The 61,576-nt window shown below is 39.6% G+C and overlaps 1 protein-coding gene across 1 annotated transcript; it reads right to left on the bottom strand.

Annotated features, from left to right (window-relative positions):
- Positions 17,828–19,264, bottom strand: LOC109841820. Its single transcript, XM_020410757.1, has 3 exons — positions 18,749–19,264; positions 18,436–18,664; positions 17,828–18,345 (listed from the first exon to the last, which is right to left on the bottom strand). The coding sequence occupies exons 1-3, from the start codon at positions 19,262–19,264 to the stop codon at positions 17,828–17,830; spliced, it is 1,263 nt and encodes a 420-aa protein (XP_020266346.1).

Here is a 61,576-nt window from a genome sequence, read left to right as displayed (position 1 = left end):
CAACTGGATCCCATAGCTTGTATCCCTTGACACCATGCTTGAATCCTATAAATATGGCCTTCCTAGCTCGAGGTTCCAACTTATCAGTCTTCACATGATAGTATGCAGGGCACCCAAATACCTTAAGCTGGTCATAGTCGTGTGCTGGCTCTCCCAACCACATCTCTATAGTGGTCTTCCTCTCAATCGTAGATGAATACAGCCTGTTAATAAGGTAGCTCGCATATAAAAGTGCCTCAGCCCAAAAGATCTTCTCCAAACCACTATACCCTAACAAACATCAAACCTTCTCCAGCAAAGACCGATTTAACCTCTCTGTCATCCCATTCTACTGCGGTGTGTGACTAACCGTGAAGTGTCTCTCTATGCCCTCGTCTCGACATAACTGCTGAAAGGGGTCTGATGTGTACTCACCATCGTTGTCGGATCGTAACGTTTTGATCTTTCTCCCAGTTTGCAGTTCTAACCTCTTCCTCTACTCCACAAATATATCTAGGACTCCACTCTTCTTTGCCATGGTATACACCCAACAATGCCTAGAATAGTCATCAACGAACGTGATGAACCAATATCGACCACCAAGTGATGTAGTCTTGGTAGGACCCCAAATATCTATGTGTACATAATCCAAGATGCCCCTCGTCCTGTAGTGCTAAAGTCTGCTAATATTCGCCTTTGAAATAACTAAAGCAACCTGGCCAATCTTGATGCTCCCCTTCAGATTATATAAGTTCCGACTGTGGATTCCATCCATCACCATCAAAGATCCCTTAGTAACCTTTGCTACAACATCCTCAAAGGTCACCTTGAATTCCTTTGCCTCCAAAGCTCCAACTGAGATAAGATTCTTCTTCAACTGAGGAACAAATCTTAACTCTTTTAATTCACGGACTACTCTATTGTGCATTAGAACCTCACGGTACCTATCCCACAAATGTCACAGGATTAATCATTTTCCATTATAACAACACCCCAATCGAGTCTCTCAAATGATAAAAACCAATCTCGTCTAGGAATCACATGATAAGTAGCGTCAGAATCAAGCATCCAATCTGATGCATCCAAGTGGTTCACCTCCGGAATAATCAATAGAGAAAACCTCGAATCATCGGAATCATCGCCTTTCGTAATATTCACCTGATTGGCCTTCGGGCCCTTCTTCTTGCTATTCTCCGTCTCCTTGATCTTTGGACAGTCTCTCTTCTAATATCCCTACTCCTTGCAGAATGCACATTGGTTCTTTCCTAGCTGGTGATGGCCTCTTGACTTTGACCTGTCTCTATTGTCACCTCTCGGATATGAGCTTCTACCTCTCGTCGATAAGGCCTCTCCTGAAATACTGTGCTGGAAATCTCCTTATCCTTCCTCCTTAAATCATAATTCGTCAAAATGTTAGTTACTTCACTGTAAGTGATAGAAGATCTCTCGTTCAATAAAGTAAGCACAAAGGTATCATACTCCTCATCTGGTAAGGAGCCCAAAAGAATAATAGCCTTGTACTCATCCGATATCTTCTCATCAACATTGGCTAAGTCCGACAATAACTTAGTGTAGTTGTTCATAAGAACTGCTAGTGAGGTGCCCCTAGACATCTGAAATCTGAATAACCTACGTAGCAAGTGTAATCTGTTCTTAACACTCTTCGTAAGATACTTATTATTGAGAATTTCCCACATCTTTATTGTAGACGTCACCCCAATCACATCATATTTCAGCTCTTGTTCCAAACATGACCTAATCACTCCACAAGTGTTTCTATTTAACTTTTCCCATATCGCCTCTTCATATTTTGGTGGCTTCTCATGGACCATGATGGTCTTCTCTAAATTATGAGCATTAAGCATATCTTGAACATCGCTCATCCACAAACCAAAATTGATCTTGTCGTCATACTTCACTACACTAATTTTAGTGTTCTGAAAACCAACTTGAACTGTACCCGCCATCTTGCTACTTTTACTAACTTCTTCACCAATAATCACAAACTCTAAATTACAAAAAAAGATTTAAACTTTATAGAATTTAGAAGTTACCCAACTGAATCCTAGAATGGATTCCAAATAGATCTCCTAACCACACAAAGAAAGCGAAATCTTCAACTACAACCCCAAACACTATCTTCACCGAAGCCTAGAATTTCAAGAACCAAGCTTCTACGACGAATCTTCCTCCACCTAATGCTAAAACCCTAGATCTCAAATCTAATCTCTCATACCAATTGTTGCGCGCCTATGCGGAAGCGTGCTTGCATACCGAACGAATCTATGATCACGGGAGAAGAGAACAAACCACACACGAGCACAATTCAATCCATATATGACAGATCAAACCAAACACAGAGATATACATGGTTTGACAATTTGCTTACGCCCACGGGGAGAGGATGAGGAGATTCCACTCAATCAATGAGAGTACAATGAGTTACAATCTCACAAAATCATTCACACAAACTCTAAATCAAATCTCTCAACTTGCTCACAAGTTCCTCCTCTCAAAGTGCTCAGAATACTCACAAATCTCTGTTAGAACTCTCCTCACACAACCCTAGAAACGAGTGTTTCAATATATATCAAAAGACAAACCCAATGCGAACAGGAAACTAAATTCAGGCCCAGCCCGACTCGTGGTCGACAACAGAGACACGTGCGGTCGACTAGAGAGAACGACAGAAACTAAAAAAACATTACAGGGTTTGGCTGATCGACCGTCGCGCCAATCGCGGTCGACCGCAAAAAGTCCAGGGACTTTTTTAGCTTGCGTGCTTGTTTGCGGTCGGCCGTCGCGCCAATCGTGGTCGATCGCTGGAAGTCCAAACCTGTTTTCTGTTGTTTTTCCAGTAAGCTCTTCACCTTCTAAATGAAATATATTTTTAAAATTATTGCCAACGCTCAATTTTAGGTTTTTGATCTGTTGTTATATATAAATAAAATTGTCTCTTTGCAATAAATTTTTATTGGTAAAAATGAATTTTTTTGAGTCTGAGATCATTGCTAAAAAAAATGGAAAGCAAAATGATGTGAAACAATGTATGTGTAGGTGCAAGATCGACGACAACAATGCTTCACCAAATTTGCGATCGGTCTAAGCAGGAAGTTCAAGAGTAAAATGAAGCGAACGATGGCTTTCGAGCAAAAGTTACAATGTACTGAGTTTGAGCATTTGTAAAATTATTCAGATAACTAGTGTAATGATTCGTTCTCTTAATACAGTTCAAATTGTAATATTTAGAGAAGCAGAAATACTTAGCAGCAGATTCACTCGCTCACTAATCAAACTGAATACAGCACAAGCACAATCGATAATAATATTGATAACAACATGCATGCAACAGCAGTTCGAAAAATATTTGGGCGAAAGAAAACTAAACCTTCGTCGGGTTGGACTGGTTCGACAGGAGGCTCCTCTGGAGGTGGCTCGTACACGCCAAAGATGAGGGGAGGAAGTTCTCCCCCGAGAGCCACGTAATTGGGATGAAGTGGTGCATCTGGATTGAATCGCCTATGAAATGAACTGATACCTAACTGGGCTTCCACACTACTAACAATCTGATGAGTCACGCGTTCGACGTATTCGGGCATAGTCTCGAACGTCTGATAGTCGAACCACAGGGAAAGCTATAAATCAACTATACCCGTCTCTGGATCAAGCACAAGATCAGCGTCTTCAGCATTAGGATCTGCCATACACCATCGATTGCAGAGTCAGGGATCAAGTGGGGGCGAATCTAACTCACTAACCCCAACAATTTCAGATTGGATCAAGTGGTCTGGTCCACACTTGACTCAAATGAATAGGATCGGCTCTGAATAAATAAGGATCTCTGATTTAAGTCACCCAGATCCAAAAACTCCTCTCAACGAGATCGTCAATCGGAAGAAGGGCGGCTGCTGCAAGGAAGTGGGTTTTGGGTGATTGGAGTTTAAGGAGGAAGATGAACAGTAACGAATCTCTTTTTATGTTCTTTTTCTTTTAATTGCTGTAGGGAAGAAAACGAGATTACTGCTAGGGTTTCACACCACAATCAAGCAAGATAATTTTCGTTTTTATTCTTCATTGCCTTCTTCTGATTACAGCAATTTCTTTTAAAGAGAAAGATTACAAATTTGGAAATCTCACAGAATCTCTCTCAAATAATCAGAAATTAAAACTAAATAATTGCCAAATCTAAACCATAATTTGAAATTCAAAAGTCAAATTCAAAATTCAAAATGCAACAAAATAGAGATCCTAATCAATCAATCTCAGCTACTAAATCTGTCATCAATCAGAACCAGATGATAGAAATCTGGTGCACAGCTGGCGCGCGACGTCTCCTACGTTGATAGACACGACGAAAGTCCCGTGTATGCTCCTGGATGCCCGCATCAGAAAACATAAGCTTTTTTTTGGAACATAAAGTTTTTGTCATTCAAAAATTATTTGCTTCGTTTGTTTTCTATTAGGAATTTTCATTACCCTGAACAATCAATCCTTAATAAAATACTTGGACTGACATTTAGAATAGAAACTAATAAATTTGCTATTTAACTATTAAGTAAAGAATTCAGATTTCTACTACCAAAAAGAATTGGAGTGATAACTTTTTTTTTAACACTAGTTGATTTGTTTACTAGATAGTTATGATTTATCTTTAAATGTAAATTAGGAATAAGTGTGTATATGTGATGAGTTCTAAGTTTAAAATGAATCACAATCCCTCGTTCACAAACCCACGACTGCGATGAAAATAGCAGTCTCTCATAAAAACCTTTTAGATACTTTTTTTTCCTTCTTAATTTAGCACCACTATCTCCATTTTTGGATGCCCATCGCGGGATATGCATAAGGGATATATCATGCACTCTAAAGCGGAGTATTATATATAGTTTATATATTTTGAATGGCGGTATTTTATCATTTAGTTAATACTATTAGTACCATTTTGTTTTCAACTTTTACTTTTGGTCTATAATACGGACGTGAAACCTCAACATTATATTGTTATTTAAGCATTTCAATCGGTCAATAGAATATCATCATCGACGTGGTCATGTAGTCCACTAATAGTATTATTCCTTAAACAGGGATTTTTTTTCCCCTTCTCTTTGTAAGAATTAAAGGACTGAAACATTAGCGAAACTCATGGTCCTCCACCATACAAAAGAAAGTACTTAATTAGACATGCTACATATATATAATCATATTAGTATTAACAATGTTTTCCCACCTAATGTATGTCTCCTTTTATATGATCATGGAAGGATATTCAAATCATAGACATGAGTCTTTCCTCTCATTAGTATATAGTTACATGGTGGCCAACAACACAGGGATCCACATAGACGACTTAGTTTGCCTTAGCTTTGCTTAAAGAGTCACCATGCATGTCACTATAATCTCTTTGGCGCTTTAGTGGGAATAACATGTTGGCCAAGCTTTAGCTAGCCCCCACTCGAAGGATCAAGTGGAGCCTCTTAATTAGGTTTCTCTTAGGGACCAAATTAAATGATTGCCGACAGGAACACGTCTCCCTTTTATCACTTGGAATACACGTATAGACTACTTCCATTCAGCTAAAAGAAAGTATGCCCGTAGATGTAAAGTGTTCAGCATAGAAGGATAATAAGAAGAGACAAACATGGACCAGACCTCATGCACCCTAAAGTGGTGGAATAGAAACTTTTATTAGGTTCTCTTTTTGATAAAGATGACCAAACAGAGAACCTACTTAAAGTGCAGCGTGTCTCTTTGGACGAATTATTAAAAAGGGTTAATTAGTTTTACAAAACCTCCTTGCATTTGTTTTTTTCACATAATCCCTTGCACTTTGGGGTGTCTCACAACCCAACCCCACACCCCACCCCCTTGGTTTTGGAGGTGTAAACTGAACCCTGGGAACAAACAATGCATATACAGGAAGAGTCTGATTAGTCGAGTGATAGAGAAGCACCAGTCGACCGATTCGACTGACAGAAACGAGCTTGGAAAATCGTTCTGGTAGATCGACTGATTGGGTGCCATCAGTTGAACAATATTGTGCACGAAGCAGGCTGAGAAGCTCTTATCAGTCGACCAATGCAAGTGCATCGGTCAACCGATAGCGGGTCAAACGCTTTTTCTGGTTCGTTTGGGAATCTGTTTGAGTTAGGGTTTGTATATATATATTTAAGGGGTGTTTGGCTATTGTTTTGTGCGTCCTTGTAAGAGTATTTTGAACACTTTGAGAGAGAGATATCAGAGAGAGAGATAGCCGTTTACAAGCATTGTAATCTTCATTAATAATCAAGGAAATTTCTGGTGTGGCTCCCAAGGACGTAGACACAATTGCCGAATCTCGTTAAATCTTGTGATCTCTGCTTTATTTGTTCTTTCCTGTAAGTTTTTATTTTGTTGTGAGTTCTTGCTTGCTATTTGTTCATCACAAGATCCATATGGCACGGGTTGTTGATAGATTAAACACCCCGCCCCACCCAAAAAACAAAAAAAAAACCAAAATATAAAACAAAATATAACTTTTTTTGTTTCATACGAAACTCAAATCAAAAAATATCTCGGTCTAGGGCACGCCGCAGCTCCGCCGATAACTCCGCTGTTTGAGATCAATTACCGGCGAGCTCCTTCTCGGAACCTCTCCCTTTCAACAAAGGGCAGCGGCGTCGTCCAGGCATTCTCCTCCCCTCAGGCAGCGGCATCCAGGCAGCGGCGTCCAACCCTCAGGCAGCGGCGTCTAGCGGCATCCAGGCATCCAGCAGCGAGATCGGCGAGATCCCGACATCCTGGCCCTCAGCAGCGGCGTCCGTCCGACAACAACCGCTGCAGGGCAGCAGCGTCGCAGGCGGGCATTCTCCGGCGCTCGGGCAGGCGGCGGCGGCGTCCCCAGCGAGTATTCTCCCCTGCAGGTCAGCGGCGTCTACCCTCAAGCAGGCGGGTCGCAGCGGCATCCAGCATCGTAGACAGCGAGATGGGTGCGTGAGGGATGCGGGGCGTGGGGCGTGTGGTGACGGTGAGTGTGTGCGTTGGGCGCTGTGGATGGGATTTTTTCTAGTGGATAGGTCTGGTGTTGTCGGATATGTGTACAGCGAAGTGTGAGGGATGTGTGTATAGGGGGTGGTAGTGGTATAATGTGCTCGCGTGGGTATGTGCTTTGTTGGGTTTTGTGCATGAGTGCTGATGGTTAGGTGAAGAGAGATGGTGTGAATTGACTGTGTGTGGGGATAGTACTGTTGTGTGTGAAGGGGCCCAGATGGCGGTTGGTAAAGGAGTTGGGGGTGTTTTTTTTCCTGGTGCCATCTAGCGGAGTGTGGCTCCGGTGCCGTCGCCGACCAATTTGCCATGCCTCCGCCGCAAAGATTCAGTGCGTTTCTCCCCTCACGTCCGCGTCCTGCCCGTGCGCCCCCTCCTTGGCGCCGCCAGAGGTGTTTGTCTTGATGGCCACTCTCAAGGGACTTGACGGATGTAGCGGCAAGGGGCTTCTGAGGGTAGAGGGCTCACCCTGCGTTATTTGGTTGTTCACTTATACGCAACAACATCTCAATTGGAGTCGCTAAAGGTCGAGAGATGCAGGGCTTGTTAACGTCGTGATCATTACATTTTCAACTCATTGAGGCCACACTACGAGCTATGGGCAAGTGGATGTGTAGTAGCATGCTTGACGTTATTCATGCTCTTAGTCAAACATTGTTAAGCATGACAGGAGAGTGTCTGTCGACCACCGTTCAGGAGGATGGCGAGGAAATGTAGGGGTGCAGCCATTGTGGATATCCTCGGCTCTAGTGCCCCTCTCTGCGCCTAGATTGTCCTCCGGAGGTCTGGGGACTGCTGTGTCGAATGCGGGATATTGGGATCCTGGTGGCGTGGTGCGCTATGGTGTGTGAAGTCGTCGCAGTTCGGTTAAAGTCGTTTGCAAGGCTCGAACAGCAAGGTGGGGTAGGGCGAGTGTGGGGTTTGTGAAAGAGTGTTTCTAGCTGGGGTTTTGCCGGAATAGGTGTTTAAGAGGGGAGTGTGTGCCGGAAGCTCGCGGCTCAGTTAGTCGTTATGGTGCAGAGGTGTTGGGCGGTAGATGGTGGGGCTGCTTGGTGTTCGCGGATGGGTGGCTGCCCTCAAAGCCTCGCTCTCCGGGGTGTCTTCTAACCCGCAATCTTGTGACGCTTGGGTACGGCTTTTGATCTTGCCATGTTGTACTTTAAGGGTTATTAAAACCCATGATCGCAAGAGTTCGAGGTCAGGAAACAGAAAGGCTATTCAGCAATGGCATATCTTGGATGCATTGTCCATCTGGGGTGAGGTTGGAGGCCCCCATAAACTCCTTGACACCATGTTTAGAGAGATCCCTTCTCCCCCCTCTATCCGGAAAGACGACCCTGGTGCTTGCCCAACGATTATCAATGTCAAACAGTGTTTGAGGAAGATATCGGACGGGCATTATTCAGCGGCCGTGAAGGTCCTCACGTCCTCGGGAGTTGCACCTGACACTGCGCAGACACGTCAGTCCCTTGAGGACAAGCACCCTTCGGCGCCTCCACCGGTGTTGCCTGCTTTGGGGTATGACCAAGAGCCGCTCTCTGTGGATTGCGGGGAGGTTCTCCATTGCTTGCGGTCCTTCCCTAAGGGGACCTCTTGCGGCCGTGATGGCCTTCGAGCCCAACATTTGTTAGATGCTCTATGTGGTCCGGAGTCCACTATTGCTAAAGACCTTCTCGCGTCTCTCACTCCAGTGGTTAATTTGTGGTTGCAAGGGCGTTGTCCGGCATCATTGGCGGAGTTTATTGCTAGTGCTCCTCTCACTCCGTTGTTGAAGGGTGATGGGGGCATAAGGCCGATTGCGGTAGGTGCCATTTGGAGGCGCCTCGTCTCTAAAGTGGCCATGAAGAAGGTGGGGAAGGACATGGCGAGTTATTTGGGCGATTTTCAGTTTGGGGTAGGAGTCTCAGGAGGGGCGGAAGCAGTTTTGCATGCGGTTAATAGGTACGTTGGTGTCCATCATGCGGATGACTCGCTCTCATGAAGAAGGTGGAGAAGGACATGGCGAGTTATTTGGCCGATTTTCAGTTTGGGGTAGGAGTCTCAGGAGGGGCGGAAGCAGTTTTGCATGCGGTTAATAGGTACGTTGGTGTCCATCATGCGGATGACTCGCTCTCCATGCTTTTGGTCAACTTCCGCAATGCATTTAATTTGGTGGACAGGAGTAGCATGTTACGGGAAGTGCGCCTTAAGTATTCAGCGATCTCTCCTTGGGTGGAATTTCTCTATGTGCCGCCCGCTAGACTGTACTTGGGGGCGGATTTTATCTGGTCTGCTCGGGGGATTCAACAGGGGGATCCATTAGGGCCTCTGTTGTTCGCCCTCACGGTTCACCCGTTGATTCTACGAGTGCAAGAAGAGTGCAAGCTAGCTCTTCAAGCTTGGTACTTGGACGATGGGTCATTGGTCGGGGATACTTTGGAGATTGCTAAGGCATATAAGGTGATCGAGACTGAAGGCCCAAGGCTCGGGTTGGACCTCAATGTCACCAAAACTGAATTATTCTGGCCCTCCCAGGATCCTAGGAGTTTGCTGGAGGGGCTTTTTCCCTTGGATATCAGTCGGCCTCGCGATGGGGTGAGGCTTTTAGGTGGAGCGGTTAGCATGGAGGATGAGTTTGTTGGTGGGTTAGCAGCCAAAAGGGTGGCTAAGGCGACTCAGTTAATGGAAGCATTGGACCAACTTAGGGATCCTCAGTGCGAGATCGTCCTTTTGAGAGCTTGTGCGGGCTTGTCCAAGCTGTATTTTGCCTTGAGGACTTGTCCGCCACAGCTGTTTGCTAAGGCGGCGACTCAGTTTGATATGGCTCTTCGGAGGTCTGTCGAGAGCATAGTCACATCCGAAGGCCCAGGCTTCGGGGATCTCCAATGGAGGCTAGGCACTTTACCTATCAAGGTTGGCGGGCTGGGGGTATACGCAGCGGCCGATGCCATACAGTTTGCTTTTGTGGCCTCACGGATTCACTCCATCGAGCTCCAAGACCTCATTTTGAGAGGTTGTGGCGAGGTCTCTTTAGGCGAGCACTTTATTTCTGCCCGGGCCTTTCTTCAGGCTAAGCTACCGGAGGTTGACCTTCTTCAAATCACCACTAAAGGGTCTGTCCCCCCAAAACCAATGCATTACTTGGCAGACACCTTTTTTGGTGGTATTTGTAGAGATCTAGCGACGGAGTTTGATCTATCAGAGAAGCAGGTGGCTATTGTTGGGTGCCTGCGGGCAAAGCACGCCCAGGATTTCTTATTGGCCACGCCTATTGAGGGATTAGGGCAACGTATGACACCGGGGGAGTACCAGGCCATTCTCAGGTATAGGTTGTTGGTTCCGTTGTTCGTGGAGGGGACTATGTGCCCAGTTTGTCGTAGGGCGCAGATGGATGCTTTGTTCGTGGAGGGGACTATGTGCCCAGTTTGTCGTAGGGCGCAGATGGATGCTTTTGGAGAGCATGTCATCCACTGTCAGAAGCAGCCAGGGTTCAAGTACAGGCACGACTTAGTCAGAGATGTCTTGTATGATATCATCCGAAGAGCAGGGATCCCATCAAAGAAGGAAGCGCCAGTCAACTTCCTCACCCCTCCTGGAGAGGCTAGATCTACGTTAAGGCCGGCAGACGTTCTTGTCTACAGTTGGAACGGGGGGAAGCACGCTTGTGTTGATCTCACGGGGGTGTCTCCATTGGTGGGATTTTGTAATGGAGTGTTCACTGTTGGGCATGCAGCGGATAAGGCGGCAGAGGCGAATGTGGGCAAACATGATCAAGCTTGCAAGGACAACCAACACAGTTTCATCCCGTTCGCGTTCGATACGTTTGGTTTCCTTGCAGCTGATGCGGTGGAATTCCTCAGGAGGGTACAAAAATTTATGAACAAGAATGTGGCGACGGCGGGATCAGCTGAGTATGTGTTTAATTCACAAATAAATAAAAAATTTTAAAAGAAAAACCCAAATTTTTAGGAGGGAGGTACATTACCTATAAATGAAAAATTTTGGAGTTTTATTTTGTCTGAAGGACGTTTTATTTACATACAAATTATAGATTGAAGTGTCCAGTGGGAAAATGTTAAAGTTAAGGAGGCTTTTGCAAGATACCCAAGTTCTAGGGGTTATGTGAGATAGGCAAAGTTCAAGTGGGCTATTTAAACCCCAAATTTAGCAGGTTAGTTATTTCAAATTCACCCCTACTAAATCCCTTGAAACTATCATCTAGTTGCCGAAATGGCCTGTCAAAATTGACAAGATAGCATACATGCATCAATTCATGCGCTAACGACAGACAGATCACAAGCATGTGAGTGACACTCCAATTTATTATTAAGCAACTGATACTAAACTTGATTTGCACCATGCTTAATGGAGAGTTGTTGTAAACTTCTCCTACAAAATGACAAATATATGGTGAAATAGATGTCAACTTCCTACAAAATCAGACGATTACCTTAACGTACCCTTGATGCACAAATTGTGTGCGAGATTTACAATGTTGTTATAAATTAATTACCAACTATCGAAGGTCATTTGATTCCACTAAGTTTTTTTTTTATTTTTGTTTCCGAGACAAATTTAAGTCATTTTCTTTGTATATTATATATATTATATATATATATATATATATATATATTATAATATATATATATTGCCGCGCTAAATAAGTTTCAGCTCAATCCTCATATATTTATATATATTAGTAATATTATATATTATATATATATATATATATATATGCCGTCCTATGCTGTGGTTATGTGGGCTAGGTTAGTACTAAAAGCACCTAGAAGAAAGGCAAGAAAATATCAATTAATTGACATAAACTTCAGAATATTGTCTAGGCATACACATGGGCTTACACCTACAATTAGGAACAAATAAGATATTGTTTCCAACCTTAATTTGGTGAGTTTCTCAAGCACGCCTACACCCAAAACTTTTCTTGCCTTCTCTCCTCTCTTCATGAGTTCCATAATCACACTTAAACTCAAAGTTTTGTTGTTACCCATCTTAATAATTTCAGGGATTGAGTTGGCATTCAGTCATATACATGCATTTAGGTCTGTTCAATGATTGGTGTTCCCTTTGGTATGACGATGCCTGTGTTTTAGTTGCTAGCGGGCAAAGATTTGTCCAATTTGTTGCTTCCTAAAAAATTTCAAAGTTTATTAGAATTAATTTTCTTTTAGTAATTATATTTTATTATCATTAATTGTTAACAAACATTAATGGCCTTCGCAGACAAGATTGAGTTGACATTCAAACTTTTATTTTTTACTTTTTTTGCTCTTTAAATAAAGTGAGCAATGCAAGTGTACTAATCCACAGAGATCAAGGACGTAATTGATGACTTGAGATTACTATTAGGAACTATACCATGATAGATTGTTCTCTAGCGTCTACGATCGCAATCAATAGATTGAAAAAGGTCAAAACTTTAGAAAATATAGTACCAAGTCATACACATGGGCTACACCTTGGATTCATAACAAACAAGATATTATTTCCACTTCTCAGTGAGTTCCATAAGTACACTTACACTCAAGTTTGTTTGTTTCTCTCTTTATAAACTCCATTATCGCACAACATAGGAATTTGTTGCTATCCGTATACTTTCATTTTTTCAGTGAGTAAGTTGGCATTTAGTCATTGGCTCAATGATTTGTTTTTCTATGCCCATGGCTTAGTGGTCAGTGCACAAAGGTTTTTTACATTTGTTGTTTTCTATGTGAAGATTAAATCTGATATTATGACAAAAATATATATATATAATGAGAGGTGAACTTAGGTGAACTTAAGGTGAACTTACGTGAACTTAAGGGGATATGTTTTCCAAGGAAAATAACCATTTCCTAAATTTTTTTTGGATCATCCAGGAATCCATAACTTGTGTTTGTTATGGAGTTATAAAGTGAATATTAAGAAAGTATATCCAAAACCCATGATTGGTTCACCACCAAAGAAAAGGAAAACACCATCAAAAAAAGCTTTCCCTGTTGTGTTTGTTTCAAAGCCGAAGAATAGGAAAGATGCCAAAAAAGAGTGTTTACACATACCTGTGGTGAAGTTACCGCAGAGTTATTAACATTTCATCACTCAAAGCCACTACAACGGCTAGTTACAATTACTCAGTGACCGATTTCAACAAACACAAGAGTAAACGGCTAGTAGGGGCTGCAACAGCTCAACAATAAAGTTCACTTGGGGGCCTATATAATGAGCCACCAACAGCTTAAAAAGTCAACAAATAGGTTCACTTGGGGACTGCAACATCTCAACCAGGTAAGAATTTTTCATTCTTCCAATTTTTTCCAGATTCGTAGCAACAAAGCCACTGCAGATTGATGGAGCGGCAATGGAACAGCAAAGTAGAGGGTGCCCCATATGAAGTTAGGTGCAAATGCAAACTTCCAACACCCATGAAGCTATGCATATGAAGTTAGGTGCAAATGCAAACTTCCAACACCCATGAAGCTATGCGCAAATGGAAAAAATAGAGGGAGACATTATTGGGGTTGCGCTAAGTTCCCAAATAAGGAATGCAACTTCTTTTAGTGGGCCGACAAAGCGGGCGAGTGCAGCAGAAATAGAAATCAGCAATCACAAAGTGAGGACATTAATGAAGATAAAAGGGCAATGAAAATCAAAAAGCTGAAGAGGGAATTGAAAACTGCAGAGCATCAACTAATCATTTGAAAAATGATTGTATTGTTCTTAGTTATAATCTGTGTACTCATCTTTAGCTTTGAAAATATGCCATGTAGTTGCAAAGTGTAATGTGGTATGAAATGAAATTTATGGAGGCAATCCATGCCATGTAGTTGCAAAGTGTAATGTGGTATGAAATGAAATTTATGGAGGCAATCCATGGAGTATATGCCTCAGCAAATCACAGATGAATACTGAAATGAAATTTATGGAGGCAATCCATGGAGTATATGCCTCAGCAAATCACAGATGAATACTGGAACAAAAATAAAAACTACATCCAAACTAACTTATGTACATAGTTATAACATGTACATAAAAAAACTCTAAACCCAGATAAATAGTGATGCAAAGCTGAAAACTGAGTGCAAAAGAAAAACTCAGCAAACCTGAAGACAGGAGCAACTGCAACAACTCAGCTGGGATTTTTAGCTAAGCAAAGTGATGCACAGCTGGGAACTGAAGCAAATCAAAGTGAAGCAGAGCTGGAAATAGTAGCTGGAAACAGACTCAACAAATATATCAATAGGCTGCATCAACTCAGCACAAACAAAAACTCTGAGAACTAAAGCAGGGAATTACTGCGGTATGAACAACTCAGCACAGATTGCAATCTCATCAGTTCTCAGAGTTCCTCATTGCCTATTGAAATAACAACTCAGCACAAACAGAAACTCTGAGAACTGAAGCAGGGAAAAACAACTCAGCAAAACTCAGCTAGGTAATACTGGAACAAATAAAAACAAAATCCAAACTAACTTATGTACATAGTTATAACTTGTACATAAAAATACTCTAAACCCAGATAAATAGTGATGCAAAGCTGAAAACTAAGTGCAAAGGAAAAACTCAGCAAAGCTGAAGACAGGAGCAACTACAACAACTCAGCTGAAATTTTTAGCTGGGAACTGAAGCATATCAGAGTGAAGCAGAGCTGGAAACTGAAGCAAGGAAAAACAACTCATGCAAAACTCAGCACAAAAAGGTGAATAATATAAGTGAAGCAATGACATACAAAGCTCAGATGCACATCTGGAAACTGAAGCAAGAAAAAAACCTAGCAAAGCTGAAAATTGAGGCACAGCTTAAAAAGTCAAATAAATCGAAGATAGCAGTGGCATACAAGGCTCATATTATAGCTATATTATCAGTATATGATGCATCGCCTACATATTGTAATTGCATTGAGGATTGCCTACGCATAACAGTTGCCTCACCTAAAACTCACATTAGCAATCTAGATTGCAATCTCATCATGGTAAGCCTTATCCTGACCAATACAATTACTCAGTATAGGCTTCATCAACAAATAACATGAGCAATCCTCATTGCCTATTGAAATAACAACTCAACACAAACAGCAACTCTGAGAACTGAAGTAGGGAAAAACAACTCAGCAAAACTCAGCTAGGTAATACTAGAACAAATAAAAACAAAATCCAAACTAACTTATATACATAGTTATAACTTGTACATAAAAATACTCTAAACCCAGATAAATAGTGATGCAAAGCTAAAAACTGAGTGCAAAGGAAAAAGTCAGCAAAGCTGAAGACAGGAGCAACTGCAACAACTCAGCTGAAATTTTTAGCTAAGCAATGTAGTGCACAGCTGGGAACTGAAGCATATCAAAGTGAAGCAGAACTAGAAACTAAAGCAAGGAAAAACAACTCATGCAAAACTCAGCACAAAAAGCTGAATAATATAAGTGAAGCAATGGCATACAAAGCTCAGATGCACAACCAGCAACTGAAGCAAGAAAAAAAACCTAGCAAAGCTGAAAATTGAGGCACAACTTAAAAAGTCAAATAAATCTAAGATAGCAATGGCATACAAGGCTCAGATTATAGCTATATTATCAGTATACGATGCCTCGCCTACATATTGTAATTGCATTGAGGATTGCCTACGCATAATAGTTGCCTCACCTAAAAATCACATTAGCAATCTAGATTGTAATCTCATCATGGTAAGCCTTATCCAGACCAATACAATTACTCAGTATAGGCTGCATTAACAAATAACATGAGCAATCCTCATTGCCTATTGAAAAAACCCTGAGTAACTTATGCGAATCATTATAACCTGTACACAGATGAGGTAGCAGTTACTTCAGACCTGGTAATACAATATATAAATTCAGTTCCTCATTGTCTTTTTATGTTATAAGCTTAGTAACTTATAAATTCAGTTCCTCATTGTCTTTTTATGTTATAAGCTTAGTAACTTATTGAAAAATATAACTCAACCAAAAATAACAGCTTCTCATTGTCTTTTTATGTTATAAGCTTAGTAACTTATTGAAAAATATAACTCAACCAAAAATAACAGCTTAGACTTGGTAATACAACTCAACAAAAATAACATGAGCCAAGACAGGAGTAAGAAACATGATAGGTCGCTGCTGCTTCATGAACATAAAGTAAATGTGTTGTCTCACAATATTACAAGATTATAACATGTTCACTTGATTATAAATACGGCTATAATAGTGCAAAAGTAGGTAGGAAACTAATCCATTACCCAATATAGTGTCCACTACGGCAAATCATTGGTGGCAAATCCATTTTCGCGTATAATCTTCTCAAAGATTAGTTTCTGCGCATTTTTCGACTTGATAATGAACCGCCTAGATTCTGATTCATTGTCATATAGAAAATCCAGCACCTTATCCAGTATTGTCTCAGAGAAATCAGCTGCATGTGCGGATAAAGCCTTGGCCATGCGATCAGTCCAATGTAAAATATGTTGGTTTTGGATTGAGTGGAACATGGACTCGATGAGTTCACGCATTAGTGAATCATCCTCTTTTCCCTTGCCACCCTTCCTTTTTGAATGAGGTTTGGCATTGGATGTAGAAGTTACCCCGCTAGCCGACTTCACATTTTGAGAGTGAGGGTCAAGCCTTTCAACACTTGGTGTCTCAGCCTCAAATTGTGACTTTGAGGCCTCAATATCATCATTTTCACAAAGATTGATCGGATCCTCAAAAAGTGGATTAGGCCGACTATTACCAAGTTTCTTACTCACATCTTTGGCATAATTTCCCCTTGCTTGGTCATCACCAACAATCATACAAAAATCTTCGTAGTGCGTTAGAGGCGTGTTCAAGTACTCCTTAAACTTTGAGCTATTGCACTTATTGTCCTATGTAATAACTAAATTTAAGAAAAAATTGCTCACTACATAAAATTGTACGCAAATAATGAAAGATAAATATAGCCAGTACCAATCGATACCTTTGTCCACATATCAAATGAATCTGGATCCATGGTCACTATTTTTGATGTCGGATCAAATCCAGCCCCGCTCATGTTCACCACAGTTCGCATATCAAAAAACTTTCTCTTCAAGCTCTTCATATGGTTCATCACATTCTCCTTTGTGAATCCAGTTCCACATTTCTTGTTAACTTCATCTGCGGCCACTTTGTATGCATGCATTTTAAAATTTTTATCAACCTTAAGGCCATCTCTTGCCAATTGAGCAAGAACAGGGATTAGAACATCATCATGTCTGGCATTCCAATACATGTTAGGCACACCCCTAGTGTTGGGAGGCTTGTCTGTAATTGTTGACGCCAATCTTCTTTTAGCAGCTACTTTCTTCTTTTTCCGGGATGGCGATATTGCCTCAGCATCAACTTCATTAACCCTCTTAGTCGAACGACTCTCTCCAGATTGACAATTACTGTTATGTGGGCTAGGGGTTGCATGGAATGTATGGTGGCTAGTAAGCATGTTCATGTAAGACGTAGGTTGTTGAGTCATATATGCAAAATTACCGTCGTAAGGACAGAAAGATGGAAATGGAGGGGGTGGGGGGGAGCAGAGAATGGTGCACGAGGGAATGACATGAAGTTCATGTTCAAGTTTGAAGGAGGAGCTGGAGGGGTTTTAGGGGAGGGAGTGGCATCACAATCATCATTTCTATCATCAAACTCGGCCATACTTAAAAGGATGAAGGACCTGTTATAATAAAATCACATGGTGAAAATATGAAGAACAAAGATCATGTTAGACCAAAGGCACATAATGTAAAGATAAAATCAAGCCACCATTAACAAACTTAATAAATACAACCAGTCCCGACGACAAACTTAAGAAATACAACAATTCTGGAAATATAAAAATGTCAATTACAAGCCAATTTCGGTTGTGTCCCCACCACGATATTTATTACAATAGTCTAGCCACATAGCACTTGCAATGTCATCCCTCTTCTCTTTCCATTCATTCCTTGAATCTCTTTCTTCTCTTTGTGTTACATTTTGAGAAAAGTCAACAAGATTGGCATCTTCCCCCTCAGTAGCTATTTCTACATCGTCATCATCAATGGTAATGTCCTCATTTAATAAGTCATCGCCCAGGTCGACTATAGCAATGTAGTTATGAAGTATAGCACAAGCCAATACTATGTCAACTTGGGTTGGAAAAGGATAATGTGGCTTTGCAGTGAGGATTTTGAAACGATTCTTCAACAATCCAAAGGTTGATTCAATTTTAGACCGTAGCGAGGAATGTCTTAGATTGAATAACTCTCTTCTGTTATTTATTGGCCTACCCCTGTGCTCATTTAAATGGTAACGTACACCACGATAAGGGGAGATGAAGCCAGGCATGGTGGTGTACCCCGCATCGCACAAATAATATTTGCCTACAATTTTAAACAACACATTATCGTAAATAATTAAATTCTTTGTAAATTACAATTGAATATCCATTTTTGTCATTAACGAGTAATTACCATCGTAGACTCTCAGGCCATGAGGTTGAGGTCTTGAAAGTGCATCTTGTAGTACTCTATAATCATTTGCAGACCCCTCCCAACCGGCGAGAACATATGAAAATAACTTATTTGGGGTGCAGGCGGCTAGAACATTTTGAGTCACACCTTTACGGCCTCTAAAGCGGGCCACAAGGCTAGCAGGAAGCATAGCGTCAATGTGGGTCCCGTCTATCATGCCAATGCAATCCTATATAATTTTACAAATTGACTATTAAACAATAGGATAACAATTTTACTTCTGTAGATCACTGTATGTTCATGAGTGTATTACCTTGAAATAAGGATAGTATAAATGATTGCTTGCAATCTCTGGCGCTAATTCCATTGGTGCTTGCTTCAAGAACCGCCCCCGTATACAACCAACTGCTTCTAGGCATTTGTTAAAATATCTAGAAATTGTTTCTCCCGATCTTATGAAATGTGATCTTACAATTCTATTTTTTGTTTTATGTCCTAATACATTAAGAAACATGAGCAACTGTTCTTCAACTTTTACATCACGTGAATCCCGTAGTAGGCCGGACCCTCTCATTATACTGACAAGATTTTCAAATGCATGAGGCCGCATTCTAATATAGTCTCTACAGCTGTGACTATAGCCAGAAAATACACGGCATATGTGGGCATCCCTAGACTCTATTTTCTGTTTTTTCCCCTCCCCATGGTGATAGGTGACAGATTTTCTTCTACAACGCATTCTCATTACACATGTCAACACAGTGGCGATGGCAGACATAGTAGCATTACTCGATATCCTCATTAACGCTTTGTCAACAATATCTTCCATCTACAATGGGTGCAAAATACATTCTTATGCATAGACAAATAATGGGATCGAATTTTTAATTCTAATACTTTTAGTGGATATTCAGTATAGTAAAATTATATAACTACACATAATTTCTTCTTAAATCAACCACGATCTCATATTCTAAATAAAATTAAACTGTGCCAATATTTTGAGCTAGCCTTCATATACACGAAGGACATAAGCAAGCAAAGATAAACATCTAAATTATGTAAGTATAGAAAACAAAATTGACATTTCAAAAAATTCTGGGGAGTAAACTATGCCGTAAATATACTCAGTTTTTCATCATAATATTGGAACTCAGACTCTTCTATAATTGCCTACCTATATTAAGTAAATAGTGAAAATTTATTAAAATCATATAAAATTAATAAATTAGGGAACTGAAGGCTATACCTTATCGTCGGTGTGGAGTAGACCCTAATGATCAGAGAAGGAACTTGAACCCCTAAACCAGAGATCGAGGCGGCAGATCTGAAGTTCAGATCAGGGAGGAGTTTCGGTTACAAGTGGATCAGAGAAGATCACCTCCATCAACGAAGGCGACATGCACTATGAAAAGCCACATCATCAGAAAATCGCAGACTTGTAAAACCCCAACATCAGAAAATTCCTTTAGAAATCAAGGGCTACGTGCGTTCGAGGTGTCCCAGCAGGGAGCTAATCAACCATTCTAGATCGATTTGCCACCGATTGATGCCTCGGCTACCTAATTTTTCTCTTGAATCGGCGCGAAACGGAGGAGGGAAAGGTAGAAGAGAAGAGGCACATTAAGATGAGGCGGTGAGGGTATCAATAACGGGTCCAAGTTCTTCGAGTGAAGAGAAAAGGAAACGCTGAGCTGGAAGTGTTGTGTCAGATTTCCAGCCCAATTCTACTCAAAAATAGTGGAAATGGAGTGTCCAAAAAAAGCTACAGTTTGTCAGTATTTTGGCAATCCTTTTCCTAAAAAAAGTGGGAAACAAACGCGGTTTTTGGAATCCAAAAAAGCCCTAAAAGTTGCTTTTTGTGCCATAACTGCAGTTTTCCAAAAAAAAACCCCAACCAAACAGCCCCTAAGTAGACAAGAGGTATATTTTCATGAAACTTTTTATCCACTCATATATATATATATATAGAAAAATAGGTATGCTTGGTTCTAAGCACAAGTTTTTATGTTTTATAGTGATGTGACATATTCTCCTCCATTCATTGAAATCGAGGCCCACATTCACATAAGTTGGGGAGTGGTTGAGAATTAGAATGAGTGGATGTGAATATGACACCTCACTACCAAGCACTAAATTTGTGTTTGGTACCAAGCATACTCATTTCTCTCATATATATATATATATATATATATATATATATATATATATATATATATTTATATATATACATTATATATATATCATATATATATATATACATACTATATATGAAAAATATGGTAATGCTTGGTAGCAAGCACAAATTTGCGTGCTTGGTAGTTGATTTGTGCTCAATCCTCATCCACTCATTACCCCATGTGAATGTGGTCCACATTTTTGAATGAGTTGAGGGAGCATGTGACCACATCACTACAAGCATAACTTTTTTGTGCTTGGGTTACAAGCATATACCATATTCCTCTATATATATTATATATATATTATATATATATATATATATATATATATATAATATATATATATATATATATATATATATATATATATATATATATATATATTATAATATATATATATATATATATATATATATATATAGTAATATATATATATATATAATATATTATATGATATATATATATACTAATATATAATATATATATATATATAATATTAATATATATATATATATATATATATTAAAGTCGTTCTTCATAGTCTTACAGGATCCCTAGGTAGCATTAATGGATTGAAAGTTTGGTGGATGGTCCACTTAAGTTGACATAAAATTTTTTCAATATATGTAGGCGTCTAAAAATGCCTATAGATGTCCACCCACAGCTCGAGACGGAGGATGACGAACGTCATTATCCGAGTCTAAGAGGATTATCTGATGCTGACAAATGCATGAACCAGAATGGCGAACCAACTGTGTCTCGTGCGCTCACCGGCCAACTCCAAGGCCGTCACACCTGTCGATCAGCCCACGCGCGTCAGTTAGCTCGCGCACGTCAGTCAGTCACAAGTGACCAGACGCACTCGTCAGTCAGCTCGCGCGCGTTGGTCAGATTCAAAGTACCCGACATGCTTGTCGGTCAGATCCAAAGTACTTGACGTGCTTGTCGGTCAGATCCAAAGTGCCCGACGCGCTTGTCGGTCAGATTCAAGTACCGTAAAGAAGCTAACGAGCGCATGAAGCAAGTTAACGATGCGTGCAAGTCAACAAGACGACCAAATATGCAAAATGGTAGAAAATACAAGTCCGGGACATTCGGGAAACATCAAAAACGTTAAAAAAAGCTCGGAGCCCGCGCTCATGCGGGACACCGCCTGGTGACCCGCGACCGCGCGGGTCACCTGAGGGTGACCCGCGGCCTGGTGACCCGGGCCGCGCGGGTCACCACGGTCTGTCTTGCGTCCAGATCTGCCAAAACACATTTTTGATGGTTTTTTACATTTTTCTCAGGATTTATCTATTCCAGGGGTTCCCAACTGACTTGATATCATCCACAAATGTGGTTAGGTCGTTATTGACTGAAGATAAGGCCAAATCGCTTATTCTTATCCAAATACCCCCAACCGAAGCCTATAAATATAGGCCTAGGGACTCATTTCACAGGGCGGGCATCAAGATGGCGAAGCACCGCCGAATTGGAGAGTGGATCCACGAATTTACAGTGAGGGTTAGTAGATCTTGGCGAATTCCTGTGCATAAGGAGTGGAGTTCGAGAGATCTGAGACATGTCCCCTTTTCCTCCAGATTTAAGCTTAGTCTTAATCTCGAGAATAGTCGTAATCTCGCTTGGTCGGGATTACCGCTGCAGCGATTACTTCCTTCGTGAAGTAAGCGCTTCAATTAACTTAATCTGTCAACCGGATCTGATTCGCGATGGTCCACGGATATTAACATCCCCGGTACAGGCAAAGTTCCTATGCAAGCAGCGGGTGATAAGCGTCTGTTACGCTGTTTGACAAGAGTTGTACTATTTTATATTTTTATTGTATAAGTCGATCTTATAAAAAGATCTACTTTTCTCGTTTATTTGAGTGTATCATAATGACCAAAGTTGTAATAGATTCGAAGGTAATGAAAACATTAACTTTTGACCCAAACACGTTGGCGACCACAGTGGGAGCCAACAGCCTTTCTGCGAAGGCTGATGTGCCGCAACCTCGGATCCGGATCCCGATTAAAGAAGATGTTGAGTACGTGATCGACCAACAGAAGTTCGAGGAGTATCTGTCGTTCTCCTCCTCCAGATCCTCCTCCACTCGCAAGCACAGGAAGATCAACGCCCCCGTTGCTACGGTAGCGGCACCTTGTAACGCCTCTCCGGCCTTCAACAAGGCCGGATCTGCAGATCTGGATTCCTCCTCAATCAAGGAGTTGAGTACTAAAGGCGCGCCAATCTTATCGAAGAGGTCACGTCAAAGGCAACGTCAACGCCTCGCGCTCCATCTCGCCAAAGCTTTGGAGCCAATCAACGGGATCTGTTACAAGTCGGATCTATAGTTCAGGAAGCGTCAAGCGCCCCAACAGCGAGCAAACACCCCCTCCTCCAAATCATTAACAAGCGAATGGATCCAAGTCAAAAGGATCTGTTCAACTCTTGAGGAGCAAATCCAGAATCGCCGCGCAATGCTTGCACACGCGTGAATTCTTGTGCAAAAGGCACAAAAGATGCAGAAGAAGGACATAGCCAAGAAACAACCAAGACTGTATCAAACCTGGAGGCCAAAGTCCAAGACAGCGGCCGAAAAGATCAAAAATTGCGGGTCACTCAGGTTTGACCCTCCAAGGCACGGGTCACTCAAGTCTGACCATCCTAGCCATGGGTCACTCATGTCTGACCCTCCAAGCCGTGGGTCACTCAAGTCTGACCCTCCAAACCGCGGGTCACTCAAGTCTAACCCTCCAAGCCATGGGTCACTCAGGTCTGACCCTCCTAGCCGCGGGTTACTCATGTCTGACCATCCAAGCCGCAGGTCACTCAAGTCTGACCCTCCAAGCTGCGGGTCACTCAGGTCTGACCCTCCAAGCAGCGGGTCACTCATGTTTGACCCTCACAACCGCGGGTCACTCAAATCCAACCCTCCAAGCCATGGGTCACTCAGGTCTGACCCTCCAAGCCATGGGTCACTCAAGTCTGACCCTCCCAGTCACGGATCACCAGTGTCTGACCCGCACTAAGGTCGAGATAGGAGACACCCTGCACCTATTTTTCTGATTCCGTTGAGTTTTGCCCCTGCTCTGATTGATCCAATACTTCCAGTGAAGCCTCGTGGCAGTGTAGACTTGTTCAGAAGTAGGAAAGCAAGGGTGTACCACCTTGTTCCTTTACACGAGAATCGAGACAAAGCTCCAGTCAAAGAACGCTTGGGCACGATGAATGAACCCCGAGCAACTCATCGAACTTGGGGTCGCACTCGTCCTTGCAACAAGTTAGAGCCTTCCTATGATGGGAAAGCTTCTATAACTGGGCACCTCGGACTGCGAGTCATTATCCAAGAGCCCGTTGAGATTCTACGCTCACAAATGCGTAGCTCAAAACGTGCGACTCTTGAGAGTGCTAACAAGACGTTGAGCCCTCAGAAGGAAACATTTTCGTCTGATGGTGACGACGTTATACCTGGAAAGTCATGCCAACACACAATAGGTTGATTCGGTAATTATGCCGATGAGTTATACTATCAGGCTGGGGGTACGAACTGATCTTGAAAGAGAGATACCCGGGAGATGGACTTTCATTGTCTGTGTGCCAAACTCATCAGGGTAGTATTATCAGCGTGTAGCTACCCTAAGACCGCTCCACGGAGGGTCTCGGTATTTAAAAGGATCTCTACCAGAATGTCCTAGTCCAAGACAAGGAGTTTTTATCGAAAAAGATCAGCTTCGCAAGACGACAAACTCTCAGAGGTCACTATCAATATGGTCGATAAAGGAAAGTCAACACGAAGTTTCAGTCCCCGTTATTTTTTGGACGTATCCCAACATATAACTCAGTTACGCGTAGGAACTACTAGACATAGGAACTATCAAAGGATGAATAGCGGAATATCCTTGGATGATGAAACATCATATGCTAATTCTGTAGTCGCTTCTGATAATACGGTGTCTAGCCCAGGATAATCCCGGGAGGCGTTTATGATCAACACTGACCAAATGGCCAAAATCATCGAGGATGCCTTGGCTAAGCAAAAAGAGAACTTCAAGTTCGAAATAGAAATGGTTATGCTGCGAATGAGGGAGGAGCATGACCAACAGATCCGAGCCTTGTTGAATCAGATAGGTGAATCCAGTCGTCGCAACATTGCTAACCAAACAGATAGCGATTCAGACGTAGACGAACATCTCGATGCTGATAACCCTCTCGTTGACCAGAACACTGGGGGTGGACCCACTGAGAATAATGACGCCAGGGGTAGTCCCACCAATAATGATAACACTAGGGTGGTCCCGTTATTCCTCTCAGAAATCGTCCAAAGCACGATGCAAGCGAGGATGAGAAAATAAAGGACCTCGAGGGAAAATTCAACACTCTGATGTCTATGCGAAAGGTGAAGAAGATCTGTATTTCGTGTCCTTACCCAAGGGAGTGGGATTCGATCCTGTACCCGACAAAGTTAAACCTGATCAACTTCACACCGTTTGACGGGAAGATTTCGCCTACTCAGCATCTAATTTACTTCAAATCTCACTTGGGTGTGATTTCTGAGAATGAATTCCTGATGGTTCGGTCATTTATTAGCACCCTTCACGGGCCCGCCTTCGATTAGTACTGCTGTCTTAAACCTAGAAGCATCAACAGCTAGGATGACCTAGTGAACCTGTTCCTCGCCCACTTCTTTAATGATGATGCCGAGGTGTCAATCAGGACACTCTTCGATGAGAAATAGGAATATGATGAGACGGTCGACGACTTCGTCAAGCGCTTCCGGAATAAAGCGATGAACTACCAAGATCCGATCACAGAGGACTTCATCCTCTAAACCTGTCACAACAACCTCTCTTTGGATATGTTGGTAGTTATGAAAGTAGCACCGGCCAACACCTGGAAAGAGTTGAAAGTGTGCGGAGAGCAGGCCGACTGCTTCCCCAGAAGGAAGAAAGCCGAGAGAAGCCAACCGATGGCTAATCTTCCGAACTCAAGCTTCGTCTCCCGTGGTAAGGGGAATGCACCTGTAGGAATTGTTGATGTTAATTAGACGTCACAAAAACAACCCCGGAGACATCAAAATACTTTGGGTCCAATACTCCAAAAAGAGTACTCCTTCAAGGACGAAGATGTTCCAGCCATTTTCAAGTCCCTCCTTGAAAATAACAAGATCAAGCTACCACTATCGCAGATCAGGAGGAAGCGGACAACACTATGAATCTAAAGTACTGTGTGTATCACAGAAGGATCCTTCATCCTACGAAGGCTTGCTTAGCTCTCAAGAATAGCATTCAAATCTTGGTTGAAGCCGGCGTTATAATGCTAAAGTAAGCTGAATGAAGACTCCAACAAGTATAAGAGTATATACTGTTCCTTCTAACACTCCGAAGAATATACGGGTATAAACTACTTCTCGGTCCTCTAACAGATGCATGAGGTTAAACTCCTCCATGCATACTCCAATAGGTATATGAGTCTAAACTGTTTTCTACCTTTGACGGGAAGTTCCTGGAGAATTTTATACATAATATTCTTAAGGATAACTCGATCACGCAACTGAGTTCAATATCAGACGTAATTTTGCAAAAAGATGGGAGTGAATAATTCATGTAACGGGACGTTCCCGAAAGAATTATACATAGTGTATTCTTAGGGATAACCCGGTCACTTCAAGAAGGTGATGAATAAGAAACACCCACTCAAACTCCCGCTACGTCTGTGCACTTAACACTCTCATTGTTAGAGTCTGGACATAGTATTTGGAATTTTAATCTCCTTATTATTGACAATTGTCAAACCCCTCCGTGTTAAGTATTTGTTACTTAACACTAGGAACCCCCTTTGAGTGATTTGTACGAATCAATACTCCCGCTGTAATTTACACTCTCACTATTCACTTGGTCAAACCTTCCTATAGTTAGGACCATAACCAAAATCTCCTCTCGATTCCTTCCATGAACGAGAGGTCCACTTTTAAATCGAGCGATCAAACCTTCCTACAGTTAGGGTCGTCTCAAACCTTCCACCTGATCAAACCTTCCTACAGTTAGGACTACAACCAAAATCATCTCTCGATTCCTCCAATGAACAAGAGGACCACCAATCAAGCGATCAAATCTTTCTACAGTTAGGATCTTCTCAAACCTCCCACTCGGTCAAACCTTCCTATAGTTAGGGCCAAAACCAAACTCCCTTCTCGATTCCTTCTATGAACAAGAAGGTCCACTTTCAAATCGAGTGATCAAACCTTCCTACATTTAGGGTCAAAACCATAATTCACTATCGATAAATGAGAAATTAATCTTTAGTTTGGTAATCAAACCTTCCGATAGTTAGGATTACCCAAATCTTTTCGATTCTCAGAGTGGAGATCTCACTCTTAGTTTCACCTTCCCGGATTCTTGAATTGAAGATCCCACTTTGAGTTTCCTTTACAACTAGAGATAGAAAATAAAATTCTTCATCTTTAGTTTTGGGAGATAGAATATATAATTCTTCCTCTCCCGTATCGGGTTTGTCTTTACCACAAAAGAAGACCTGGAGATAGAATATAAAATTCTTCCTCTCCCGCATCGGGTTTGTCTTTATCATAAAAGAAGACCTGGAGATAGAATATAAAATTCTTCCTCTCCAGCATCGGGTTTAGTCTTTCGTCGAGTGAAAAAAGATACCAGAATCTAAATCTGGGGAATTTTATCCCAAATCCTAAGTAGGGATAAGTCAGCGCCTAACTCGCGTTGCCAGTTTAGTCTTTCACCGATTGAAAAAGACACCAGAATCCAAGTCCGGAGACTTTTATCCTGAAACCTAAGTAGGGATAAGTCAGCACCTAACACGAGTTGTCGGTTAGTCTTTGATGGTAAAAAGGACAATAGCCCACATATTCAATATTATGGCAGGTTGTTATTAATAACGCCATAATCCGTGCTTCACACGTACGGGAAACTTTATCTCGACTCCTAAATAGAGATAAGTCAACGCCTAGCACACGTTGCTGGTTTAGTCTTTCACCGATTGAAGAAGACACCAAAATCCAAGTCTGGAGATTTTTATCCCGAATCCTAAGAAGGGATAAGTCAGCGCCTAACACGTGTTGCCGGATAGTCTATTCTCGTGAGAAAGACGAAGTCTATGTATTTAATATTGTAGCACTAAAAGAGTTAACTATTTTAGCATAACATTATGTGCAGAACTGATTTAAACAATCTGTTTGCTAGCCCGACTCAAACGGTAGTCGGTAAAGGCTAATCAAACCCGCTGATGGCTGAGAATTTACCAAAAATTCTATAAATATGATAGTCATTGACGCATCAGTTTTATTAGTTGGTCTCGTGACTTGAGCATCTAATAACCCCAGGATGAGATTCATTACTGCAGATGAATCAGCTTTAACAGTTGGTCTTGCAGCCCCTACATTTGGGACTGTCACGCTCCAACACCTTAAGAGCTTAAACTATGTAGACTCCAGCAAACGTACGAGTATAAACTATGTTAACGACGGCCAATGTGTTAAATCAAAGGACAATGCCGGACAACGCGTTACAGCAAAGGTTAACACCGGTCAACACAAAGATCGATGTCGATCAACACATCAGCAATTTTACCAAAATAAGGCAAATGATGATTCCGGGGAGTTCAATCACATTCAGATATGAATTTCTGATGAAGATGATTAGTTCAAAGTCAGCTCAATGATGCAAGCTAAATTTACACATCAACTTCAGTTCAAGATTTCGAGAACGGTCAGATGATAAACGTAGCGCCGGAAGAATTTCATCTATTCAACAAAACACTGAATAGACTAACGGCTGAAGAAGTTAAGAATTGAAGCAGTTCACAGGTCCCTCTACGAGATTGAGAAAAGGGTCTATCTTATTCGAAGCATTCCAGACTCTTCTATAAAAGAATAAGTCTAAAATACTTTGGAGGGGGTATCTATAAGCATCTAAAAATACCTATAGGTGTCCACACACAACTCGAGACGGAGAGAAGATGACGAACGTCATTATTCGAATATAAGAGGATTATCTGATGCTGAAGAGTGCATGAACCGGAATGACGAACCAACTGTGTCTCGTGCGCTCACCGGCCACCTCCAATTGGCCGTCATACCTGTCGGTCAGCCCGCGCGTGTCAGTCAGCTCGTGCACGTCAGTCAACCACAAGTGACCAGACGCACTCGTCAGTTAGCTCGCGCGTGTCGGTCAGATCCAAAGTGCTCGACACGCTTGTCGGTCAGATCCAAAGTGCCTGACGTGCTTGTCGGTCAGATCCAAAGTGTCCGCCACGCTTGTCGGTCAGATCCAAAGTGCACCCCACGCTTGTCAACAGTTCCAAGTACCGTAAAGAAGCTAACGAGGGCATGAAGCAAGTTAACGATGCTTGCAAGTCAACAAGACGACCAAATACGCAAAACAACAGAAAATACATGTCCGGGACAGTCGGGAAATATCGAAAACGTGAAAAAAAAACTCGGAACCTGCGCTCATGCGGGACACCGCCTGGTGACCCGCGGCTGGGCCATGGTGACCGGCGCGTGGGTCACCACGGTCTGTCTCGCGCCCAGAACTGCAAAAACGCGTTTTTGACGGTTTTTTGCAGTTTTCTCGGGATTTATCTATTTCAGGGGTTCCTAACTGACTTGATATCATCTACAAACGTGGTTAGGTTATTATTGACTGAAGATAAGACCAAATCACTCATTCTTATCCAAATACCCCCAACCGAAGCCTATAAATATAGGCCTAGGGACTCATTTCACAGGGCGAACATCAAGAGGGCGAAGCGCTGCCGAATTGGAGAGTGGAGCCATGAATTTATAGCGAGGGTTAGTAGATCATGGCGAATTCCTGTGCATAAAGAGTGGAGTTCAAGAGATCTGAGACCCGTCCCTTATTCCTCCAGATTTAAGCTTAGTCTTAATCTCAAGAAGAGCCATAATCTCGCTTGGTCGGGATTACCGTTGCAACGATTACTTCCTTCGTGAAGTAAGAGCTTCGATTAACTTAATCTGTCAACCGGATCTGATCCGTGACGGTCCATGGATATTAACGTCCCCGGCACAGGCGAAGTTCCCACGCAAGCAGCGAGTGATAAACGTCTGTTGCGCTGTTTGAAAAGAGTTGTACTATTTTACATTTTCATTGTATAAATCGATCTTACAAAAAGATCTACTTTTCTCGTTTATTTATGTGTATCATAATGATCAAAGTTGTAATAGATTCAAAGGCAATGAAAACATCAAGTTTTGACCCAAACAATATAATCACATGTTATCTTAATATAGCACTTTGACTATGTGCTTTGGGCCGAGTAATTAGCTAATGGGCATAAAAATGAATCACAAAGACGACGAAGATGTATAAAATATAAGTGGTTTCGTAAGGGTCATGAAGCTAGTGCTGTTTCACGGATCAACATAATAATTGCAAATTTCATGGACAAAATACCTACTTTCCTGTCAACATTGATTGCCCCCAACTACAAACTGGATAGATGAAACTTAAGCCTAAGATGCTATTTGGTTTACCTATTTTATAAAAAAGTTTTAGAAAAATATCTAGCAGTTATATTTTCCCTAATTTGACCCGGCTCTCGATCTTGCCCTAATTTATATTCGATAGGATCTATCTTCGTCTTCTTCACCTACAGTTGATGGATTTGTTGATTGATCATTATGGGTGTTATCATCAGTTGCTGATCAAGTTTGGATTTGCTCTACTTTTGTATCCATTAAGGTATTTTGATCTATGGGGTCTGCGATTTCACACCAATGTATAATCTCGAATTTTTATTGAATTAACTCTAAAAAAATTTCTCAGTTGTTAATTATCTTTGTGATTGATCTATTTCTTAGCTGTTGAATTTTTTGAATTATCTCTAAAATTCGACACCATTAAACATAGTACTAGTTTATTTGTGAAAAGTTTAAATTTCCATGAAACTTGAGCTCTTGTTTTCAGCTTGGGATTTTGTTATTATCGTGATTGACGATAAACCCATTATTGGGTTATTGTGTTAAGATTTGATATAGAAAATTTTAGGGATTCTAACAGGGCTTCATCTTAGTTTTTTCATCGGGTTTATCTCAATGGGTTGACTTTTTGATTAATCAAGCTTGAGTGCTAATTTAGTTCATAGCTCCAGTAATTCGTGTTGCGCGCCTTTGCGGAAGCGTGATCGACAACCAAACGAGTCTATGAGTCACATGAGAAGATAATCAAACCAAACACGAGCACAATCCAATCCAAAATATGACAAATCAAACCAAACACAGAGATATACGTGGTACGACAATTTGCCTACGTCCACGGGGAGAGGATGGGGAGATTCCACTAAATCAAGGAGCGTACAAAGGGTTACAATCTCACAAAATCACTCAAATAAACCCTAAACCAAATCTCTCAACTTGCTCATAAGTTCTCCCTCTCAATATGCTCAGTACAATCTCAATCTCTGATTAACAAAACCCTAAAATCGTGTTTCAATATATATATATATATATATATATATATATATATATATATATAGAGTATGAATGGATTCCCCCAAAATGCAGCAAATGCCAAAATTTTGGACATGTAGAGTATCAATGTCCGGTTACTCTAGTTGATAAATGGATTCCTAAAACAACTAATAATGGAGCTGATAACATAGACTCGGGATCAACTGATGTACTAGCCTATTTATATGACAAAGAGCATGCAGGGTCTGATATTAATGATACTCAGTCAATTAAAACTGTTTTTACTGGAGGTGTAATTAATAACATTCAGATTCATGAGTCTGTTTCTACAATTGCTGATGTTGATATGTCTGATATGTCAGAGAAGTTAATACATGATGATGCTACTACTACTGCAGTTAATCAGGAAGATGCTACTAATAATGTTATTATAACAGAATCTGAAATTTTCTTGAATCATGATTTGGGGAATAAAGAGATTGCATTACAAGTTACAAATAATAGTCACATTACAAAGGAGCTAGTTATGCAAGGGAATTACAAAGATAATTCAGATTCAAGGAATGAGAAGTCTCTGACTAAGAAGATGAATGTTGCTAATCCAGGAATCTCTGAATTAGTTGTTGGGGTTCCTCCAGATTCTTCTGTTCCAGTCACTGTAAGTATTCATTCTGATCAAGCAAAGCAAAATACAGTATTTATTGATACTATGCAAACTGATGGTGAACAAGTTAATAAATCAGATATAGATTTCCCTATTGCCATTGATAATCCAGAATGGCTAAATGAGAAAAGTCAGCTGCTGATGAAAAAGAAATCCCAATTCAAAATCAATAAAGACACTTCTTTAGGCCCAAAAAGAGTTACCAGGGCCACTTCAAATAATATCTCATGACTATGTTGTGTTGGAATGTCAGAGGCATGAACAAGGCTAGTAGGAGAAGAGATATTCAAAGACATATTCACTCTTTCAAACCAAGTGTGGTTGGCTTGTTAGAGACCAAAGTTAAGTCATCAAAATCTCACAGGATCACCAAATGTATCCCTCCTCTTTGGTCATATTGCAACAATTATATTGCTTCTAATAGAGGAAGAATTTGGGTGGCATGGGATGCTGATATATGGAGAGGAGATGTACTATCTGTCACTTTGCAACAAATCACAATTAACCTTCATAATAAGGGAGGTTTCAACTTAATCTTGAGTGTCATCTATGGTGAGAATACTGAAACAACCAGAACTGATTTATGGTCTGATATTAGAATTATTCATGAACAATACCACACTATGCCATGGTTATTAGTGGGAGACTTTAATGTCTGTAGATTCTCATCCGAAAAAATTGGTGGTTCTCACCTGACAATCAAGAAACTTCAGGAGTTTAATGATTGTATCAATCTCTGTGGCCTTTCTGATGTCAAAAGCAATGGTTCAACTTGGACTTGGCACAATAAACAACAAGGAATACACAAAATCTATGGTAAACTAGACAGAGCTCTTGGAAATTCTAAGTTGATTGATCTGTTTCCTCAAGTTTTTACGGAGTATAGAACTACATCATCAAGTGATCATACTCCAGTTCTTATCCATCTCCGACCCAACATAAACTCTGGTCCTAAGCCTTTCAGATTTTTCAACTACTGGATGCAATGTCAAGGTTTTGCTGATGTTATAAAGAATGTCTGGGGAAAACAGTTTACAGGTTCTCCTATGTTTATATTGGTGTCTAAATTAAAAGAACTAAAGTCAGCTCTGAAAATCTGGTCTAAGTTTTCTAATGTATCCACAACAGCAAATATTATGAAGTTATCAAAGCAGCTGGAATTCATTCAAAAAGAGTTAAATAAGGATATGAATAATGAGAGTTTACAAGATACAGAAACTACTCTGTGTTATGAGCTTGATGGCTGGCTAGGTAAGGAAGAGGAGGAATTGAGGCAAAAAAGTAGACAGCTATGGCTTCAGCAAGAGGATAGAAACAATCGTTGCTTTTATAATGCTATCAAACAAAGAAATTCTACAAATAACATCAGATATTTGATTGGCAAAGATGGTTCTCAACTCTCTTCTGTTGAACATATTAAACTCACTGCTCCTGTTTTCTATGAAGATCTTTTCAACCAAACATCCTATTGGAATGTGTTTCCTAAGTTAACAGTGAAGAGAATTCTCACAGATGCAGCAAAGCAATGGTTAGTTCAGGAAGTAAATTACAAGGAAATTAAAACAGCTCTTTTCCAAATGCCTCCAGATAAAGCACCAGGACCTGACGGCTTCAATCCTTATTTCTATCAACAAAACTGGGATATTATCAAAGGGGATGTTATAGTAGCAGTAAAATCCTTCTTCTCTTCAGGTAAGATGCTCAAACAAATTAATCATACTTTCATCACACTTGTACCAAAATCAAAAGAAGCCACATCCATTCATGAGTATAGACCTATCTCTTGCTGTAATGTTATCTACAAAATTATTACTAAGATCCTGAGCAATAGGCTTAAATTGGTGATGGGTGAATTGATTTCTAAGAATCAACATGCTTTTCTCAAAGGGAGACATATTGGTGATTGTTCTTTACTAGCTCATGAACTGCTTAGATATTTCAATAAGAAACATGGAAAAAGAGCTTGTCAGAAGATTGATCTGCACAAAGCATTTGATAGTATCAACAGAGAATTTGTTTATTATATCATGCATCGGATGGGTTTTCCAGTTAAATGGATTGAATGGATCAAAGAATGCATCTCTACTCCTTCTTTCTCTGTCCTTCTGAATGGCTCCTCCACTGGTTTTTTCCAAAGTAATAGAGGTATAAGACAGGGAGATCCTCTATCTCCATATATCTTTGTTTTAGTTATGGAATTCTGGTCAATTGGCATGGAACTTGCTACTATTTCAAGAAATATTCAAAGTTTCCATAAGCATCAGGATCTTCAAATCTCTCATATCTTATTTGCGGATGACATGTTGGTTTTTTGTAGAGCAAATAAAAAGTCTTTTGAAGGTATTAACAATTTGCTATCATCTATGGAATTGATTACTGGATTGAAAATAAATAGGAGCAAAAGTAAAATTTTCTTCAGTAAAGGATGCATTAACAAAGGTGAATTAAGCTCTATTGTGGGAATTTCAAGAGGAAAATTGCCTATGAAATACTTGGGATTACCTTTATCTGTTAACTATCCAAAATCGAAAGATTTTCTCCCCTTAGTTGACAAAATCAGAAGTAGAATTGAAGGATGGATGACAACAACCTTATCATTTGCTGGGAAAGTTGAGCTAATAAAATCAATCCTATATAGTACCTCTGCCTACTGGTTTTTTGTATTTAACTTCCCTCAATCAGTTGTTAAAAATCTGGAATCTATATTTGCAAATTTCTTGTGGATTGGAAAGCTTCATGCTATTAACTGGAAAGATATCTGTCGACCAAAAAAAGAAGGTGGATTTGGACTGAGAAAAATTGATGATTTATGTCAAGCTGCGGCATTAAAGTTGATATGGAGATTACTTACTTCTACTGATTCACTCTGGGCAAACTGGATGCATGGCAGATATATTAAAGGAGAAAATTTTTGGAATGCTACTGCTAATATTCTGGACTCTGGTACTTGGAAGCATTTATCACATACAAAAAGTATAGCTCTGGAATGCATTAGAAAATCCATAGGCAATGGTGAATCAACTTCTATATGGTTTGATCCTTGGATTCATGAAGGAAGAGTTGTTGATCAAATACATTCTCTAGCACCTCAACAAACTGGAACTAGCAATTGGACAGTATCTCGCCTTATTCATAACTCCCAATGGAACATTAGAATTCCTTGCTTAATTCCCCTGCTACCTTCTATTGCTAACATATCTATTACAGGTCAAAAGGATTGCTGGAAATGGTTGCCTAATGGTAACGGAATATTTACTTTTTATTCAGCTTGGAATCACATACGAAACTCTGGGGATATATTTGAACTCTACAATGTGGTATGGTTTCCTTCTTCAAATCCAAGAATGTCTTATTGTTTGCTCAAAGCTTTATATAACAGATTGACAACCAGAGACAGACTATTTAATTTTGGAATCCCAACTTCGGAAATCTGTGTACTCTGCAATATAGAGAAGGAATCTAGAGATCACCTTTATTTCCATTGCCAATTCTCGGGTTTTATTTGGAAACTTTGCAAGCTTAAACTGCAGTTGAGCGACATAGATGTCAAAGACCTGAACACTGAAGCTCAAAACATCCAAAGTAAATTCAAGTTGAAAGATAAATCTTACATTTTGGCAAGATTAGCGCTGAATTCTACTGTCTGGCATGTGTGGCAGGAAAGGAACAGAAGGATTTTTCAGAATCAAAAATTGCACAAGATCTTGGTTTTCAGGAGAATATATGAAGACATAAATATTTTGCTAAGAACGTGCACCTGGAAGGCTGGAAATCCTAAGATTCTATCGAATTGGGGTTTTGACAAAATGTGATAATTTGTTCTTTGTAGAGTTTAGTTCTTTTATTTTTTTGATAGTACTGTAGTAGCATTTCTTGGCTTTGGGTCAATCTGGAATTTTTTACCAGGTTCTCTATAGTAGAGGGTGACGGCCATGGTCCTCTCCCCTCTCTATAGTTTCCTTGGTTTTTATTTTCAGAGTAGCCTAGCCATTCTTGTAATTAATGTACTAGTGTTTCGGTTTTAATGAAATCTTACTTATCTTTCAAAATTATATATATATATATATATATATATATATATATATATATATATATATATCGATCAACCGCGCCAAGGCTCGCGGTCGACCGGCAAGCACCCAAATATTTTTTCGCTTCAAATTTCCTAAACTTTACCAATATTTTCACCATTTCTACAATTCTCCACCTCGGTGAAGTTTTTCAAAAACTAGACCGACACCAATACCAAACAAACGTCTCACTTGTTGCATCCAGTATGAAGTTGAATAAATCCACGATAACGGACTCATTCCACAACAAGTCGAGAACCCAAACCAGCTGCATCAAAATGACTGCCTACGTACCCCCTCTCCCAAGGGATCAAGCCGTCTGTAGTTCATCCAAATGGCCGTCAATGACCTCAAAAATCATGAATCTGCAACAAGTTTTGACAATGCTCGGAACCACCTTTGTCAGCATATCCGTCGGATTATCCTTCGTGTGGACCTTCATAATATCCACGTTGCCATCTTCAAGAACATCCCAAACGAAGTAATAACGAACACCAATGTGCTTCGTCCTCGCATGAAAAGTCTGATTCCTCACCAAATAGATAGCGCTCAGGTTATCACAATAAATGGTGACGGACCGCTGCGAAATACCAAGTTCCTCCGAAAGTCCTCAAAGCCAAATATCCTCCTTCACAGCCTCTGTAATTGCCATATACTCTACCTCCATTGTCAACAAAGCCACCGTAAACTGTAAGGTGCATCTCTAACACACCGACACACGGGTCAAAAGTGAACACATATCCCGTCTTAGACTGATGCTTATCCAAATCCCCGGCTAATCCGAATCAACATAACCAATGCACAACTGCCCACCTCTAGTGTCCTGCTCAAAAACTAAACCAAAATTAAGGGTACCATGAATGTACCTCAAAATCCATCTCAGGCATCCCAATGACCCACTCCTGGATCGTGCATGTATCTCAAAATTATGTTCACCGCCTATGACAAATCCGGCCTCATACATACCATCGCGTATATCAAGCTTCCAACCATGCTCGCATATGAAGTCTTCGACATCAGCTCTCTATCTTCAACTGTCTTCGGTGAAAGATCGAAGTCAATACCATGCTTTCTCTTAGGTCTCATCTAGGAGGTTGAGGCCGACTCCAAGTCCTTGTCAGTTCATGTCTTTGTCGAAGTGATGTGGTCGGATGGTAGGCATGCCTACTTCGACGGGAGTGACGGCTTCAGCGCCATAAGCTAGCTTGAATGACGTTTACCTGGTCGAGTTTTTGTGAATCGTTCGGTACGACTAGAGGATGCTAGGCAAATCTTCAACCCAATTTCCTACTATAGCGTCCACCTTCTTCTTCAGGGCTTGCAATATGCATTTGTTAGCAACCTCTGCGTGTCCGTTGGATTTGGGGTGGACAACTGAGAAGAACTTGAGGTGAATCTTGTATTCCTTACAAAAGTTGCAAAAGCCTCCACCGTTGAATTGAGTGTCGTTGTCGGTCTCAAAGGACCGGGGCACACAAAAAAGGCAGACAATGGACTTCCACACAAAACTCGTGACGTTACTCTCACCAATCTTGACCAGTGGTTTGGCTTCGATCCATTTGGTGAAGTAGTCAATCGCCATGATGAGGAACTTCCTCTACCCTGAAGCTTAAGGGAGAGGACCTAGCAGATCCAATCCCATTGAGAGAATGGTATGAGGCTCATGATGGAAGTTAGCTTGGTCGTCGTTGCTCGAGGGATGGATGAAAAGAGCTGGCACTTTTGGCAATGAGAGACGAGTCGCCTTGACTCGGCTAAAATAGTTGGCCAGTAGTACCCTTAGCGGTTGACTTTTTGCACAAGGGTTCACGCCCAAGGATGATTTCCACATGATCCCTCGTGAATTTCTCTGAGTACATAATTGGCCTTTGGTGGCCGAAGGCATTGCAGGTAGGGCCTTATATCCCTGTTAGAGTAAGACATCTGATAAAGCTAATCGTTAATCATGAGATAATGGAGAGAATTCCTCTGCAGATGCTTGGCTTCAGCTAGATCTTCAAGCAAAGTGCCCTAATTCAGGTAGAGGATAATTCTAACCAACAAGACATCACAGGTGTATCTGCCTAGAGGATGGTCTCAGTCGACCTGGAGATACTGGGTCGCTTGAGGGTGTTGGTGTAAACAGGCCCTAAGCTAGCCCTGGAGCTTGTCGAACCTAGCTTGGAGAGGGCATCTACCCAAACGTTAAGAGCACGGGGTTCTTGGGCTATCATGAACTCCAAGAAGCTAGCTAAATGCTCTTTAGCAACTTTAAGATACAAGGCCATCCTCAAATCTTTAGCTGCATATAGTCCATTTGTTAGTACCCTAGAGGGGGTGTGAATAGGGTTATTACTAATCTTATTAGATATTAATACTGATCAAAATTAATTAACAAATATATCCTAACAATGATGATATTCAATAAGATATATGCAAGGATATATATGCAAAAGGGAAAATAAACAAGAAACAATATAAACAAATAGTGGACACAAAGAGCAATCCAAACATAATAATATGATCACAGAGTTCGGACCTTCCGTCCTACGTCTTTGTTCCCTACTCCCGGGGAGACCTCCACTATCGACACACCCGGTTTGGAAGTCGGAACTTCTCTACACACTCAGTTTTCTAGATCACCAAAAACTCTACAAATCTCTCACAATGTACATACACAAACTACAACCTCAAGTGTTGATCATCACGTATCACCTCCCTTAAGTGCTCGGCTTTACTACCTCTCTCTAAGCTTTACTACCAACGCCACTCCTCTTGGTATCGACTGCGTCCTCACCACACACTCTTCTTGGTATAAATGCGTATTACAAAGTGATACTCACAAATAAAGCTCAAATACAATAGATTGTTCTCCAATAATGAATGAGAACACAATGAAGCTCACTCTCACCATATCACTCACCACAACCCGTAATATGGTGTATGTAATCCTAAAAGCTCAATAGGGATGTGTGTGAGATGAATGAGTATAAATAAAATCTAACTCAAAAAGAACTAACAATAAAATAGATATAAAATTCAAGAATAAAATGCTAGATAATTGAGTTAGGGAAACTTCTCTATGAACACAAAGAGTAGATGATGGAAGATTGATGATGAATTCCTCAACAAACGATGTAAGCTCCTCTTTGTGAAAACCAAACCCCAAACTTAAAACAAACTAAATCAAACTTTTAAAACCTTTTTAAAACTTGTTTAAAACTCTCTTGAGTAGTTGGAAATAGTTAATGCAAAGGGGTATTTATAGGCTTGAAGAAACAAGCCCAAGAATCCAACCAAAACCCTTAAAAATATTAAAATAATCAAAGCTAGAAACTAGTCGTTACTGTGCCAACGGCTAGTTATAAGTCAACTTAACAGTGCACATAAGTTGACTTGGCAGAAGAAAATAACAGACTGAAAATAGGTTATGAGTCGACTTATATGGGATCACAAGTCGACTTGCTATAAGTCGACTTACAAAGACTGATAAGTCGACTTGGCCGAGAAAAAATACACACTCCAGCGTAGTTCATAAGTCGACTTATCAGTACTGATAAGTTGACTTATGAACATGTACAGAGACTGTTCATGTCCAAAATCTGACTTTTGAGAGGGATTTAAAAATAGTAAATAATTTCCAAAAAATGTAAAACTTTAGGAAAAGTTTATGATCATGAATACAAACATGTTGGAAAAAGAGTTTTTCAATTTCCATTTATCATTTGTAAAAATCATTGTAATCTGCAAAAACACTAAAATACGTGTTTAAGAAAACATGTGATTTTTTATTTTTGACTCAAAACAAGTTTTGAAAGCTTATGGAATATTTATATGGATATAATAAAAGATGTTTATAATGTATATATAGTCCAAAACATATTAACATAGAATTTGTATAAATATACCTATGTTTTGAGAAAATCACAAATATATATATGTGTGTGTGTATATTGAGCTTAAAGAATTACACACAATACATATAAACTTATACTAAGTATACCAAGAGTGAATCATATGAATCTTAAACTTGATTGGTTGACTTGATTTGCATAGGCTTCAACATCAATGTAGCTCATTTTCCTGTGTATACTAAACAACAAGAAACAAAATACTAAAAACGATATTAGTCGTTATTATTTATAAAATCATCATCAAAACAAGAAGGCCAACACCATTGACTTGATGGACGACCAACTACGAGTCAGCTAGAATATAAAGGCGTTATACCTTCAACGCTTGTGCCGCTCGAAGGTCAACAAGAAGAATTGGTTGACTTGATTTGCATAGGCTTCAACATCAATGTAGCTCATTTTCCTGTGTATACTAAACAACAAGAAACAAAATACTAAAAACGATATTAGTCGTTATTATTTATAAAATCATCATCAAAACAAGAAGGCCAACACCATTGACTTGATGGACGACCAACTACGAGTCAGCTAGAATATAAAGGCGTTATACCTTCAACGCTTGTGCCGCTCGAAGGTCAACAAGAAGAGCTTCATACTCAGCTTCATTATTCGAGGCCGAGAAGCCAAAGGAGATGGAGTGCTTATGTGTCATCCTGTCTGGGCTTTGTAGGATGACTCCTACTCCGCTACTGGCCTCTCTAGAGGACCCATTCACCTTCAACAACTACCATAAGGTGAACTCAGGTGAATCATGCTCTAAGGTGCAACGACTTTGTAGGGCAGGAGCTCGGACTACAGGAGGTACTGGTTCCGTTGGCTGAATTGTTGGTAGGGGCACAGCTGGTTCATCACTTGGCAAATAGATTCGATTAAGAAGTATCATGGGCTCGAACTGGACATCATTTTCATTGAATTTGACTACCTAGGTGACCATCCTCCCAGATGTTGTGGGGCTGCCTAGTGTTTTCTTCAAAGGTAGACTCATCCGCACAATAATAGCATGGGCCTGGAAGTAAGGACGTAGTCTCCTTGCAGTGATGATGAGGGCAAAGGCAGCCTTCTCTATAAGGGGGCAGTTGAGCTCGCCTGCTTTGAGGATCCGGCTCACATAGTAGATGGGCTTCTGAATGTTCTCTTCTTCCTGAACAAGGACAGAGCTGACTGCTTCGAAGGAGACGGCCATGTATAAGTACAATATCTCTCCTCCTATAGGTTGGCTCAGTAGTGGCTTGGTACTCAAATAGGCTTTTAGGTCCTGAAATATTGCACTGCATTCAGTCGTCCAAGTCATGCTCTCCTTCAAGTTCTTGCTTCCCCTTAGAGTCTTGAAGAATGGGAGGCTCCTCTCGGTAGATTTGGAGAGGAACCGGCCTAAAGCCTCTATCTTCTCGTTCAGCCTTTGGATATCCTTCAAGGTGCGCGGCTTGGGTAGTCCCTCTATGGTGGCTATCTTCTCGGGTTTGATCTCTATGCCTCTCTGTGTGATTATGAACCCCAGGAGTTTTCCCGATTGCACTCTAAAGACACACTTAGCAGGATTGAGCTTTATTCAGTAGCGCCAGAGGGTGAATAAGGTCTCATCCAAATATGATATGTGGGCCGATGCTTGCTTTGACTTCACCAGCAAGTCGTCCACATAAGCTTCCAGATTGCGGCCAATCTGGTGACAATCCTCTGATATGTAGCTCCAGCATTCTTCAAACCAAATGGCATTCTCTTGTAGCAGTAAGTGCCCAAATCAGTGATGAAGGAGGTCTTCTCCTGATCATGCTCCACCATGAAGACTTGGTTGTAGCCGGAGAAGGCGTCCATGAGCTAAGGATCTCATGTCCCATGCTCTCATTAACTAACTGATCGATGCGAGGTAGAGGGTAGCTGTCCTTGGGATAGGCTTTATTAAGGTCAATGAAGTCCGCGCACATCCTCCACTTATTCAGCACTTTCTTCAATGAAGTCCGCGCACATCCTCCACTTATTCAGCACTTTCTTCACCAACACTACATTGGCTAGCCACTCCGGGTATTGGACTTCCCGGATGAAACCATCTCTAAGAAGTCACTTGATTTCATCGGTCGCGGCCTTCTAGCATTTTAGGCTGAGATGTCTCTTCTTCTATTGAACAGGCTTGGTATGCCTATCGACAGCCAGTTCATGGCTGATCACTTAGGGGGGAACCCTCGGCATGTCTTTGGGTCCCCACGCGAACATATCAGCGTTTGCCTGTAGGAACTCTGTCAAGGCTCCTCGCAAAGGCTCGACTAGACTGGACCCAATCTTGACCATCTTCAATCATTCTCAGTCAATGGGTATCTCTTGAAGCTATTCCATCAGTGTAGTCCTCTGCTGATCCATTGTTTTCTCCAACTGTAGGTAGGCTTTCTCAATGGGCATTAGCGTCTTGTGTGCCCTTACCCTTAGTCAAGAGCAAGTAGTAGGACCTAGCTTCTTGTTGATTGCTCCTGGTGACTCTGACTCTATTAGGAGTCGGGAACTTGACCATCTTGTGGTAAGTTGAAGGGATGGATCATAAGAGGTGGAGGGTAGTTCGGCCTGAGATGATATTGTGCGCGACTTGAGATCCATCACCAGCAGCTAGACTTGGACGGTGGCTTGCCTAGGGTACTCTCCCACTGTTAAAGGGAGAGTAATCATCCCTTTTGGTAGAAGAGAGTTGTCGGTGAATCTGATGAGGGGTCCTCTACAGGAGAGCAGGTGAAATTTATCGATACACATTTGGTTGAAGGCATCTACATACAGGATGTCCACTAAGCTCCTATATAGACCATGATTTGCTTCACCTGATAGCCATCAATTTCTATGGTGATGACGTTGGGATCATCATGAGGCGTCTCCATACCTTGCAGGTCAGCATCCCCAAAAAATATGGGCTCCTCCGCCTTCATCCTTTTGTTGACTTGGTCGACCCGCAACTCCCTCTTAGCATATCTCTTCTAGGAGTTGTTGGACTATCCTTCAGCAGTGGGATCGCCACTGATCATATTGATGACCCCTTTATGGCTAGGCTCCGAGGGTCGGCTGTCTTGTCGCGGTCGAGGATGAGGCAACCGTGAGTGGGATCTTCTGTTCTCCTTTGTTGGGGTAGATTCCCTACAGTCTAGCTGAGAGATGAGGTTCTTCAAGTATCCTCTCTCGATTAGGTCCTCGATTTCCCTCTTAAAGATACAACAATTGTTGGTGACATGGCCATGATCCTTGTGATAATGATAGAAATCATTCATATTGCGGTTATTAGGTTTCGACATCATTTTAGGAGCGGGCTTCTTGAGGTGACCCTCCTTCTGAACCAAGGAAAGACCTGAGGAGAGGGTAGTATTGAGGATCGTGAGGGCCAGCCTTGGTAGCTGGTCCCTCTGTTAGTCTCTCCTATTGGACCGATTAGGATGAGAGTCGACTCTCGAAGGATCTCTTGGTCACTCCTGTCTTGTAAAGGGGCCTCTTGCTGACTTTGGTGTTGGCGCCACCGCTGGAGCCATCGTTGAAGTCGACAAGGTAGCTAGGATAGCTAGTGCTACTGAAGTTGTAGCTACGTTGGTCTCTATGGTCCTAGTCGATGTCTTGTAGGTACGAGCATCCTCCATGTCCATGTACCTGTGAGCCTTGGCCATCAACTGCTCATAGTTGGTGACTAGCTTCTTGGCAAGCGAGTCGGTCAACTCATTACTCTACAAGCTGTAAACGAGTGTGGACATGGCGACTGCACTCCCTGGAGGTTCTCGCCAAGCCCCTACCTCATTTAGATCAATACATGAGGGGGCACCTTCTACTTAGTGTCAGCCAGGAAGTGGTGGATGAATTTTTGACATAGCTATTGGAAGATGATGATGGACTGCTTCTCAAGAGCATTCCATCAGAGCTTAGCACTCCGTGAAAGAGTAATGGGAAAGCATCGACAAATAACTGCTTTTAAAGCTTGGAGCATGCTCATCACATCATAGTAATTCTGAACATGCTCAAAGGGGTCTCCCTCGCCTTTGTATTTCTCCACATGAGACATCTTAAACTTCTCATATGTGGCATTCATGATGTCATTTGAGAGAGGGGTATTACCCCCTGATAGCATTAGCGATCGGTCTATAACCCGATCGTATCCATAGGCCCCTATAGTGACAGAGGGGGCAGGAGAGGCATGATGATGGAGGAGAGTCTTAGAGACCACTCCTCTAGTGTGATCCCCAAGGTTGCTTAGGCCTTGGCTCTCGCCAGAGGCCTCTTGGTGACGGTAGTGATGTCAGCGAGACTCATCAATACGAGACGGTTGACGCGGTAGTGGGGATGCATGTTCAACATGATCCCCTCTCTGCTTGGCAGTAGCCTAAGGAGTCCGAGACTAGACTACTCGCTGAGCTCTGGTAGGAGTATGAGTCTCCGACCGCTGGTCTCCAGAAGGTGGAGGGAGAGGTGAGGAAATTCGTTGTGGCTGGGGAAGCCGATTGAGAAGTTCGTCAGTAAAGATGGAAAATTAATCTTTGAAAGATTGAGAGAGCTTGTGAGCTATTTCCTCAAGTTGGGCTTGAGTAATATAGCTCTGGTGTCATTCTATAGGGTGAGACTAATTGGACTCATGTTCAGAATCTGACATGTTTTCTCAAAACAGAAAGATGAGCCACGGTGGGCTCCAAATTGTCGATGTTAAGTGATCACACAGTCAATATGTATCCATATTTGGATGAGTCTGTTGGGGATGGATGATGAGTCGCTTTCTTCCCCAACTTTATGTCTGGTTCTCGAACTAGAAATCTAAAAAATCTACATAAGTAGAAGCTCGTAAGAGGATGGGGTTTGGTTCTCCCTAAAGGAAATCGTATATGTCTACATGCATAATACACAACGGAAGACATGTATGTACAAAAAAATACTAAGCATGTAGAGAGCATGAAATATTCATATAGACCGTCTAATTAAATCTTACATGATCCTTATTATTAAGTGAGCATACAAGGTTTGAAAGTCATACTTTTGTAGCGTGATTCGATATTGAATCGAACAACCTTTAGCTTGCTCTCTTTGATGCAGAAACCTCCTCGTAGTGGATCTCCAACTCTTCAAGTAAACCCGAAAGCTATTGGATGCTGCTTGAGACGCGAGGCAAGATATCAACCTCGGGATTCTTAAAATCCTACTACTTCCTCTTACTCAAAGATTGCTAAAGTTTAGTAAGAGGTATAGCTCTCTTTCTTTCTCTTATGGAAATTTAATTTTCATTAGCCTTTCATGAAGAGAGAGAGAGCTCATATTTATAGAGTGAAATGTGTTCATGACATGAATTACTCATCCTATGAGTCATGCAATGAATCATCAAATATCAATGATTAATCTAGTGAGTCATGCAATGAATCATCTTATGAATCATTACATTTCAAAACCATGTGCTAATAAACCATGTGCTCAAACCATACCACTAAATGACTCATCTCATGACTCATTATACATGGTATGTGTATTTCATAAATAAAAATACCAAATCAATATTACTAATACAGTATTTCATAAATACGGTATATAGTATTATTCCAACATTTAACTAATTAGTCACTATATGACCCAATAAATCAAGAGTTGGCAAAAGTCAACTGTTGACCAAAAAGTTAACTGTTGACCAAAAAGTTAACTTTATGGGAAAAATACTAGAATTTATTTTCTAAGCACATAGCATTCCGATTTTACCAAAATACATAATCGTTTATGTGTATCCGGAAAAAATCATATATGCGTATCAATCATACGCATCACTCCATAAATTGTGTTTCATAGGATTCAAGTACGTACTTGGTGTGACTCTAGGGCCCAACTTTAAAAACTCGGTAGTGGATCATATCCATAAGTACAACAGAGGTGCTAGCTACACATGAAGATCACCCGGGTATAAGTTGTGATAAAGGTCTGCAAGATGCTTAGCTAATTTTTTTAGGACCACTCAATGATAATACCATACAGTCTGGTCTCTTCGTCAAACCATGTCAAACTATTGAGCCTAGGGTATGACAAACTGTCAAACCCTAATAGCTTGATTAGTATTTATTGATATTAAACTCATAACCTATAAGATCAAACTGACACTCAGTTTATCTTATTCATCTTGGCCAAGGATTTCCAGGCTATAGTTATATCAAACAATCTTATGACATCAACCCCTATACTGGGAGAGACGAATCTCTTCTTGGCATCTCAATATCTACTTATGTCTCGGAATGTACCCAACAAGAACTGTTATGCACAATTCAATAAGAACTGTGATTAGGTAAAAGTCTAAATACATCTTTACTGACATATAAGATATTGCACTCATGCCTCAGGTCAAGAGACTACTATGTACTATATCACTTGAGAACTTCTATTTGACAGTTAAGTATATTACCAACTATATGTTCTCGTCGAGTCGTTCAGTCAACTCTTTCACTAATGAGTCACATGTATACTGTATCTTGATGTCTCACATCAATGATCTAATAGATTGATCATCTCCTTCAAAAGGAGAAATAGAGCATACACTAGTCTAAACCAAAGTGATGATGTCCTACATATCCGAAATGTTTGATAGTTTAGTATCATTCTAAAGACTTTATCTGTATTAAAATACCAGATAGATCTGACCAAAATAGCATACTATCATTTTGAACAAGGTATATATATATATATAGGTCCTGTTATAATATACAATAATTGCCTGTAGGACACCTATATCTAATAAACTCCCACTTGCACTAAGACTAATTATTGTAGTATATAATACCCAATAGCTCAACAAGTTTCTCAAATTGTGAAAGAGTAATTGCCTTTGTGAATGGATCTGCTATATTATCTTTTGTGTCTACTCTTTCAATCTTAATCTCCCGGCGATCAACTATCTCCCTAATCAAGTGATACTTCCTCAGAATGTGTCTGGACTTATGGTGAGATCGGGGTTCCTTTGTCAGAGCTATTGCAGCATTATTATCACAGTATAAAGGTACTGGATCTTTAATGGTAGGAACAACTTCCAGCGACAGCTTCTTTAGCTGCATCATTGGCTGCAATGTATTCAGCTTCCATAGTCGAGTCTGCTACTGTATCCTGCTTGGAACTTTTTCAGCTGACAGCCCCTCAATTGAGGGTGAAAACATATCCTGATACAGACTTACTGTCATCGATATCGCTCTGAAAGCTTGAGTCAGAAAAAGCCTCCATTCGGAGGTCACTTTTACCGTTTATCAAAAATAACTCCTTAGTCCTTTTAAGGTACTTAAGTATATTCTTGACTGCTTTCCAGTGCTCTTCTCCATGATTAGATTGGTATCTACTTACCAAACTGAGTGAATAAGCAATATCTGGTCTAGTACATAACATGACATACATGATCGATCCTACTTCCGAGGCATAAGGAATTAGACTCATGCGTTTCCTCTCTTCATCAGTCTGGGGAGACATCTTTTTAGAGAGGGAGATTTCAGGAGATGTAGGTACAAATCCTTTCTTGGTATTTTCTATGCTAAACTGTTTTAGCACTTTGCCAATGTATCTATATTGCGATAATCCTAACATTCTTTTAGATCTATCTCTATAGATCTGAATACCTAGTACACAGGATGCTTCACCTAAATCTTTCATGGAGAATCTTTTTTATAGCTAAATTTTAACCGCTTATAATGACGGTATGTCATTACCGATTAAGAGTATATCGTCTACATATAAAATAAGAAACAATATAATACTCCCAATTATCCTTTTATACACACATGGTTCATCTGCATTTTTGATGAAACCAAACTCTTTGATAGCATCATCAAAACAGATGTTCCATCTCCGCGATGCTTGCTTCAGTCCATAAATGGATTTAAGCAATCTACATGCTTTTCCCTGCTCCCACTGACTACAAAACCCTCTGGTTACGTCATATATATGCACTCTTCTAAATCACCATTTAGAAATACAGTTTTGACGTCCATTTGCCAGATCTCATAGTCATAGTGAGCAGCTATAGCAAGTAGGATCCGAATAGACTTGAGCATAGCCACTGGAGAAAAAGTTTCATCGTAGTCCAAACCAGGTCTTTGACGAAAACCTTTAGCTACTAGTCTAGCTTTAAAAGTCTCTACTTTTCCATCTACACCCAACTTTTTCTTAAACAACCATTTACAACCTATGGGTATCACCCCTTTAGGAGCATTATCTAATATCCATACTTTGTTGGTGTATATATAGTCTATTTCAGATTTCATTGGATCATGCCAAGCAACAGAGTCCCTACTCTGAGAGGCTTGCTGATAACTTAAAGGTTCTTCATCATCTATGACGTGATCTAACATGCCACCTTCAACTAAAAAATTATATTGCATCTTAAGTGCATGAGATCGCCTTGGATATCTGTTGAGTGGTTGAGGTTCTTCTGGTATAACTGAATTTGCTGGTTCCACTAATTTATCAGTAATATTTTGTATCTCTGAAATTTTTTCCAGTTCTACCATGCTCCCACTAATTTCTTTTTTAAGAAATTCCTTCTCTAAGAAGGTGGCATGCCGAGAAACAATTATCTTTTGTTCATCGATGTGGTAGAATTGATATCCAATGGAATTCCTTGGATATCCTACAAATTTGCATAATACTGAGCGTGCCTCTAACTTTTTGGGATCTTGCTTCTTTACATAAGCATGACATCCCCTAATCTTAATGTAATTAAGATGTGGTTTCTTCCCACTCCATATCTCATATGGAGGTTTAGGCACTGTTTTAGTTGGAACCCTATTCAGTAAGTGTGTTGTTGTTTCCAATGCATACCCCCAGAATGAAAAAGGTAACTCAGTATTACTCATCATGGAACATACCATATCTAATAGGGTACGATTCCTTTTTTCTGACACGCTGTTAAGCTGTGGTGTAAAGGGTGGAGTAACCTGAGAGAGAATCTCATTCTCTTTTAAAATACCTAAGAATTCCGAGCTCAAGTATTCACCTCCTCGATCTGATCGAAGAATTTTAACTTTTTTGCCCGTTTGGTTCTCTACTTCATTTTTGTACTCGATAAATTTCTCAAGTGCTTCAGAGTTGTGTTTCATCAAAAACACATGTTCAAACATTGAAAAATCATCAGTAAAAGTAATAAAGTAGGAGTAGCCACCTCTGACCATTGTAGATATAGAACCATATACATCACTATGTATCAGTCCTAAGAGTTCTGTAACTCTTACTTCAGTTCCTGTAAATGGAGTTTTGGTCATTTTATCTTTAAGACAAGACTTGCAAGTCTCATAAGACTCAAAGTCAAATAGATCTAACTATCCATGCTTATAAAGCTCGCCAAGTATTTCTTTATTAATGTGATCAAGTCTGCAATGCCATAAGAAAACGTCATTCATAACTGAATGCTTTCTTTTATTAGTGTGATGAGTGTTCAGAATTGTGTTTTGATTAAGAATATAGATGCTATTGCACAATGTTCCATAAGCAATCAACTTTTGATTAAATATGATATTCACAACATTGTTCTCCAACTTAAATACATATCCATCTTTATCTAATAAAGATATGGATATTATATTACACATCATACTTGGTAAAAAATAGCAGCTAGTTAAAATCAAAACGTTTCCATTTGGTAAAGGTAGATGAAAATCCCCTACTGTAAGTGCTGCAATTATTGCACCATTACTAACTTGCATGGTTATCTCTCCAGCTCCAAGTTTTCTATAACGTTTAAGTCCCTGTAACAAATTACAGATGTGAGATCCTGATCCAGTATCTAATACCCAGGATGTATGATTTATAGAAAAACAATTTTGAGTAACAAACACACCTGTAGATGAAGCAACAACTTGCTCGTTCTTGGTGAGTGAGGGTAGGTATTCTGGGCAGTTCATTTTCCAATGTCCTGACTTATGACAATAGAAGCATTATGTTGTCAACATTTTTGCCTTTCCTTTATCCTTCTTGACAGCCTTCTTAACACCTTTTCTTGGTTTAGTAGTTTTCTTCATTCTTTTTTTCTTAGCAACCAATTTGCCAAAAGTGGAAGAAGATTGCCCATAGCCAAGGCTGGTGTTTGTCCCTTTTTCAAAGAACTTTCTTCTTGTCTTAACAAATTAAGCAAGGCAGGAAGAGTGGGCTCCAGATCCATCATCAAAAACTATGATATGAATCGGAAGTATGCTGGTATCAAGGACTGTAGAATGATATCTGTATATCTATCTACATCTAGGCCTACGTTCAAAAGTTCAAGCTCATTGACATAGGCGATCATTTTGAAGACATGATCCCCAACAGAAGATCTCATAGTCATTTTCGTCTGGAACAGATTCCTAGACGCCGTGTACTTCATTTGTTGCGGTTGCTCGCCATACAGTTCTTCTGTATTATGAAATATGGATCTGATATCCATATTCTCATGTTGCCTCTGACGGATCAAATCCATAGAGGCAATGGTGAGGCATTGAGCAAGTGAACAATCTTTATCCCATGTATTACGGATTTCAGTTTCCACTATAGTGGGTTCTAGGCCTAGAACAGGTTCGGGCGCAGTGAGGACATACGCTACTTTGTCATAAGTTAGGGCAATTATAACATTCCTCAACCAGTCTTTGTAATTAGGACCGGTTAACTTGTTCTGTTCTAATATGAGTTTTAAACCAGACATAATGGCCTGAAAGAGAGAGAAAATGTATTTTAGCAGATGTTCAATACATAAAATAGATTTGGTTTATTTTTATCTAAGTTATGCCTCCCACTATTTTTCGAGTCCCTCAAAACCTTATAAGAGATGACCGGAAAACAACTCATTGTTTTTAAGTGGGATCAAGATCCAATTATCATTGAATGCATCAACCTTGGCGTATGTCAATAAATTAACACATTCAATAATTGGTAGACAACTTTTGTCTTTTACACTCTTGTAATTATTGATATGATTTTACCCCTAGTCTATTATGACCTTGACGTATGCCAACAAATCATAAAATGCTAGTCAAGTTTGTACCCATCATTTCTTGACTGGCTTAAATTTAACTTATGCAAACTCTTGACGTATGCTAACAAAGTTGTATAACCAACTTAAGTTATCCTTATATCTTATATACAAAAGAATACTATTTAGCCATAGAATAGTTATGCCTTGACGTATGCCAACAAACATAGTATTTATAAGCTTAATAGTATTTAACTAAAATGATGGATGGCTACGGACGATTTCTCAAATCTTTTACCGTAATCAAACTTGATATAGTTTAAAGATGCTCTATATTTATACTTACAACAATTAAACTAGCCAGGAAAGCGCAAGATTGGTGGGAAGGTTCCGAGCTATTCACCGGGAATATTTATCGGACCTTAATTAAGTAACCACTTCTCTTTAAGACTATAGCACGAAAGATTGGGCATCACCCCTAATCTTAAGTTGGGTATCACCCCATTAGTTATACCTCATAATCACTTTCCTTAGACACTAGCTAAAAGTTGGTTCTAAATACATCTATTTTAACTTTTTAAGATTTATTTATTTTTCACACTAACGTGATGTTAATGTCGATCTCATCACTCTATGGTCAATAAACTCTTATTGGCATGTCTCACAAAGTTTAAAAAACAAGTTTTTATAATAAAAACTATTCTCTAGTGAGATAGAGATATAAACTTTGCAAAAAAAAATAGCACCCAATTGTATTGACATCTACAATTTGCGGCACAACCAACATATCAACATATGTAATGTAAAACTTATATAGAATGGTAGTGGACAACTAAAGAAAATAAAATGCAACTACACTAATTATATTTTAGCAAGCCATATGCAACTCCTTGTTGCTTGCTCCCTTACAAACTCTGTATTATTACAATCATATAAACATAGGACGTGCAAGCCTCATTTATAATGGAAAAACCATCTCATAGGATGGGTAATAATATTGCATTAAATGTAAAGCAAAAGCTATAAATAAAATAACTAAACTAAGCAACCATACCCCCCCACACCCGAACAAGGGCCTATACCCATAGGCGTAGCTCATGATCAGTGAGCAAGTGCCTAAACCCGTAGGCGTATCCCATGCTCGGGGAGGGAAGAGGTCGTAAATAATTATTATATTTCTAACTTTATTACATCAATACAAAACATACAAGAGAATAGTTGTCCACTACCATCCATAAACATAACATACATGCAAGATGATAAATCATATAACTTAATCAACATTAAGAAATATGCATCTATCTAGTTATGCAACATATTGGAAACTAGATAGCATAAGGATTATCCAAACTCAAATATGACTAACAAGCTTCTAACATACAACTACACTAGTTGTAATTAATTATTTTACAAAATAACTTGAATTAATTAACTAGTTTCATCTAAACTAGAAATTATAAGCAAGAACAAGGTCCTCCATGAGTTAGATGTACATTTTATGATTCAATTAGATGGAACCATATCTGATACCATGAAGTAAATCGTGCTATGTCTACATGCATAATACACAGCGGAAGACATGTATGTACAAAAATACTAAGCATGTAGAGAGCATGAAATATTCATATGGATCGTCTAATTAAATCTAACATGATCCTTATTATTAAGTGAGCATACAAGAGTTAGAAAGTCATACTTTCGTAGCGTGATTCGATGGAAGATCGAATAACCCCTAGCTCTTGCTCCTTGTAGTAGAAAATCTCCTTGTAGTGGATCTCCAAGTCTTCAAGTGAGCTTGATAAAATGGGAGTCTTCTTAAGACACAAGGCAAGATATCCACCCCGGGGTTCTTAAAATCCTACTACTTCCTCTTACTCAAAGATTGCTAAAGTTTAGTAAGAGGTATAGTTCTCTTCCTTTCTCTTATGGAAATTTAATTTTCATTAGCCTTTCATGAAGAGAGAGAGCTCATATTTATAGAGTGAAATGTGTTCATGATATGAATGACTCATCCTATGAGTCATGCAATGAATCATCAAAAATTAATGATTAATCAAGTGAGTCATGCAATGAATCATCTTATGAATCATTACATTTCAAAACCATGTGCTAATAAACCATGTGCTCAAACCATACCACTAAGTGACTCATCTCATGACTCATTATACATGGTATGTGTATTTCATAAATGAGAATACCAAATTATTATCACTAATACAGTATTTCATAAATACGGTATATAGTATTATTCCAATCTTTAACTAATTAGTCACTATATGACCAAATAAATCAAGAGTTGACCAAAAGTCAACTGTTGAACCAAAAGTCAACTGTTGACCAAAAAGTTAACTTTATGGGAAAAATATTGGAATTCATTTCCTAAGCACATAGCATTTCGATTTTACCGATATACATAATCGTTTATGTGTATCCGGAAAAAATCATATACGCGTATCAATCATACGCATCACTCCATAAATTGTATTTCATAGGATTCAAGTACGCGCTTGGTGTGACTCTAGGACCTAACTTAAAAAACTCGGTAGTGGATCATATCCATAAGTACAACAGAGGTGCTAGCTACACATGAAGACCACCCGGGTATAAGTTGTGATAAAGGTCTGCAAGATACTTATCCAATTTTATCAGGACCACTCAATGATAATACCGTACAGTCCGGTCTCTTCGTCAAACCATGTCAAACTATTGAGCCTAGGGTATGGCAAACTGTCAAACCCTAATAGCTTGATTAGTGTTTATTGATATTAAACTCATAACCTATAAGATCAAACAGACACTCAGATTATCTTATTCACCTTGGCCAAGGATTTCCAAGCTATAGTTATATCAAACAATCTTATGACATCAACCCCTATCCTGGGAGAGACGAATCCCTTCTTGGCATCTTAATATCTACTTATGTCTCGGGATGTACCCAACAAGAACTGTTATGCACAATTCAATAAGAACTATGGTTAGGTAAAAGTCTAAATACATCTTTACTGACATATAAGATATTGCACTCATGCCTCAGGTCAAGAGACTACTATGTACTACATCACTTGAGAACTTCTATTTGACAGTTAAGTATATTACCAACTAGATGTTCTCGGCGAGTCGTTCAGTCAACTCATTCACTAATGAGTCACCTGTATACTGTATCTTGATGTCTCACATCAAAGAAATAGAGCATACACTAGTCTAAACCAAAGTGATGATGTCCTATCTCAACACTTCATCAACTAGGAACATTTTAGAATATACGTTACCGACTAATCAGATCTCTTCATTACGATCACTATCCGAAATGTCTGATAGTCTATTATTTATTCTAAAGACTATCTGTATTTTTAGAACATCAGATAAATCTGACCAAAATAGCATACTATCATTTTGAGGAAGGATGTTATATACATATAGGTCCTGTTATAATATACAATAATTGCCTGCAGGGCACCTATATCTAACACTCCCGTTGTACCTCCGACGATCAAGTTAGATGATGAACTTGATTGGGGTGAAATAAGAATTGTGTGCGTTCTTGTGTGTGCAGTATGTCTGCTTGGGGATCAGATTTGTGAAAATATCCTAAGAAAAAGTCCCCTCCAAAGGGAGAATAGTACCTGTATTTATACCTAGGGTATAAGGGTAGATCGGTCACTTCAGTCGAGCACTAAGAGGCGGTAGCGAAGTGTGGGCTAGCAGCTGCGTAAGCACCTGCTTTATAGGTGTCGGTTGGCCAGCGGGGGATGAATTGCTTCGGCATTAAACGAGAAGTGATGGGCGGCATGACAGTGCCCACGTGGTTCGATGAATCATGATGTCTATCGGGGCTAGGGCATGATGCGCCTGACATACATTAAATACGATATTAACACATTGGCAGTGAGGATAGGCTCGAGGCAGAAGTTGACAATTAGTTTTGCCAAGAAGTAACGTCTTTCGAGTCGGCTTCGTGAGGCGTCTAGCAAGTGGTCGAGTGGACTCGGTGAGTCTTCTTCGACAAAGGGGGGCGACAAGTACCGCCTTTCGAGTCGACATGAGGGGGTGTCGACTCAACAGGTCGGCTGAGTTGTCGTCCCTACAAGTCTCTGACCGCCAAGCTGATTAGGGCATAACATGCAGAAGTGCACTTGTCCGTTGCTCGGTACTGAGTTGCACTCGATCGAATGGGAATACCATAAGGCTTCCAAATCGCCCAGATCATAATAGTCGGGGACCAAAATCCCCAACAAATATTGCATGTTCTTTTAGATCTGCTTGACAGTCAAAATTCAACGGGGAATACACTTATCCAAATTTTCCTTTTTTTCGATTACCAAAAATTAGAATGTCAAATAGTTTCAAATGGCTACTAAATAGATTGAAGTGACACTTGCATTTTTATACCTAATATGTTGGATGACATTAGCACTGTTTATTTATAATGTTGGCAATATGCTCATCATGGGTAATAATGAAGAGCTTGATATTGTTTATTATATAAATATCGGTTTCTTCATGATGAGCTTGATGCTAATATTTGGGAACAAAGCTATTTGAAACTCTCGTTGTATTTGTGACATTAATAAAACGATCAAAGAAAGTTTGGGTAATTTGACTGCAAACTTGCAACCACTTAATCTTATTGCAAACTTACAGGGGAAAAAAAATTTGGTCATATTGCTTCACGAGATGAGTATGCACAAAACTAAGTAGTAATTAAGATTATTTATATAATTATGCTCCCCCTTATGTGTATCTGTTTGCTCTGAAATCAGCCACTGAGCCGCTAGATGGTGACAGCTCATGCCCAAAACAGTACGCTCTAAAAAGAGGTAGCTCCCTGCTCCCCTTGAATTGAAAGGCCGATGATGCAGCAAATATTTGTAAAACAAGTAAAAGACGACGTCTCCTAAATAAAACAACAACGAAAAATCCGACAGATTGAAACATCAGGGTCTACAGTACTTAATCGCCCTCTAAATGTCAGTATTATCCTGTGGTCTACGTACTACTACTACTATTGAAGAAGGAACTCAATGAAAAGTAAACAGCTTAAATTGTTCCCATCCGGTAGGGGCCGGGGTCTTCTTTGTGGCCACATAAACAGCGGTAAATAAAGATATAAAGTGCGAGAAGATTAAATTGCATTAAGATAAAAAAAAACTTAACTTGCAAACTATCTATAAATAGTTGCGTTCTTTGGAGACGACAGGGTGATGTTCGTGCTAATTCGACCTTACTGACGTTTGTCTAACCAATACCTTATGGTAGCTGATTCCTCCTTTATTATATTGGTTATGTCTATTTCTGTCTATTGGATGCAAACAATATGTTGTTGGAGCGTACTGGACTCTCATGCCCATAATTCTACTAATGGACGTTAGAATTTATTGATTTGAGTAATGAGCTTCTTGAGCAGAAATATATATATTATTCATTATCTCTTTATGTGTGAAGAGCTTGATTTACATGGAGAATACATAACACGCTGGAATTGAACGCCTACATAGTTGTACTGAGTGAAAGCTTAAATATCTTCAACCGTTAAGAGAAATCGATAAGAAATAAATCGAGTTCTCTTTCTATACTTCTCCTTCCTCCACACCATCATAGCCTAGAAGCACTGCAAAGGGTATGCTTGCTAAACAACGGACCGTCACTAGTAAAAAGAGGCTCTGCCCCAACTGTGCGTGGCAGAACCCGTTGGGACAGATTTCACCAGCCCCAACGGTTCAAACCGTTGGGGCAAGGCCGCGTCGCCTAATCATAGTGCAAGAAAGTTAACCCCATTTATTTTAACCCAAAAAAAGAAGGAAGATACTACCCCCACAGGCCCCGTTCTCTCACACACACATCAAAAAAACCCCAAACCTGACATGTCCTTCCCTTTATCCCCCAAACTCGGACCTCGCCGTCGCCGCCGGAGGTCGCCACCGCTGCTGGAGGTCTCCACCGTCGTCAAAGGTCACCGCCATCGTGGAGGCTCATTGATCTTGCAGTTTGCTGCCGGATCTCCCTCAAAAAACCCTAATTGTTTCTCCCCAAATCGAACTTTGCCGCCTCTCCTATCTCGTTTCAAATTAATAGGTTGAAATTTTTTTTTTTGTTTGTCTTTAAATCCCCCGTCATCAAGCAACCCTAATTTTTGTTGTGCCTATTGAGTACTGAGGCATGACCGATATTAGGATAAGGACGCTAGGGAGTTCTTAAAACCATACATCAATCAAGCTATTGATGTTTCCAAACCTCACATTACAAATTTGCAATATATTTTGATGCCCTGTAAGAAACATGTGGCTCGTAGTTACCGCAAGTCTCTTAGAACAGCAAGAACCTATAACTAACCGGTGTTATTCGCTTTTTTCTTCACCTAATACTACAATTTTACATGCCTTATTCATCTTCATCTTATGAAAACTCTATTTCATCTTTAGCATGTTTACTGGTTTTAATGGAAACTCTAACCTCTACCCATGAAAACTCATGTAGACTTGACAATTCTTTATTCTAATAATTTTACTTTCTTAAATATATGAATACCAAATCTTATGCACGTGTATGATATTCATCATACTCTTATGTCTCACCAGTCATATTAGTCAAATGTGTTAGATCACATAATGCCTATATGTGAAAAAACGAACGTATGCTATGCTCAACCTGGAATGAGGTTATTGTAATTAACAATGTTCTGAAGTGTGGTCTATACTATTATGCATCAAATGGGCGCTAATTAATGCCAGCAACACTATTTTCTTCTTTTTTTCTTCCCACATAAGTATCCTCCCAGAGAGATGGAAGGGCCATTAATCGGGCATCATATCATATAGAAGATAATAGATACATGAAAGGCCTCCCTTCGAGAGTGTGACTTAGGGCTGTCCATCCGGGCCGGCCCGGCCCGGCCCGGAAAACCGGGCCCGGGCCGGGCAAAACCCAAGCCCGGACCCGGGCCCGGGCCCGACACCGGGCCGGCCCGGATTTTTTTGTTTTTTTATTTTTTTAAAAATTTTAAAAAACAATAAAACATAAAAATTATATTTATATAATAGTATATATATATTTATACTCTTATATAAATATAATTATATTATATGTACATATAAGTTTATGTTTATATATATGTATAGATATATAAATATATATTTATACTCTTATATGTATTTATACTATTATATAAATATACTTATATATGTACATATAAGTTTATGTTTATATATGTGTATATATAAGTATACTTATATACTAAGAGAGAGAGAATATAAATATATATATAAGAGAGAGTATACACTGTACACATATATAAGAGAGAGCATACTTATACATATATATAATTATATAAGAGATATAAACATATATAAGAGAGAATATACTTATATTTATATATACTTATATACTAAGTAGCCCAAAGTATTCATGTCATTCAATATATGTATATGTATATATATACACACACACTGACACACATATACATATATTATACATAAACAAATTGTAAATACTTATAGTAATTACATAAACAAATTGTATTATACATAAAAACACACACACATATAAACTTATATATAACACAATATATACTACATATATAAGAGAGAGGTCATACTTATACGATTATTACTATAATAGTATATATATTATATATATTATTAGTATATGATATACGTATATATATAGTATATATATATAAGATTATATATATATATATACTATAATATAGGTATATTATATATATATATATAAAAAATTATATAAGAGACATATATAAATAAATAAGAGAGAGTATACCTGATTATATACTTATATAAGAGAGATTACACTGTATAACTTATACATATACTGTATACATATATTATTATTATATATATTATTATATATATATTATATATATATATATTATAATATAATATTAATATATAAGAGAATATACTTATATATACGTTATATACTAAGAGAGAGAGATGCGAAGTATATATAATCCAGTATATATAATATTATATATATATATATACTATATATATATATATAGTATAGTATACATATATAAGAGAGAGTATACATTGTATTACTTAATTACTTAGTATACTATACATATATTAATCAGAGCATATTTTAAGTACATATATATACTGTATATAGAGAAGATTACTTATATTATAATTATATACAAGAGGAGTATTATATTATATATATTATACTATATATATATATATATTATATACACAATATATATACATATACATATATTTTATATATAAGAAAATAAAAAAAAAAAAAAAAAAAAATTTTACTGTTCCGGGCGCCCGCGGCGGCCCGGGCCGGGCTCTGCCAACGGCGACCCGGGCCCGGCCCGGACCCGTTTTGCCGCGTTTCGGGCCCGCGCCCGCGGCCGGCCGGGCCCGGCGTCCGGGGCTTTTTTTGGACACACCTCTAGTGCTGACTCGATACATAGTCCATAAGTTAGTAAGCACAAAAACATAGTAATGGAGATAGTGCTCCCCCCCCCCCCCCAAAAAAAAAAAAAAAAAAAATATTCAAAAAGTTTACAAAATTACACATGTAGGTGTAGAGACGGCCAAACACAATCAATGATCATGCTAACATGTATGGCCAATAGCATCCTGACCTTGAGCGATGAGGTTTCTCATGATGGGGTGGAGGTCTTCAACATTGTAATAGAAGTGTAGCTTACTAAGATTGTGGCCATTCTTGGAGAGACGATGAGCAACATTGTTAGACTCCCTATAGCAATGTGCAACAAATATAGAGTTGGCCTGCAGTTTGATGAGAAAAATGTTCCAAACTTTAACTTATAATGTTTTTATTATGATTGTATCCTCAATTTGCTATTTGTGGATTATCGATTTTATCGTTTATTGCAAGCATGCATAATTCTAAGAGTTTTATCACTAACTTTGACTTATTTAGGTTAGTATGACACATGACTATATTGGAGTTAAGGATTGGATGTATGTAAATCGTGAAAAACACACAAATGTTGAATTCATTGAAGGAGTTGCTTCTTTCACAAAATTTGTGCGTGAACATGATAGGATCCAACATAATGGGATGATCCTTTATCCATGCAATCACTGTGGGAATAGGTTGCATCGTAAGGAGGAAGATGTAGAACTTCAAATTGTTAAGCATGATTTTATTAGAGATTATACAATTTGGGTATATCACGAGAAATTCTAGCTTATAATATTACCAATAATGAATAAGAAGACAATGAAGAAAATTTATTTCCAGAAGAGGAGATGGAGAAAATGGTAGAAGCTACTTTTGGTGACACTAATCTTGCTAAAGATGATCATCCTTCCGGACAAGAACGTGTAGATGAGTATGACAAGTATATGAAAGATGCCAATAGACTGATTTATGAGAATGTAAAATATTCTACACTATCGTGGTTCATTCAACTTTTTCAGATTAGATGCCTAAATAAATGAAGCAACAAGTCCTTTACGATGCTTCTAAAATTCCTAAAAGATTCTATGCCTCCAGAAAATAATGTGCCTCAGAGCTGGTATGAAGCTAAAAGCATAACGTCTAATCTGGGTTTGAATTGTAAGAAGATTCATGCATATCCTAATAATTGTGTGTTGTTATGGAATGAAAATTCTAAACTGAAAGAGTGCCCTAATTGTGGAGTTTCTATATATAAGAAGAAAGTACATGCTAACAAGAATGACATACCAGTTAAGGTGGTACGACACTTTCCTATGACACAGAGGCCGTAGAGGCTCTACAAGTGTAAGAAGACAGCGATGGTAATGACCTGGCATGACCGTGCTATTCAAAGAAAAGATGGTAAAATGAGTCATCTAAGAGATTCGTCAGCATGGAATAATTTTGATAAGTTTCACCCAACATTTAGTCAGGATCCCCGTAATATTAGGCTCGGACTGGCTAGCGATGGTTTCTGCCTATTTAGTTTTAATGGCAATCTGCATAGTACTTAGCCTGTTATAATAGTGATATATAATCTCTCATCGTGGTTAGCTATGGATCAATCATACTTTATGATGCCTCTTCTTATTGATGGGTCGAGTTCACCAGGAAAAAATATCGACGTCTACCTCAACCTCTCATCGATGAGTTATGATCTTTATTCATTGATGGTGTAGAGATGTATGATGAAGACAAAGGGGAAACATTCACGATGCGTGCAACTTTAATGTGGACAATTAACGATTTTCCTACATATGGAATGCTATCAGGTTATTTCGTACATGATTATAAAGCATGCCCTTATTGCCATGTTGATACATCATTGACATGGTTCTCCTTTAGCAAAAAGATCTGTTATTGCGGTCATCGAAGTATGTTAGAAGAAAATCATCCCTATAAGGATGACGCTTGTTTGGGCCAAAAGTTGATTTCATTGCCTTGAATCTATTACAACTTCAATCGTTATAATAAACTTAAATAAAAAGTTGATCTTTTAATAAGATCTCATTACATAACGAAAATAAAGATTACAACTCTTGTCAAACTACACACAACAAATGTTTATCGCCTGTTGTTTGCGTGGAAACTTCACCTGTGCCGGGGACGTTGATATCCGTGGACCACCACAGATTAGATCCGGTTGATAGATTGGTAATCAAAGCTCATACTTCACGAAGGAAGTATTCGCAGAAGAGACAATCACGACCAAGTGAGATTGTGGCTCTTCTCGGGATTAAGACTAAGCTTAAATCCGGAGGAATAGGAGGGAAAGGGGTTTTAGATCTCTTGAACTCTCTTTTTTTGTATTGAGGAACTTCACCAAGATCTGCTAACCCTCTTGATCTCCGCCCTTGTGAAATGAGCCCCTAGGCCTGTATTTATAGGCTTTAGTTATGGTTTTTAGATAAGAACGATGGATTTGGCCTTATCTTCAGTTAATAACTGTGTAACCACGTTTGTAGATGATATCCAATCAGTTGGGACACTCGGGAATGAACAAATCCTAAAAAAAACCCGTCAAAACCGAAAAAGTGCATTTTCAGATCGAAACTGGCCGAAC

This window comes from Asparagus officinalis, chromosome 5 (genome assembly GCF_001876935.1).
Source record: "Asparagus officinalis chromosome 5, Aspof.V1, whole genome shotgun sequence".
NCBI lineage: Eukaryota > Viridiplantae > Streptophyta > Magnoliopsida > Asparagales > Asparagaceae > Asparagus > Asparagus officinalis.
This window is presented reverse-complemented; position numbering and strand designations above follow the sequence as displayed.

What these genes read in the sequence shown, in the direction of transcription:
- LOC109841820 (XM_020410757.1), bottom strand. Translation starts at nt 19,264, where the DNA reads ATGGAAGATATTGTTGACAAAGCGTTAATGAGGATATCGAGTAATGCT. An exon ending in TATACTATCCTTATTTCAAG is followed by an intron (nt 18,665 to 18,748) that starts GTAATACACTCA and finishes AAAATTATATAG; the next exon opens with GATTGCATTGGCATGATAGA. An exon ending in TGGCCTGAGAGTCTACGATG is followed by an intron (nt 18,346 to 18,435) that starts GTAATTACTCGT and finishes TTAAAATTGTAG; the next exon opens with GCAAATATTATTTGTGCGAT.